General features: G+C 35.7%; 1 protein-coding gene across 1 annotated transcript; it reads right to left on the bottom strand.

Moving 5' to 3' along the window:
• Positions 1-35,669: 35,669 nt before the first annotated feature.
• Positions 35,670-71,598, bottom strand: LOC142342954 (uncharacterized). Its single transcript, XM_075394633.1, has 4 exons — positions 71,308-71,598; positions 55,728-56,879; positions 49,059-49,279; positions 35,670-36,471 (listed from the first exon to the last, which is right to left on the bottom strand). The coding sequence occupies exons 1-4, from the start codon at positions 71,596-71,598 to the stop codon at positions 35,670-35,672; spliced, it is 2,466 nt and encodes an 821-aa protein (XP_075250748.1).
• Between the last annotated feature and the right edge of the window lie 491 nt (positions 71,599-72,089).

Here is a 72,089-nt window from a genome sequence, read left to right as displayed (position 1 = left end):
AAGCATATATGGCCACTATGTGTGGATGGCCAGATCGGTCATTCCCCAGCTCCCTGAATGTGTTGTGCGTATTGCTTTATTATACGCGTCTTTTATGGAATTGGTTATCGCGACTTTGTCGTCAACGCAGACACAGCCATTTTTTAAATGCAGGTCCCTCCAATGACTGTGTATACATTTGTCCTCATTGTCCGTATTGATGCAGTCACGAGTTTCAGTCAGTATGGCGTCTTTTGATGTCAAATTGACCATCGGGGAGCCAGATAAAATTTTGGTTGCGAGAAATCCAATTCAGTTTTTTATTGGAAATAAATTCATTTTGCGTTGTTAAAGTATTTTGATTTATTTCTGTAGTTATATTTCTAAGGCGAGTATTAACTTTGCGCCCAAAATAAGCTTCAAATGGTGAAAAAACAATTGTCTTATGACGACATATTCGTAGTTGTTTGATAATCGAATATATTGAAGCCTTTAAATGAGAGTGATTTCGCGCCGCGGTCCTAATAAAAGCTAAACGCCTTTTGATTGTTTGAATTAGCCTCCTGACTAAGACAATTGCTCGGTGATTGTGAGCTGGAGCTTTGATGAGCTGTATTTTATTAGGATTGAAAAATGCTTTAATTTCTTGACCGATGTGACACTTCGCTTGACCTAATCTTATAACACGTGGTATGTATTGCATTATTAGGTAATCTTGAAGAATATTTAGAGTATTCTGTGCAATTGCTCTATCAAATTCTTCGCCCGAAGAAAATTTTGGAAAACTGTCTACACATGCAAGGAAATATACTTCTTGGTCTTTCTCGTTGTAAACAGGACCGCCATAATCTATCTAAATTTCTTCATTAGGAACTTTACATAACTTTAATAGTGCCCATTTGCTGGAGGGACTTAAAATTTTTACCAATTTTTGCTGAGGGAAGATTCCTTTTTTCGTTTTTGACAGCAGATTGTGGAGCATATATGGCCACCATGTGTGGATGGCCAGATCGGTCATTCCCCAGCTCCCTGAATGTGTTGTGAATTGCTTTATTATACGCGTCTTTTATGGAATTGGTTATCGCGACTTTGTCGTCAACGCAGACACAGCCGTTTTTTAAATGCAGGTCCCTCCAATGACTGTGTATACATTTGTCCTCATTGTCCGTATTGATGCAATCACAAATTTCAGTCAGTATGGCGCCTTTTGATGTCAAATTGACAATCGGGGAGCTAGATAAAATTTTGTTCGTGTATTATTTTTGTACAGGAAATTTTGCTATATCGAGACAAAATTTATGCGTTGTTCACTCCGCGAATAAAAGTCTCGAATTAGGATTATTGATTTGCGTAGCGAAAAACTAGAATTTTGGAATAGCTTGATTTAAGCTAATTTGTGGAGCAAAAGTTAGTTGGAAAGCGATTCAACTGAAAATTGAATTAAATTGACAAAGAGTAAGGATTGAAATTAAAACAAAATTTGATCATCAATTTGATCATGCACTAAAGATATGAACAAATTAGGAAGACAAGAACAAATTAGGAAAATGCGGTAAAATTAACAGGAAGTGGTGTGCATGCACAAAACATGCAGACCACTTCCTGTGAATCATAACAACATCTTTAAAAAGGTTTGAACAATTAATGATGATCTTCAAACATGAACTGAATGAAGTTAAAATTTACAAAGCAAAATGAACCAAATTAAATTAAGGGAAAATTTTATTGAATACCGCCTCAAATTTACAACATGAAATGTACCATATATCACATTAGACTCAGCTTGAAATGTCTGCAATTGACAGCTCTCTGCCGAATAGGGTTTCCGTAAACAAAACTGGAGTGCTTTTGACTGGTCCTTGCTGCTTTGATAAGATGTGTGGAGTGATTGATCAGTAATATCATCAAATGTTACACGTGAACAGCTGTTTTGCATAACTTTTGTCTGTTTTGTGTTTGAGAAATGGTGATTTGAAATCTGATTGCAACAAAAATACAAAAAGTTTTTTATAAAGAGCCTGATTTTTTTCATAGCTCATTTGGGCAAAAACAATGTATTTTTTTATCCAATTGACCTAAAGTGTTATTTGAAATTTGTTGGAGCGGACATTTGTTACAAATTAGATGTGGGCTTTTTTCGTTATTAAACCTTTTTGCGTCCACGCTAGTGCAAAATGTATTTCGTGATTTTGTAAGTGTACAAGTAGTGTTTTTATTTGGAATTTGAATTTATTTACTTGTAGTTTTGAGGATGGGATGTTTCATTGTGTGAAAATGAACCGCAAATGATTGTTTCTTGCAAATACGCGACTTTTCAGCCCACTGTTTTATTTTTAAATTACTTGAATAAACAGCAGTGATATCTTGCAGTGCCAGTGAAGTTGATTCAAAAGTTTATATCTAATATGCCGTGCATGTTTAAATTGGGTTTCAGGAAGGTGTTTGTTATGAGCTAATGCGTGAACCTGTTGCAACTAATAATTGGTAATCAAACTAATAAGTTCCTTCGGCATGTAGAAATGTGTTGCTGGACACGTAATCAACTAGACGAATTGGTGCGTCTAAGCTGATGATTTTGGCTCGTCTGTTGGGCGGACTTTGGCTTGACTGTAATTACTTGGTGCGTTCATGTTGATCGATCAAAAAAACCCTCGCTTGTGTATGTTGGAACGCATCGTACCCTCTGTGTGCGTTCAAAAACGGTCTGCGCCATAAACGAGGACAAACGAAAACCTCGACCTGGGACTGATTAGTTCCCCGGTGATTGTTTTTTTTTTTTGAAAAAAGCTTTCACATGCTATCAGGGACTACTGATAAAATTGCTTTTTAGTACAACATTTGTTCTACAATAATGGATGTAAGAATTACCCATCTATTTCAATTGATTCATAAGAATATGTTTTTAGTCCTCGCCTGAGTGTGCCATTGATGCATATTGTTTTTGGGCCGCTGTTTACTTTGTCATTTGCAATAGATTAGCTGATAAGTTAGCACGCGCTGCCCAAATACATAATAATTGTAAGAATAATTGTTGCGTTTCAGTTTGCTTTTCTAGATTAGTGCAAATGATTGCCCGGGCCGAGGCGTACACCCGTATTCCACCGTTATTAAGCGAGAATAAGGGTGTAAAGCCAATTCCACTCTTTACAATTTTTTTTACACTCTTTACACTCTTTTCCCCGTTATTTTTGGGGAAAATCCTCGGCCCGGGTGCGACATACGCATCACCTCAGTTAACGTAGAGCGGTTTTTCTTGTTAACTCAAATTAATTGGTGAAGCAATTAACACCGTTGTCGTCTATTCACGGTTGAAATATTTTACTAAACATTTATTCGTTTTTATGGCATTTTCATTTTTTGTTTCGACATAGACTAGCAAGATAGTTTTTTTTAGATTTTGTAAGGTAATATCATCGCCAGATTACTGCTCCGTTGTTGTTAACAATTGCAACATTTTTCGTGGTTCTAATTGTCTAGACTCTGTTTCAGGGAAAGATTTGTCGTTTAGTTGTGATGTATTGATCGTATGGACAATTTATAATGGAAAATTGGGCGATGGCATAAGTTGTTGGTTTTGCACACTCACATACTTCGTGAATGCGAGTTGTTGTCCGAGAACTAGTGGTGTGATTTTTATTTTCAGTAAAATTAATTGATTTTTAATGTAATGAGCACCACTTTTATCCAGAGTTCAATTTGTAACATTTGAATCCATTTGCCGTAAAGTGTTATTTGTGGAATGTTTAAGTGGATATTTGTCTGTCTGAAAATAGTGTTACTTTTTAGCTTGGCACTTGTGGAGTTACTTACAGCAGTGATTTGGGAGAAATGAAGGCTAATTATTCGTAATTTTGAGGATCGGTTAAATTAGTTTCTGCAAAGGCTGCATATGTAGAATTTTGTATATTTGTCGTAGAAAGGCTTCTAGCTGGGGACTTAGAAAGCTATTAGTGCCCAAAACCCTATCAAAATTCCGAAAGATTTATTTGACAATTCCTCTTGTTGTAGGGAGTGTACTGTGTTGTCCCCAAAAAATGTTGCTCTCTCAGATACTTAAAATAATAATCAAAATATGTATTACCAGCAGAAAGTAATGATATAGCCAGAGACAGTTCAATGAGTAAATTCAACAATCAAAAGGAATTTTTCTATCAAAACAATTTAATGGTTCACACTGAATCAAACCAATTCAATCACTCTCTCCGCACGTATCCACAAATCCGTCACTCTACCTCCTATCCCAGATAACTAAAAAAAAGTTCTTCCTCCCAGTAGCTATGTTACTGGCCAGAAACTTATATTCTTCGCAACCAGCAATTTTGAATAACTGCAGTTTCAATCACTGCAACTGCGAAACTATGTTCTTTCGCAAAGAACTCTTTAAACGACTACATTTCTCTCACTCTGAGAATCAACTGCTCCACTTGAGCTTTCTCCCTCTCAGTTTTGACTGACGAACCGCTGTCCTTCAGCCTCTTAAGTCTCTCTCTCAGACTCGCCCTCTCTCGTCTGATGACTTTTCTTGTGCTTAAAGGTACTCAACCTTATCAGTTTTTTATCAGTAAAACGTAACGTGTTGTTCCTTTTCGAACATTTTGAACTAACGTATAAGTGTAATAATGGGCGTAGAAGTTTGGTCACGCGTTGCAGGTTATCTTATATAAATCTCTGCTCAATATGACCGGAATTTCATGAACAACTCGCTTTGATAAAATCAAGATACAACAAATTTTATGTTTCAGTTCAACAGTTCTTATACAAGTACATGCATTCTTTTTTATCTTTTTCCATGTTACTGATACTTCTCTGATTTAGCCCATGAATACGTTTGCTGCCACTGTGGATCTAGCAATATTTGTTTTAACCAAGTTTTAACTATTTTCTTATAAACGCAATGACGAAAAAAAACAGGGAAAACTAAGATTTTTCTGCTTCTATCTTTGTAGAATATTCGTTAGCGTTAATAACATGAAACTGAAAGATAACTAATTTTTTTTCACGTTTGAACGTGGTTTTTGTTAGATATTTAACTCTGGTAAGAGTGTTGATTTTTTATTAGAAGCACAAAAAAATCAGTTATCGCCTCTTTTTCTGTTTGTTTTCAAGCCAAAACGAACGGTTTCATATACCGAAAAAAGCCTTTTGTTTGTTCTTCTCATTGCGTATGCAATTGTCCAAAGAGTTACCAGGTAATTTCTGAGGTCAATCGGACAGGAGGAAGTAGGATTTTCAGGACTTGGGGGTGGTGAAATTATGGACGCTTGATTTTCGAGCGTTTGAGTATCTCTCTATCAGAATCTCCTTCAATCATTCCTTGTGCTCTTTTGGACTTATCAATCTATTCTCATGAAAACTTCTGACAATTAATTAGTCCTATCTCAGACATCGATCTCACTTCATAGCGTGTTATTTCCACAAAAGCTCTCTTTTGCAAACTTTTTGACCTTTTGAGCCTCCCATACTTTAGTTACTTCTTTTTCTCCACAGAAATGATTCTCTCCACTGGATAATTACCACCACTATAGTATTTTTGTTTTTATTGCTCTGTTTTCGAGTACCTTCTGTACTTATTTCAAATTTCACCTGATATACTCAACAGTATGACAATTTGAAAACCAGAGCACCAACGATTTTTTGCCTTTTTTACCCAGATTTGTTTCCCATGTGCCCCTTAATCACAAATTCACTTTGAAATTATCATTCCACTTGATTTTCTTTATGACTGCCTAACAACATTTCATCCAAAACTACAACTAAATAAACAAACAAACAAAAGTTCGATTCAGTTTCATTTTATAGTTTCAACTTTATCATTTCCTTTCAACAGACCTTCAGGTCTTTTTAATTGCGTTTTGATACCAAACTTGTTTACTACTTATTCACAAGAGAATTCCAGATTACATTGAATTGCTAGGTTGCACACGTGGGTAAAACATAAAACCCGCAAATTTTACAAATCAAAACAAAGCAGAAGTAATCAACCAATCAAAACAAATTAAGGAAACCAAGCTTGTGCTTGAACACTCCGGGCCGCCTGCATGAGGATAAAACTGAATACTCTTGTTGTATTTTACAATTTAAGATTTCGACAATCAGGTTTACATGATTCTTTTGCTGATATGTAATTTCAACATTGTTTTGCAATGTCGAAGCTGTTAAGATGATCTGTTGTCATAATTGAGGGCGTTTTTGGCTTTCTGTGTGTATATTTGTAAACTTGTTGTACACTCTTCCGGGGCGACACATATACACCGGCTATATGTCGTTGAAAGTTGGTGATCATACGTTTGCATCGACGTTTTAATTTGATGCGTGGTGGTTGGAATATTGTGTTGTTGAATGACAAAGATATGTGAAAGTAGTTATTAGGCATCATTGGGGATGTGAAAAGTTGAAGTTTAATCGAAGATTGTTGGCAGCATTTATTGTAAACTCTGTTGATGTGAAAGTGTATACTCCGTCGATCTGAACGCTGTTGACAAAATTAAGTGGGTTGGATTCCGGAGACGTTAGCTTTTGTCGAACTGGTAAATAAGGGCAAAATAACAAAAACTTGATGATGACTGTTGTCCGTTTGCTGATGATTGTCGCTTTCATCGTCTGTTGATTGTAGATAATTACTGTCGTTGTCTGTTGTCTGTTGATTTCTTCTGTGTAAAGGCGTGATTTTATTTGATGATTGTTTCCTGTTAAAAAGATGTAGGTTTTGTTGTCTTGATTGTTGCTGATGTGGCCGTGTTTTCTTTAGTGTTTTCCGTTGATCTGGGATGTTAGTGTCAAATATCTGATTTGAACTGCAATCAGATTCGGTACTTACATCTGATTGGTGTATTTTTTGTTTCCTTTTAGCGTGTTTATAGGATTTGGGTTTGTCGTTTGATGTAGTGGTACCAACATAGCGTCTTATGGTGATTGGTCCAATGTTTTGCTCTTTGTAGTTAACTTCAATTGCTTCTCGGGATTTTGTCGAGTCCTCATCACCATTGCTTTTTCCTTGCTCTGCTCTTATATGATGGTCACCATTATTGTTTGGAAAACTCGCTATCATTTTTGACGAAGTGCATTCTGTGTTTGACTCATCATTCAGCTGTAATGTTCTCAAGCGGATTTTTGTGAAGTTGGTTTTTGGACCGGTGCGTCTCTGTTTTTGACTGTACCCAAAATGTCTCAGAGGAAACTCAATATAGGAATTTGGATTATACTTGTCGTTATTGTCTTTGTTGTCTGCCATTGACGTTGCATCCCCTCCTCCCATTGACGTTGTATCTGAATTGATAGCGTTCCCAATCAATTGATTACTTTGTTCTATGTCCTCGTCATCTTTCTGTCCATGTTGGGGATTTCTGCTGCTTTGTTGTTGTTTTTCTGAAGCGGGGAGAGTAGGTACTTTGTCTGTGCTACTCTCTGCTTTTGATTTGTTTCTCAAACTGTATGTCTTTTGTTGTCGATTGTAAAAGGGTTTACGGGTTGTTGAGGGTTCATCATTTTGAATGTTATTTTGCTGTGGTTGTGCTCTTCTTTGGCGCTCTGGAAAATGGCTGTCGGAGTCTGTAGTAACTTCTAATGAATGGTCTTTGCTATATTTTTTCCACTTCAAGATAATTAGACTTCGTTCTGCTGATTTCTCCATTATTTCTTTCAATTCATTTTGTGTGAGGTTGTGTTTAAAAAGGCCGTCGCTGAGTTTGTCTAAATGCAGCCTTTGCTGAGAAGGAGGCTCATAGGACATTGGTGACCTCTAAATTTTCCTCTTGAACCACTGCCTCAAGATAGTTGACATTGACTGTCCATTCTGCTTCTCTCCTCTGCAGTTGTTGTTGTATAGCCTTTTTCTTATTATTGGCGCTGGGCATATTGATAAAGGTGATTATTGCCACAGTTTTGAACTTTGTTCTTGTTTGATCTATCAGTTTGTCAGTTTTGGTTTTGTTAAGTTTTTGTAACTGCTGAATAAATCAAGTGTTATCAAAAGCAACTTCAATGGACACGCGTAAGAGTATTCAGTTTGTTTGCTGCAGTAAAACAGCTGCCCTAGGCGCTTTATTTGTTGTCCTGTTAATGTGTTGAGAGTGTTATTGTTCTGGGGCAGGACGATATGATTGCTTTCAAACGAAAGCTAAAGATTTAAGTGTTTTACCTTTTCGATACAAATTTTGCTTTTTCCTTTGTTCTGAAATTTAAGCAAAAAAACAATCAGACCCGCTTTTTTAAATGAAATGAAGTATGGTGTGGTCTGATTTTCTTTTAACTTAAACTTTGTTGGGTCTGTTGAACTTTGCAGATAGTCCGAGAACGTCAAATTTTTCACGGAAAAATAATATCAAAATGTGTTTGTTGTCGCCTTTGATGCTGACCGTTATTCTTTGACGTTTAAATCTTTTCTGCAACGAACAACTTGAATCCGAAGTTTTGTTTTTCTCTAACGTGCCCTCTGAAGTAGCAAGCGTTTGGCTGTAATTGCTGTGTTCTTTCTTGCTTTACATTCTTTTTGAATCAAAAAATCGCAAACTTGATTAATAACTACGATAAAAACAAATTGTGAGTGTTGTTCTATTTTTTTAAATGTGCGTGTATGTGTATGAACACTATCTACTCCAGTGTTGAAAACAATGTACACGCTTCCTGAAAACTAAAAAAACTTTATTGAACGCTAATCTCATCTAGGAATATGGAATATTCTGTTGCAAATCGAAAAAGTGCAAAGCTTGTTTTTTTGTTTTTTTTCAACAAGAGCGTGGACAAAGTTTTCTTATATTGGATACCAGGTATATAAATATATTAGTATATAAATATGATATTAGTAGGTATTCTATAGGTATACAATTATATAAATGTTACTTCGGATGAAGACCCTTTGATTTTTTTTGTTAATTTTGTTCTTCGTTAGAATTTGAAAAAGAAATTAGGACTATTTGGTTGCTGAGAGACAATCTTCTGTAGACGTCATTTCTTGTTACACATTTTTGTACTTATCTATTTTCCTTTCTTTCTTCTTTCTTTTTCTCAACTCTCTATCTTCTTTATTCTGGTTCTTCGTTATTGTCGCTAAGTGACGGCTCCTTTTTCAAGGATTCTAAAATACGGCAAACATTTTGAATTATAGGAACAATGGAAATAGTATTGAGAAAATTTTTTGGAGTAAACCCTGATTTTGTTAACTTTTTTTCAGTGTTTCAATTTCAGAAGTTTGGTTGCTTTCAACGTGTTTGTCGTTAAAAAGGGTCACCAATGTTTACTACTTATTCAAAAGAGATTTCCAGATTACAATGAATTGCTAGGTTGCACACGTGGGTAAAACATAAAACCCGCAAATTTTACAAATCGAAACAAATCAGAAGTCATCAATCAATCAAAACAAATTAAGGAAATCAAGCTTGTGCTTGAACAAAACCCGTCTAGTTATTCTACAGAGAAACGAAAAACCTGCCAAAACACACCATAAAAGAATCATTTTTAGTTATTAAAATTTTTTTCCTACTATTTGCAAATTAAAAACAGTTGGTGAGTGTTAGTGTTACTATACAGTACGCTTTATTTTTCCTACAAAAAATTAGTGGCAAATACTTTTATCTGCGTTTCTTTGATTTCTAATTTCCATTCTGGGGGTAACCTTTAGAGGCAAATAAACATCCTTTTTCTTGGAAAAATTCAATAAATTTGGCCGACAAATCCTTCAAAACATACCTATTGTTTTTCGCCCTTCTTTAGCAGTAATTTTTTCTAGTTAGTATACCCATTACATTTTTTCTGAGAACACTAACCGGTAACCCCAAATTTGCAGCTACCTATAGGATATAAATACGCACTTTTATTATACCACAATGTCTTTTAGATGGTGCATTTTTGGGAACTGGGGGAATTCATAATTAAATACCATTGCTTTTCCAAGCTCTTCCATTCATTTTTTTCTGCTGTAATCAAACTTTGTGCCTTTATTTTATTGACCTCTGTGTTTGCTTTTTCTGACAACTTGATTACTTTGCGAAGCTAGTCTCCCTTTTGTTTACTTAGCATACAATTAATCAATTCGCTCCAACTTACATCGCTCAAGTTCGTTCCTTTTGTTTACATAGCCAATAAGCTCAAGATTAGCTACTCAGTTCTGCAAACTAATTAAACACCCAATATCGAATCTTCAATATCATGTAAGTTCAACGACTTGAAGTAGAAATTCCATAGCAAAAAATTATTTAAAGCATCGTTACTCGCAAATGGATGTCTTTTGAGCCTGTTTTATTATTTGTTAAATTACTTGCATAAACAGCGTTGCTTTTTTGCGGTGTTGATAAATCTGTTAGAAAATTACTGTTTAACTTGTGCAAATTCCAATTGAGTTCCAAAAGTGTGTTAATTATTAGCTAATGCGTTAACTTGTTGCAACGAATAATTGGTAATCAAATCAATAAGTTTCTTCAGCATGTTGATATGTTTGCAGAAAAAAATGTCAACTGGACGAATTAGTTCCATTTTAATGTTTCTTTGGAGAGTGCATTCGAATTATCTCAGAGACCACTATAATAGTTGGTTTTCAGATTACCAATAGTTGTACCATTAATGGATATTTGACTACCCACGTTGTTTAAAACGCCTCGTGAAACTACGTTTTGAGTCTTTCCATTTGTTTTCGTTGATGCATAATGATTTTGGGTCGCTGTTTACTTTATCAGTTGCAATAGAGCAGCTGATAAGTTAGCACGCGCTATCCGAATACATCTTCCTCGTAGTGTTAAGTTTTCTGGTTCAATTTTATATTTCATTATTGGTGCAATATGATTTCAATATAAAAATCCTCTGACCTATCATACCTTAACTTTACCCATTTATTCATCCCCAGGTTTAGGTGCACGACCCTAGACTGCTCTGATCAGACTAATTGGGTCGCACACTGGTGGCGTGGTGCGACCCAAAATACATGGTCTGGGAAACGTTTGGGTCGCACGATGGCCTGGAGAATGGTAGCGCTACGGTCTGATCAGAGGGCAAAGTCGCACTATAGTTTGATCATAGGTCGCACGAAAGTCTGGACAATGGTCGCACTACGGTCTGATCAGAGGACAAAGTCGCACTATAGTCTGATCATAGGTCTCACAAAACTTTGGACAATGGTCGAACTATGGTCTGATCAGAGACCAAATTCTGGACATAAGTTGCCCCAAAATCTGGCCACAGAGCATCAACAGACCATATATATTTGACTGCATTTTTATCACTGTTTTTGATAACTCAAGAAAGGTTACAGGCACTTCAAAATGACTTTTTGTTCATGTTTTTATCAATTAGTTTTGTCCTAATCTTAACAAGATATACTAATTTTATAAAGTTTCAGTTGAGTTCTATCTAGTTTTGAATTGAATAATTTAAACAAATAACAACGGATTATGACATGTGTTCAGGAATTGTCTGATGAGAGGGAGCTTTGGTCGCACTAAAGTCGCACAAACTTTTTGGGTCGCACTATGGTCGCACTAGGGTCGCGCTACTGTCTGATCAGAGGGCTTTGGGTCGCACAATGGTCTGATCAGGGGGCAAAGTCTGGGAAATGGTCTGATCAGAGCGGTCTAGGGTCCGCACCTAAACCTAGCTGACCTTCTCAAATAGAAGCTCGAAGAAATGCGAAGGTAGACAAATTCTCCATCAGACAATTCCTCACAAGGAATTCTACAATTTGACGACGAAGAGATTGTGGAAAATGTTAGAACACTTTCTTTTTCATCAGCTCTCAAAATATAACGTTTGTTCGATACGTTTTTTTTTGCTAAACATTGAAAAGGGCAAAAATTTAGAACCTTTCTATTGTGTCTTAGAAGAACTTTCCCAGAACTGCAATGAACTCGAAATATGCGATGACGACGTAATCAGAGACGCATGCTACAAATATGCTGATAATGATATATAGAGAGAGTTACTAAGAGAAACTGTAGCACCGGAACGAGCCCTCAGCATAGCAATCAAAATTGAAGTGGGCCACATGAGTCAACAAAGAACCACCTCAAACGATTCGGTCAGCATAAACACTGGACAAATGTTCATATCACTTGGTTATACAGAAGTGATCCAATTTCTGTTCTTATGAGATCTTCTCTTCAAGATCATATGCAAATCTTTTAAAATTTAGTTTACTCTTTTAAACACAAATATGCCTCGCAAATGCAGTAATAAAAAGCTGGTTAAGACAAGGGCAATTCAACCAGTGAAGTTACTCGTACAAAATGGTAAGCGATTTTGCATCGCAAAATCCGTTGTTTAAATGAGCCAAAATTTGTTCTTTCTACTTAAAGAAAACAGGCAAGTTTTGGGGTGCGAAACCCATTGCTGAGCTTACTCAGATTAAAACCGAGTTCACATAGCAATTTCTAAAAATGATTTATCGCGCTTAAAAGTGACGATTACGTCATATAGGACTTTGGGTCGCACGATGATCTGATAAGAGGGCAAAGTCTGGGAAAGGGTCTGATCAGAGTGGTCTAGCGTCGCGCACCTAAATCTGGGTCGTAATTAGTGAGGCAATCAACACTGTTGTCTATTGCTGAGCTTTGCCTGTTGAAACTGTTTTTTTTACTAAATTTTTATTTATTTTATTAATTTTTTTGGCTTTCGACATAGACTAAGGAAACGGTTTTTAATGTAAAATCTATGCCGGAATTTTTTTTGCGGCACAGTTACTTTTAGGATTACTGCTTCAATTTCGTTCAAAACTGCAACATTTTTTGTATTCGGTTTTTTTCTCAGTTTTGTTTCAATCGGAAGAATTAGCAGTCTTTTGTGATGCATTTATTGATCACATGCAGACTTTGCACTGGCAAGTTGGGTGATGACACAAATTGTTGGTTCAGCAAACCAATCTGCATGTTGATTGTGATGATTGAGGTTCTGTGTAACACAAAATTTTCTCGTAGTAAAACCCGCTGCCTCGCAACTATCACCTCATTTTCTATGAACCCGTACTGAACTTCCAGAGACCATCAGGCCTGATTCAGAAAAAATCAGGCAAGTTCCCAGGCTTGATTCAGAGTCTGATCATGTCAAATACAAGGCTGCTAAGAAAACACTCCAGAGTCGATCTCTGAGGTTTCTATTGACAGAGAAAAATCAAGACTTGGGGGTCTCTGCCCAGAGAAATCCCAAGTCTTGGGTCACTCTGCCAAGAGAAGGTCCAAGTCGTGGGTCACTCTGTGCAGAGTACAACCAAGACTTGGTGACCTCTTGGCAGGCAAGACACAAGACTTGGGATTTCTCTCGGCAGAAAGGATCCAAGACTTGATTTTTTCTGGATAGAGGGTTAGAATGGTGCATTTTCGAGGTTCATGGGCACTTTTAACATAAGTTTGAGTACCCTAAAGTACATATAAAGCACCAGTTATGATTATGAATTCTATTTAAACTATGTTCGTGGCTCTTGGTAAGGTATGGTCACCTTTTCAAGGCCAAAGAGGTCCTTAAAAATACAAATTCAATACTCACTGTTGAAGAGAAATGAAGAGCTATAGCTAAAAAAAACCAAAAACCAACTTCAACTGCAAATGATTTTTTTGACAGATAACGTGTAATTGGGCGCTAAATTTATATAAAAGAATTGCTCTCATTAAATTAAAACAAAGGATCTTCATGATGTCAACCTTAACTCTGCTCAGAGAAACACAAGACTTGGGTTCTGCGCTGCCCAGACAAACCGAAGTCTTGGCCTCTCTCTGCCCAGAGATGTCTCAAGTCTTGGCTCCGCTACCCAAGTCTTAGCATCTCTCTGCCAAGACTTGGCCTCTGGAAAATCTCTGAATCAGGCCTGATGGGCTCTGTGGGATCGGTACGGGAACACCTTTCGTATTAGTTTTCCTTCCTTTTTGCCATTTGGGAGTTATCAGTTTTGTTCACTCAATTTACTGTACAAAAATCGTACACTCCTCGCCACGCAAGAGCTTTGTTGTGAGGTTTAGGTAACGTTCATAAGTTATTTCTGAGATCTCTTGAGTGCTGTTCCCGTTCACATTCAAATATCTATTGTCAAGAGATTGTTAATTTTGTAGTGTTGGTTCTTGCTGTTCACCACTCTTTTAAAGCTTATTAAAAATAGTGTTCGTTTGAGATACGAAGACTTTCTAACAATCTGGGATTTTTCCTTGTGTATTGAAAGTAGAGCCCTTGACTGGATCTATGCCGATGTTTAGCATAGTTCTGCTTTTAGGGAGTCTTTTCATATTTTGAACGATCTATAAACGAGCACGTATCAAAAACGAGCTAAAGTCTGAACATGGGTGGTTATTGTCTAGATTGGTCTGTTCAAGTCAACAACAAAAACGAGCTAAAAACGAGCACGTATGAAAAACGTTTTTAAGTTTGATCATGGCTCCCAGGTTTAGACCTCGACTTGAAAAAGACTTGAAAAGACTTTATAATTCTAGTGGGGGGTCTTTTTTTACTATAATCATGATTATTGTCTGGATGGGTCTGATTATGGCAACAACAGAAACGAGTTAAAAACGAGCATGGATAAAAAACGATCTAACATCTGTTCATGGCTGATTTTCGTCTGAATGGGTCTGATCATTAACGCACACCTCGACCGGGGTACTTAAAGTGTTGAATTTAAGTAATTTCACCGCATTCACTGCTGATCTCACACAATATTACAATTCGTTTCTAAGCGGTCATTTTATTTAACTTCACCACTTAGTTAAGCGGTAAATTTATTGTAGTTTTACGAGAGCCGTTAAATGAACGGATAATTGATCCCGCATTGGAGCTAATGTATTTAGGCGTTAATTAACCTTTCTTTCACTGCGCGCTAAACAAATTAACGCTCGTTAAGACTACCAGTACACACGTATTTAAACAACTTAAATCGACTTAATTAAATTAACGCAACTTTAGGCCTGGATCTCCTCGCCTATGTCCAGGATAGAAAATGTGCGTTGTTGAGCGTAGGCGGATTGTATCACCGCACTTACTTTTGATTTAAATTACTTCAGCTTTTGACAGTTGCAAAGCAGATCTTTTCCCCCAAGTTCAATAAAGATGAAGCAGATTGCTTCAGGGGAAAATACACTAGATCCTCATAAAAAGCCCTCAGAAAACCCATAATTGCTGCAGTTTTACATGAGGAGAAAACAGAAAACAGTCGCCTACGTGATCAATAATTGATGCTCTCAGATTTTAGATTCTTTTTGTTTTTTGGAGTTTCAATAATTTTTCCGTGAGATGAGAAAGAGTTAAATCTCTTGCCCTTCTCGGCCAATAGGAAAATAAAGAGGCACCTCACTATGAATGTGAGTTTGTGATTTGCTCCCTATCGGCCCAAGCTGACTGAGAGGATTTTATAAATTCCCTCAGCGAAGTGGGATGGAAAGTATTAGTGAGAGACAAGAGAGCCCAAAATCAGCAGCAGACAACTGCTTTATTTTTTCCACAACAAAAACTGAATATTCGAAACAAAAACAAGTCAAATTTTTGAAAATAGAATAATAACCATACAAGCGAACAATACAGATTGAAAGAAATCTTCGCGAGAATTTTATCAACGCTACAAAAACATCAGCAACAAACATCTCAACCCGATAAATTCCCACTCTGTGTAAGCTTGTTTAATTAAACAATTTATTTAATTAATTTTACTGTTCAGCCCCCTTTAAAATTTTAGTTGAGACTTATTAGTGCGAACAGGTCTTGGGCATATATCTTTGCCTTCAACTTGTTTTCCTTATATCAGATATATCGGCATACATACAGGGATCTCGAACTGTGTGATCCTTAATAGCCCGTTCTGTTTGATAACTAGTGCGACCAGAGGAAAGAATCACGCCTGAAAATTTGTTTTTCTGTACGATTGGATTAAAATAATGAAATAAGCACTAGCATAGCAGTGAATGCAAACTAAAATGATGACAAGTAGCCAAATTTGCTTCCCTCCAAAGTGTAATCAGAGTAATATATTTATATAAATATATATATATATATATATATATATATATATATATATAAATCAGATTTTTACAAAATTTTAACTAAAATAGTTGTGTAGGTACACTAAATAGCCCAATACTAAACAGAATTTATCCACCCAAGAGCAGAGTTTTGTAATTTATCACTAATTTGGCCAAATTTGTGCCCAAATTCTGAGAAAATAAGCTATTTGGACAGCAATAATTTGCCAATCTGGCCAATTAATAAGCAAGATATTGTAGAATTTTACAAATTTAACGAAGCTTTTACGCATTTTAACCACTTTTGCCACAAAAAACTACGCTAATTAAAGGAAAAATTATCCAAAAACCAGCACAAAAGCGGAAAAATAATGAGAAAGTTCGCCAAAATAGCTACCATTACGCTCAGTAAAGCACTCTAAGTTGTAATTGTAATAAGAAAGTTCGCAAACTCATGAATTAAAATGTATGCTAACAAAATTCCAACATAAATAAAAGTTAATAACATAGAAAAATAATAGCAAATACAACACTTTTGAAATTCCCAATGTACTAAAAGTCATTTATTAAAAATTTCTATACTATTTTGTTAAAATTTTCCAAAAAAAACTAAAAATAACTTTACAAAAATTAAAATAACCACTTTTTATGACGCATATACAAAGAGACGTTGATCATTTAAACATTACAATTAAAGAAGACAACAACATCGGTAAAGTTTCCTTTTATTTACCTAACCTTAATAGAACATACTTACCAATTTTCTACAAGTTACCAATTGATAATAGAGTAATTATTTTGCTTTTAAATATTTAAATCTTAATTTTACCCAAATTTTGTATGCTCTAGAAAACAATAACACACTAATAGAAAAACCCAGGTCCGTATACACTTATGAAAAGCCGAAGAAATTTGATACAAATTATACTGAAGGAACTTCAATTTACAAAGCCAAATTACTACAATATAACCTTAGATCAGCCAGAAAACTTTACAGATCTAGTTAAGTCAATAATAAAAAAGAGAAAGTAACACAAACTAAGTTTGTTAGAGTACAGAACTATCATCACTATTGTATTGAAATTCAACATTCAGACAGTACATACCCCTGCTTAATGAACTATACAGTGGAACAATCAGATATCGATTCGTGGACAGAATTATTTAGCACAAATTACGGAAAAACTTTTGAATTTGTCATAAAATCGTTAAACGGTCCGAAACAAATTGAGTCTGTAGAAAAACACCAACGGTTTTAATTTTAAGTCTGCTCCTATCTATAATTCTAACTTTAAATAAATTTATATAGTAGCTTTTATACAACGTTTTATAAGTACAGTAAAGTATTTATTCTAGTAAAATCATATAAAAAGCAAATAAAAACTCTGTTGCATACCCTGACATAGCGTTAGAAAAATTTAGGGGTTTGGATCCACCTTAGGATGGCCAAGAAATCTTTAGCTGAATACAAAGAAAAATCCAGTTCTCGCTAGGAACAAGAGATCCTGCGGATGCTGACTTAGAAGCTGCATACGACGCTAGACAAAAGCGTTATTCGGTTTGGTCTTACGCGGGCCAGCAGCCTAATGGTTTGAATCGTAAGCACCAGCCTCAGCAAGGAACGCAGATAGAAATCAGTTCCTTACCCGCTGCACTGACGCAAAAGATGAGTACAGAAAAAAGATTGAAGTGGAGAGTAATAAAAGACATCCAGATGAATTGATAAAAAGCTATACTCAACGAGTAACAAAAGCAAACGAAAAAAGTTGGCCAGGTCCAGATAATAACAACAAACAGCGTACTGCTAAGTGTATGGAGTACTTTTTAAGAGGAACAATGCCACCTGCACTTAAGCAAAAGGCACATCACTTGCTAACTGAAACTCTGACTACATTGCAACATTTGAAGGATCATGTAGCAACTAAGGACTTAAGTTTTTTTGTTAGCAGTGAATTCATGGGTACCACCTCAAGTAATTTTGACAATAAAAAAGAGATCGAAGGTCTGAAGAATCAAATCACAGAAATTGCCAATCTCATGAAAGATCACAAAATAAACGCCACTTACAACAATAACAATAAAAGATATAAACAAAACCAGACTAGATTCTGCAAGTTTTGCAAACATTCAGGTCACACAATAGCATTCTCCTTTAAGTACAAAGACTTTAAAAACCAAAATCGGAAACCCCTCAACATCGAGAAACCCCTCAACATCGGAAACCCCTCAACATCCCTCACAGATAATTATAAACCTAGTAGGAGCCATTCACAAGGTCAATGAAATTCCAGATCAAACGATTTTGACAATCAAAACACTAGAGACAGACATAGAAAAACTTTTAACCAAAATCAATCCAATTATCAAAACAACTCTAGGTCAGACTACCGACATCGATTACCGTACCCATCAAACTCTTCAAGCAATTACCGCTCATCATCTTACGATGGCCAATCACAGGAACGACAAAGTAACTATCGAAACAACTCTTATAGAGATAGCAATAGGCAAAATAGTAGGGATAGACAAAGCAACGCTCCTCTAAGATCAAATAATTGATATCGTGACAGGAGAAGTGACCACGACCGTGATAGGACACCTATTAGACAAAATAATGCTATTCGTTCAAGAGATAGCAGTGAAGGGCAAAGCCCTTGAGTCCAGTTTACCAGTGAAACTCCCAGAGGCTATTACAACGATGAGAATCACAACTACGATTCTATTCGTGGACAGAATTATTTAGCACAAATTACGGAAAAACTTTTGAATTTGTCATACAATCATTAAACGGTCCGAAACAAATTGAGTCTGTAGAAAAACAACAACGGGTTTAATTTTAAGTCTGCTCCTAACTATAATTCTAACTTTAACTAAATTTAAGTAGTAGCTTTTATACAACGTTTTATACGTACAGTAAAGTATTTATTCTAGTAAAATCATATAAAAAGCAAATAAAAACTCTGCAATATCATGGCAGCAAACGCTGTTGCATACCCTGACATAGCGTTAGAAAAACTTAGGGGTTTGGATCCACCTTAGGATGGCCAAGAAATCTTTAGCTTAATACAAAGAAAAATCCAGTTCTCGCTAGGAACAAGAGATCCTGCGGATGCTGACTTAGAAGCTGCATACGACGCTAGACAAAAAGCGTTATTCGGTTTGGTCTTACGCGGGCCAGCAGCCTAATGGTTTGAATCGTTAGCACCAGCCTCAGCAAGGAACGCAGATAGAAATCAGTTCCTTACCCGCTGCACTGACGCAAAAGATGAGTACAGAAGAAAGATTGAAGTGGAGAGTAATAAAAGACATCCAGATGAATTGATAAAAAGCTATACTCAACGAGTAACAAAAGCAAACGAAAAAAGTTGGCCAGGTCCAGATAATAACAACAAACAGCGTACTGCTAAGTGTATGGAGTACTTTTTAAGAGGAACAATGCCACCTGCACTTAAGCAAAAGGCACATCACTTGCTAACTGAAACTCCGACTACATTGCAACATTTGAAGGATCATGTAGCAACTAAGGACTTAAGTTGTTTTGTTAGCAGTGAATTGATGGGTACCACCTCAAGTAATTTTGACAATAAAAAAAGAAATCGAAGGGTTAAAGAATCAAATCACAGAAATTGCCAATCTCATGAAAGATCACAAAATAAACGCTACTTACAACAATAACAATAAAAGGTATAAACAAAACCAGACTAGATTCTGCAAGTTTTGCAAACATTCAGGTCACACAATAGCATTCTCCTTTCAGTACAAAGACTTGAAAAACCAAAATTGGAAACCCCTCAACATCGAGAAACCCCTCAACATCGGAAACCCCTCAACATCCCTCACAGATAATTATAAACCTAGTAGGAGCCATTCACAAGGTCAATGAAATTCTAGATCAAACGATTTTGACAATAAAAACACTAGAGACAGACATAGAAAAACTTTTAACCAAAATCAATCCAATTATCAAAACAACTCTAGGTCAGACTACCGACATCGATTACCGTACCCATCAAACTCTTCAAGCAATTACCGCTCATCATCTTACGATGGCCAATCACAGGAACGACAAAGTAACTATCGAAACAACTCTTATAGAGATAGCAATAGGCAAAATAGTAGGGATAGACAAAGCAACGCTCCTCTAAGATCAAATAATTGATATCGTGACAGGAGAAGTGACCACGACCGTGATAGGACACCTATTAGACAAAATAATGCTATTCGTTCAAGAGATAGCAGTGAAGGGCAAAGCCCTTGAGTCCAGTTTACCAGTGAAACTCCCAGAGGCTATTACAACGATGATAATCACAATTACGAGTAAATAAAGTAGACAGGCCTCCTTTCATAAACACTACTGATAACAAAGCAAGTTATTCACATATTTATATTGATTTTTATCAGTCCGTCGGAGACAAAAATAAAAATAACGGTTTAGAAACACAATTTTTATTGGACACAGGAGCATCAAGCTCTAAAATCAATTACCACACTTACATTGAACTCTGTAAAACACAACTCAGTGGGCCGAGAGCTTCAAAAAATTATACTTTAGCAGTTAATGACGAGAAATTAAAACTGCTAGGTCAAATAACTTTTAAAACTTCTTTCGACATTGAAGGAAAGTATCAAGTGGCAGTTACCGCATGGGTTTCAGGCTAAGATGGATGCAAACTGAACCTGTTGTGAATGAATTTTCTTGCATCCACAGTAAAGTCAATTGACATCAGCACTCCAAAATATGATTTAAAAACTTACCCTGAAGTAGACGTAAAATTTTCTAGATACCAAACCAAAAGCTATCCGTATATCAGTTCCTAAAAAATTGTATCTCTTGATCAACAACTTCCATTAGCTCCAAAATCATTTCGCTTTATATCAATCAGACCACAAAATGATTTTTTCCGAAAAAGAGCCTGCTTTCTAATTGGAAGCGAACTGAAAGCTCAAGGTATTTATACTCACAATAATCATTTTAGAAAAGAAAAAGAGTTACTATTAATGCCAAGTAATCCCCAAAACAGCAAGGTTGTCTTCCAAGAGGGTCCTATTGGGCACATTTTTGAAGATTGAAATTAGACAAGATCCAGAAAATTTTTTAGTCGACAACATTGCATTTGTAAACCACCTAATGATTAGTAACACAAATTGAGATCAAATATTCCATGTTAGTAAAGTCTACAAATAGTAAAGCCTGTTAGTAAAGTCTACAAAGTCTCTGTGAGTAACTAAAAATAAGGACATTAATTCTCAACACAAATACTTACCAAATTCAAATTTGACAAAACAGAAACCTTCAAAAGTACAACTACATTATCAGAAAAAACAAGAAAACCTTTGGAACATCTGTCCCAAACGGGTATAATCCGAGAAATGGGTAATGATAAAGAAATAGGATCAGAAATTATTAATCCAATCATAATCCTACCCAAGGGGAACACAGTAAAATTGGTTGTAGGTGCCTGATATTTGAATTCAATAACAGATCTTAGTCGATATTCATGGCCACTCAAACCAATCGGAAGCCTATTTTCTAGACTCAAAGTAACTGTTTTACAAGCAGTGATCTTTGGTTCAGCTTATAACCAGGTGCCTCTAATTGAGGAAACCAAACAGCTGGTAAGTTTTGAAATACGCGGTTTTCATTGACAATGTGGTCTACCTAATTTTTTTAGTCGTATAATGACTATTCTTTTTTGACCATTAATCAGAAAAAATAAGCTATAATCTACATTGATGACACCATCATGCAAGCACAAGATGATTTCTGAATTTCTGAAATAATTGACAAGTACCATGAACTCTTAAGGAAATCAAGATTAGAAGCTCAACCTGTAAAGACTAAATTTTTCCTTAGGAAAGTACAGTTCTTAGGACACGTAGTAGGTAAAGATGGAATATAGCCTGTCAAGAAACGAGTAGCAGACTTAAAAGCTTTTAGTCACCTGAAAACAAACTTGATGTTATGAGATTTCTAGGTTGCTTAGGATTTTACAGCATGTACATCAAAAATTTGCAAATTTGCAAAAATTTGCATGTACATCAACTGCAAACCATTCTATGACCTAGCCCGCACAGATACTAAATTTGTCTGGACAACGGAACACGAAAAACTGTTTAATTATATTAAAAACAGGATTAGTGGAGACACTATCTTAGCAATAACTGATACTGAACACTCTTTCCACTTGCATGTAGACGCTTTTTCCATAAGTGTAGGCTCAATTCTCGTAAAGGAATTTCCAGAAAGGGAACGAATCGTGTCTTTCAACTCTAGAATTTACACTAAGGAGGAACAAAAAATGAGCACAACAGCACGCGAACGTTGCGTTGTAATATCTGAATTACAAACTTATGAGCATTACCTAATTGGGTCTCCCCATCCCGTATACGTAAACACAGACAATAAGCCATTAATTTATCTATGGGATAGAAGAGGAAAACACTCAATTTCAGAACCTAAAATTTGTCTGGCACGAAGGAAAAAACTTAACTTTTCCCGAGATCCGAAGGCGCAATGCAGAAATTTAAGATCTTGAAAAGTATCAACTTAAACACAAAAAGATAACAAAAAACATTAGTTTTTACGACAAGCACGGTAACGAGGAAACATGCTTCATTCTGCGGGATAGTGGAAAGGGACCAGCAGATGATTTTTTTCTAATCCTAAAACAAAGCATAACGTGTATCGACAAATTTATATTCATAAGCGACAAAATGATAAAGCAAAAACACGACAATCATCAAAACAGACTTTGTTCAATATATAACATTTCGGAAGACTTTTCCTACGGCCCATCAATTAACCACTACAGACGTCACCGTGAACATGAAATAACTCTGTATGAGATCAGGAGGAAGATGAAACCTCTGACCACTATACGGAAATCCCTTCCTACCAGGAGGAAGAACAACCGAACAAAATTTCGACCCAATTTCAGATTTTGAGTTGTTTAATGAGAACCTGCCGCCGGAATTAAGTTTTGACAAACTCTACATTGATCAAACTAATACAACAGACTCGGAGTATAAGTTCCCGTTAGAATACGATAAATTTTTCTCGTGAAAAATAGTACATGTATAGATAAAAACAAATTAGCTAAAAAATTTCCTGAAAATCCAAAAATTTAAGATGCAAGGAAACTCATCGACAAACTTATAACATTCTCTAAGGAAGTTGATTTAAATACTTCAGTAATTTGTCAAGAACAACTAAAGGCCCAGTGCAACAATAAATTTGTCAATTAAAGACAGAAAACACCAAAGATGAGAAAAAGAATGAATTCGGACAATATAAAGCCATCATGTCGCAGATTAAGAACTTTGAAAAATTGTGTTTTGTAGGGAACATATTATGTATTCAGCAACAAACTGACGAACCAGATATTGATAATTTAAAAATTTGTGTACCATTGTCATTGTTCTTTGAAGCATTTCATTTGGCTCATTGTGAACTGTCAGGTCATATAGGATTAGATAAAACACTCGCTAATGGAAAAAGATTTTTTTTATTGGTCCAGAACATACAAATGGGTTGAAAACTTTATTGCTTATTGCCTTGATTGCCGAAAAACAAAAAAAACGGGGAGGCATCCACGAAGCGCCTCTCGAAAAGTGGACTAATACCGTCCCATTCCCCTTTCATATGGTCCACATTGCTCACAAGGGACCTTTAAATCCTCCATCAAACGGTAAATATCATTGTTTAGTTATTGTCGATTAATTTTCACGTTTCATTCAGGTATACCCTATACGTTCCACAGACGCAGTAGATACCATAAAAGCTTTAGAGAAATTCATTCTGTCCATTGGATTACCTCAAAAACTTGTGTACGATAATGGTTCCGCATTCATGAGCCGAGATTTTGCGAGCTATATTCATGAACCAGGCATAACACGCCCACCTCTAACTGCTTATTCGCCTTGGACTAATGGCAAAGTCGAGATCCAAAACAAAAATTTAGGAGCTCATATTGGAATTTTTCTAGAGCAAGCACGTGATAAATGGGAGGAATGGGCACAAAAATCTGCCTTCTCTCATAACACTATTCCAAATGCTAGTACTGGAATCTCACCATATGAAGTTGTATTTGGACAAAAACCACAAATACCCCTGTCACTTAAGTTAAAACTCCTACGAAATTCATAACTCACATGCTCTTCCGAGTTTTGCAAAGACCTGCCTCTACACAGTCATACCTTGCAAACTTCAAAAAACAGAGAAATTGACAAACTCCTAAAACCAACCACTAAGAATTCATTACTCATGGGAGAAAATCAGTTTGAACAAATATACAATAACGCTTATAAAAGGAGCTCAGAAAATAATAACCGCGCACATAAACACAGGATTAAACACAAGTTATGTAAGCCACTGGAAATTGGACAGAAGTTCTGAATGGAAAACCATCAAATTGAGTTAGGAAAAGTCACAAAAAACTACACGAGCTAACATCAGGCCCTCATACTGTTGCTAAAAAAATTACCAATGTCAACTATCAAATAACTTTAGATAAAAACCCGCCTATCAGGAAGGGTGCTCATAGAAATCATCTAGTCGAGTACTACCCAGCTACAAAAAAAATACCAGAGCTAACACTGAAAAATGGTATAGATAAAATAAATTGCGACACAATTCATAATAATTTAATGGCAAGTCAAATGAATAAATTCAATAGTCCTTTGACTAAGTTCTCTTTCCAAAGCCCAATTAACACCGAAAATTTCCCGTGGGGAATTTCATACGAAGAAATTCACCCGTGCAGAATTTCGAACCTGACTGAACTCCTACCAATTTCGATTCTGTATTTAATGAAGCAAGTTCAGGTGGTCGTGACAACCACCATCCAGTTGAAACAAATCTGCCCAGTGGTAGTCGAACGAGAAACTCAACTCCTTGCCCACAAAACAATTCTAGAATAATATTAGATCCGAATTTAAGTCCACTCCGCCCTAGTAGACCGGTACAAGGTCCTTCTAACTTACAAACCTTAGATAATAATAATACTAATAATAACAGACAAACTTCTAGTCGCTCGGCCAAGCCGCCATCACGCTATAAAGCTGGATTTACTTAAGTTTATTTTAGGTAACAATAAACCCAGTCAACAAATACTGGACGTGCCTATTCCTACAACTCGTAGCCTTAACTCCCGAATTGAGGCTCTAAAAATAACAGGATGAAAAGATATCCTTAATTCAAAGAACTCTATCTTTATTTAGTTTATGTCTTTTCTACTTTTGTTCTCTTTTTATAGTTATTAACGCTACTGGACCTCTTTTTGAGGATATTAATGATGTATCTAACAAACTTAAGGCCATTCACTATGGCTGTTCTAAAATTAAAGAAAATAAATTATTTTCTCTAACACAAGTTTCTCCTTGCAAAATCACTTTCGAAAATGCTCAGATGGTTGATACACATGTAACACTTTATCAGCTGTCTTAGCGGACTTTTGTTGATTCCCATATGTGCAAAGTCATTGCAATGCTCATTCGTTATAATTGTGGTATGTTTTCCTATTCATCAATCGTACAGAACGCTCCAGTAATAACATACAATTTTATTGTTTCGTCCGAGTAATGTTTAAACGCTAATAAAATTGGAAAAATTTCTGTTACCGAATTTGCTGATGATGATATGGAAGTAGACATAAAAGATGGAATAAAAACGGTCTTCTACAAAAATCAGGGAGTTGACCTTGAATCTGATTCTTCAACATCCTGTGACAATCGTGGTCAAATAAAACATTTTTCTTTTGAAACCTTGATGCAAAAAACCATACTTGATATTGATCTTAATGACAAATCGGTCTATAACAGTCAAGAATTAAAACTTCCTTGTGCCCTCTAGGTAGGAGGTTGTCATTCGACATGACCTGACCCCTTTGAATACATTTGGGAGGCACCGGAAATTTGTAGAGTTACTAAAAGATTTTCACACAATGCAAAAATGCTATAACATGAAAACGACCTTGGTAATGTACAGTATTTCACAGTGAGTGATGAAAAACAGGAGACTCCCTATGAAGGACCAGGCAGGTATTATCTTGCTGAAATGCACTTAAAAATTAGAGTAGTTGATGAAAAAGAAAAGTTGTGTGGAAAACCAGAATTTATTTACCGATCAAATTTAGATTCTTTATGTTTCTTATGAAGGTGAATTTAATATTGAGTCTGGGAAACCTTATAAATCAAAAACTCAACAATTTTTTTCCAAAGTTCGTATTGAACCTGACAAAAGCCTAAGTGCAAATGTGTTTAATAGGAAGCCTTCAGATGACCAGATCCGAACATCCGACAATGGTTTTGTTGCATGGGAACGCTTAGACACAGACAAGTTAGACTATGATCTTCACCTTGCGGTAAAAATGAAATTTGTCATATCTCATAATTACATGCAAATAAAACAAGCATGGAAATGTATGGTCATGGAGCAATGCGAACTTGATGGAACTCAAAAACAAATGATACTCATGCAGGCTATCCAAAATAATTGTTTAGCTGGATACATGTTAACCGGCAACCACTCAATGTTTTTGACACAGATGGTAGCACAGGTTAGCTATACCACTGTCCAAAACGAAACTCACCACTTAAGGTTCTTGACCAGTGTTATGATTGGATTCCTATTCACTATGATTATAGGGCAATCAATGTTTGTCGACCGAATTACTCGACAAACCTATCCATTTGCAAATGAAGTAGATTGCGTTGGAGGCTAGACAAAGGCCTACCAATTAGATATTGATAATAAACATTCATGGTACTATTTGATGCCATCAATTGTTCCTTTACAGCCGCCAAGAAAATTCTCTTCAAGAGTTGTTAGTTCTGTTCTAAATTTTACCGGTTACGGATCACAACGTGCCAGAATATACACACCAAATCAACTTAATAAATTTTGGACAATATCTTGCATTCGTAAGCATCAATATCTGTTTTGACAAAAATTTCAAGAGAAGTTCTAGAAAGAAGAAGCATATATTGTTGACAACAAGATGTCTATGCGACAGCAATGTGCAATAATAGACAAAATTATCTAGACTCACTGCTTTCACCCACATTTTTTACAGACCAGTTCAAAGACTCTTTTGAAATCATCACTTTTTATCTGGAAAACATTTATTGAGTTTATTTTGTTTGTTTCTTGTGCATAAAATTCTTAACTAATGTAATTGTAACCATGATAGGAGCGTTCAAAATCCGCAAAATATCCAACAAAACAATGGGTTTTTGGAAAATTCTATTAGGAGCAACCTATAATCTCTGTGTTTTATTGTTCTTGACACCAGTATTTTCTAACGAAACCAAACCGTTGGCTCCACAGAGCACCAATCAATTTTTAGCGCTGAGTATTTATCATCCTTACACCACATTAGAAAAAAGTTACAAGTGTGTTAAGGTGAACCGCAGCCACAAAATGATGCTACCATTCGCAGTTTGGTGGCACCTCCTTAAAGCTGTGATAGAAAAAAAGAAAAAAAAACTTTTTGTCCCAAAAACTTATAAAAGTTATACCTACTAGACCGTACCAATTAATTAACATCTTGTTTAGATACACCGCAAGAATGAATTATTATGCAGCTCAAATTCATTAAACAGCCTAACGCTTTATTCGTTTGATTTGGACAATACACCGGACAAATCTTATCATCAAGCATTTCTACGTTAGGAACTAATGTAACCATTAGAATTGCATCTTTCTATTTCTGTGACATTATTGATCTGGACGTACCGCATTCAATTTTTCAATACTTTTTATTGTTAAGAGCCCTGATTGATGACACAATTACTTTTGTAAACATTGGAATCGAATACAAAAGTGCCTGAAGACAGATCTTACTAGATTTTGAATTCTCTTCTAAGTTCAACAGGGAGAAATTTGCAGAATCTTTTGTTTACTTTTAATTCCTATAATCCAGTTTCAACTGTTTAATCGCAATTGTGTTCATCTAGTTATTACATGCTTTTTCCCCTACTCCGATTTTGCTAAAGGGAATACGATTGATGAAATATCTAATAATAGCAATCGTTGTCAATAATCCTGCTTTTAGCAATAATTGACAACTTTATATCAATCATTTTTACCAATAAGCATATGTCAATACATAGCTTTGAAATGAAAAACAATAAAATAACTAACAACTAAAAGGCCTCCTTTTAGGTACTTTTTGTTTCAAGACCAACTTGTAACAATCTATCAAATAAAGAAAACATTTGAAGAAAATCACGGAGACATTTTCCCTGAAATTGTTATAAAATTCGAGTTTTGGGACACTTGGGAAAACGGTAGTGTAATTTTAACCCCTCATTCGTTGTATTGGAATTATTTCGTGTATTTAGCACAATTGGATCCTAATAGTTTGCCTAATGAACTAGACCAGCAAACATGATCCACTTAACTAATAGAAACCTACAGGTCAGAATCGTAAATCAAATCTTTGAGCTTTTAGCCGTATACAATGTCTCTGCTATAAGTATAAAGATTTTCGTGAAAAAACCTATTACAAATATTTACTGACCTTTAACTATCCTCATTACCCATTTTCAGTTCGCAGAATTCATCATTTTTCTAGCTTACAAACAGAACTCGATATTTGGAGTTCAACATCCAATCTACATTGCTTAAGTGCCATTCTAAACTATGATATTTGCAGTTAACAGTAAATTTGAGAAGTCGCACAAAATTCAACGATCTTTCGATGCATACCCAACTTCTGTACCTACCATGCTAGTAAAACTCAAAGAAATTCAAAGTAAAAAATTTTGTTTAACAAGTATTAACCCTCTTTCAGTCCATTGGAAATTCCTCCTCTTTATTCTAGAAAATCCAAAGTGTGTACCTCACAATATTTATTTTGATCTGCCAAAAACTAATTCGTATCAAAACGATTCAATCACTAAATGGTTGGACCAAATTAATAATTGAAAACAGCAATGATATTCTCATACCAAAACTGCATTGTACAAATTCAATTTTTTGAAAATTTAATTGTCATGACGAAATGCAACAGAGTAATCGCACAACTAATACTCCATTTTGAATATTTAAACACTTGGATTGATTGCCCTATTACCTTAACACCACCTTTCCCATATTGGACTTTTTCTATAAATATATTCCAAGCTTTAAATTGCTCTAGAATCCCTTTTAATTCTGATCTTCTATAACGCTGCTACATTTTGATGACCGTCTAGTGAAAGTAGAGTCCCTCGAGAGGTCGTTCACTTAAACTCCCACTGAAGAGATTAAACCCTGTATCATTATCCATTATAGGGACTACGAACGTGGATGCGAGAGTTCTACTCGAGTCACCATGGCAACGATACACTGAGAATTCTTCCTAGCCCCCATTAATATCGAAGAGCACTTCCTAGTCAACTTGGGCGCTCTTCAGTAAAGTAATTTATTTCACAAAACTTTCTCTTCCGAAACATTTATCTCCCTGCTCATTATTTTCATCCTTTCTTTTTTTCCTTTCCTGTTAATTCATTTGCATCCACCAAATTGTCAAGAACAAAATGATTTTGTTCGTTCGTAAGGAAAACGTTAAATGTGTTAAAGTAGAAAGATGGTTTACGCTTTGTTACATACACTATAAAACATGTTTCAGAATAACCTATATAATCCTAATCACAGGTACCATTGATCATTATTGCTTTTATCCAATTGATCAACACTAGAATTTCTTTTTTGTTATTGCAGATTTAAATTTAACTATCCCCAATGAACGTGAATACCATGGACTAGAAGTCTCATACCCAAGTATATCTGATCTGTCAATACAATGGGAAGCATTTTGAAATTATTTTCTCGGCAACCACAAACAGACTCAACCCCTAAAATCAATGTATGACCTTTGCCACCACAAAATGCCTTTTTTGTAAACAAACCATTGATCCAAAAAATTCTAGGTAAAACCTCCGATTCAATACCTCAACCAGTTTAAACAAAATCCCCTCCTACAAAATTGTCTCAAATGTGAATACAATTGACAAAGAAACCAATACTGAAGAATCCAAAACGGTAACATTAATTTGCCTATGCTGCAGACCCGACACGATTGTTTTCAAGAAGCTACACGAGGACCTCCCTAACGAACTACCCCACGTGATGTGTCTGCTCTGTTATCAATCTGTTATAAGAGATATGGTTTACAACTTTTGCCATAAATGCTCTAAACTTAATGTTATCTTTTCAATCTTTAACCGGGTTCCCATGTGATATTTGCAAACACAATGGGTTTCAATTTTCTGTTGCAAAAAAGTTTCACCACAAAACCCGTCAACTTCTGTAAATTTTGCGTAAAAGATTATAGTTTATGCCCCTTTGCGAAAAAACAATCGCATAAGCTAAAATGTTTCCGAAAACTTACCAATTTTCTGTTCCCTTCCTGTTTGTTTTGGTGCTATCCCACTCGATCTCACTGACTCACTTCAACTTTTACCAAGAACAAGTCACCTTCTTCACGCTTGTCCTACACAACTCATTGTTATGACAAAATGCACCCAAAATTTTTGTTCAATCTTCTCTTCGTTCTGCTGTGCGCATTTGCAATATCACTTTTTATCAATCTTTATCTCCTATCGGCAGTTGGCCAAGTTCTTTCCAGATACGGAAGATGACAAATCTAGACCTATATAACAAAATTTTATACCCTAATCCTATTACCTTTTTTGTCCTATTGTTTCTCATTATTCTTGTCCCACACCAGTCCCTCAAAGATTTTCCTGTTTTTGTCTCAGCTAAATAAAAATACTGATTTGATGGGTCTCTCACAATCCTTCCTTGACCATTTTCGATGGCTCTATAAGGCTCGATACCCCCATAAGGACATTATTTATCCAATATGTTCACGCAAAACCGTCGTCGTGGATAACCTACACAAACATTTCCCCAGGGAAAATACTCATTATATATGTGTGGCTTGCAGAAAGGCCTTTTTTAAAAGATACCCTAACCCTAAATGCCCGATCTGTCTGCAATCTGTTCTCCCCGTACTGATCACAGCCTACTTACGATGCAATTTTTGCAAAAAGGAATCAAAATTAGAAGTGACAAAACATCCATATTTTTCCCAACATGAGGATCATCGATTTTGACGATTGTGTATAAATAAGCAGACAAAATGTCCCATTTGCAAAAAATTTTTTAGATGACGTTATTCCATAAACCAAAACAACTCGAGTCACAACGATATTTTCTTTATTCACCTTTTCCTCGGGAAGGGGTTGTTCTCCAGACTGTCCTCCATGGGTTTTGAGCCCTACATAAGTAGGGATGTCTAGCCAACACGATAATCCAAATTTCCGACAAAAAATTCCAAAACAATTTCTTTCTTTCAGCTCAGCAAGGTTGTCTCCCAAGCTGAACGGGTCGTTGCAGCAGTGCTAGTGTGACATACTCCTCAAGACTCACACCTCTGGGCAGCGGAGAAAGACATACTTGTGCCAGTGCTGCCCGCCTGGCATAAATACAAATTTTTTTATTACCCCCTCTCCTTAAAAAAATAATCAAAATTTTCATTTAGCAAAAACAAAAACACTTTTTGTATTTGTTAAGACTTTAATAGTAACAATCTAGCAGAAAGAAATGGAAGCCATAATGTGTGATATATTATCGACATATGTGAAATAACCAAAAATTCCTTTAGATCCCGTACAAGCAAGCACAATGACCAGCAATCAATCAGTTCGCACTGTATTTATCCCAAATATCAATCAGTCACCTCAACAGCAGCCCGCACAACCAATCGCAGCTCCTCTTTTCAAGCCTATCGGCTCACGCTTGACACCATCATCACGTTCAAGCATGTACGATCCCCAAAACAATTGGAAAGTTAACAGAAAGCGACCAGCTGCAAACATCCAAAAAAGCAGAGAGAAAAAAACTGTCAAACATCGACGACCTGCTAACCGAAGCTGACAGAAAAAACACCAAGTACTGCTTAAATGTACAGAAAAGTAGAGAAGTGGAATTGAACTCAGAAAACCCGAGGTTCGTCACCAACTTGAAATTTGCACTGAAAATTAATCATAAAAAATTTGTCGTCTCAACCAAATTTAAGGTCCAAAACACCACCACAGGTGAACAATTCTTCATGAAGGCAAGCAAATTGCCCATTGTACCATAATTTTCATTACAAAGTGATCTAAAAGCATGAAGATTGAAAAACAGAGAGGCAACTTCCAAAATGTACAATATCAGAAACAATCAATAAGACATCTACGCAGATGTGCCCTATGATGCCATCACCGCATTTCCATCAACTGAAGATCACCACAAAGAGATTACTAAAGATGCTATAATTTTGGAAAACAGCAAGTTCAGTTAACAGTTGTATATTAAAGAAACAGAACTACAAGAACTGCAAATGAAATTTGAAACCTTAAAAATGGAAAACAATGGGAAGGAAAAGACGACATCGGACGACTACTGGAGACTCCAGTACCTTTTGAACAAACAGATGCAGAAAACTGACGACAGCAACCTGAAGCAGACCAATAAAGCATTTTCTCAGAAACATCTCAAGGTCATGTCAGACAATCAAAAGTTAGGCAGTGAAAACAAGAAATTGGTTGCGAAAATCAAAGAATTGACTCACGAACTAGAAAAGAACAAAAAGAAGAGGCTAAAACAAAAAAGGTTATTTGAACGATTGACCGCCCAACAGGAATCGCCAAAAAACTCTGATACTGAAACACAAGAGATCCACAAAGTTATTACTCCGGAAGACGAAGAACAGATACAGACTTATATTGATAGAAACTATTTCATTGAGTGTATGAATGAACTCATCAAGAAGTTTCTGGGCCAAGAACAAATTCCGAATGATGATTGACTTGTTTTCTTGCTGAACATGTCGCCTTTGCGATCTACTTTATATTACAACCCCATCGCCATTTGCGATTTTTTTCATACGAGTCAAATTTTATTGCCTTTTGAGATTTTTTTTTATCTCAAGTTCTTTATCGCCGTTTGCGATTGACCTTATATACATCGACCATTATTGCTGTTTGCGATCAATCTTATGTACAACCATCCTCATCGCTTTTTGCAGTTTTTTCATACACCTGGGCAGCCTCTCCATCAGCATTAAATGACTCCTTCCCACGACTTCAACTCCAATCAGTAACGACACAAATCTACCAAACAAATTGACTCAAACTACAAAATTTGTCTGCCTTTCGGTTAAACTTTTATGTGATGTATATTAATTTTTTAAATTTGTTTCTTACTAAAAATCTTGGTGAGCTGTAGTATTACGAGAGCCGTTAAATGTACGGATAATTAATCCCGCATTGGAGCGAATGTTTTTAGGCGTTAATTAACCTTTCTTTCACTGCGCGCTAAACAAATTAACGCTCGTTAAGACTACCAGTACACACGTATTTAAACAACTTAAATCGACTTATTTAAATTAACGCAACTTTAGGCCTGGATCTCCTCGCCTATGTCCAGGATAGAAAATGTGCGTTGCTGAGCGTAGGCGGCCTGTATCACCGCACTTACTTTTGATTTAAATTACTTCAGCTTTTGACAGTTGCAAAGCAGATCTTTTCCCCCAAGTTCAATAAAGATGAAGCAGATTGCTTCAGGGGAAAAGACACTAGATCCTCATAAGAAGACCCCGAGAAAACCATAATTGCTGCGGTTTTAGAAGAGGGGAAAGCAGAAAACAGGCGCCAACGTGATCAATAAATGAAGCTCTCGAATTTTAGAATTTTATTATGTTTTGGAGTTTCATTAATTTTTCCATGAGATAAGAAAGAGTTAAATCTCTTGCCTTTCTCGAGCAATAGGAGAATCGAGAAGCACCTCACTATGAACGTTAGTTTGTGATTTGCTCCCTATCGGCCCAAACTGAGCTGAGAGGATATTATGAATTCTCTCAGTGAAGTGGGACGGAAACAAATCAGTGAGAGATAAGAGAGCCCAGAATCAGCAGCAGACAACTGCTTTATTTTTTCCGCAACAATATCTGATTATTGAACATAAACCGACAAATGTCAGAAGAATTGCTCTTTAACGGCAGGTGAGGCAATTTAATTCAGGGGCTGTAGCCTTAACAATGTTTCTTTTTAGGTGCAAAAACTTGCCCTCAACGGCATTCGAACCATTGCCCTCCCGATCCCTAGGCACCCGCACTACCCACTGCGCTATGAGTCACTTATTTTAACTCTATTGCTCCCGGTTATATATTAGCAACACGCTTTACTCTGGAGTGAGAGCAATAGAGATCGCTCAAAACTGAACGAAAGCGTAAAAAAGTCACTTGAGAAGTCAAAGAATGTTCTAGAAGAAAAGCGCAAAATTTGCAAGTGAAAAATTTGCATAAAAATAATAAGACACACACGTTTACAATAATTGCTATGAACTTCGTTCAAGACTAATTAAAAATAGAAACAAATCAAATTTTTGAAAATAACATATTAAACTTTCAAGCGAACAATAGAGATTGAAAGAAGTATTCCCGAGAAATTTATCAACGCTACGACAACATCAACAACAAACAGCTCAACCCGATAGATTCCCACTCTGTGTAAGCTTGTTTATTTAAACAATCTATTTAATTAATTTAACTTTTCAGCCCTCCATTTAAAGTTTAGTTGAGACTTATTAGCGTGAACATGTCTGGGGCATATATCTTTGCCTTCGACTTGTTTATTCCTTATATCAGATAGATCGGCATACATACAGGGATCCCGAAGTGTGTGATCCGTAATAGCCCGTTCTGTTTGATATTATGTAATTTCACCGCTAAATTCAGCGCTGATTAATGGTTGATGGTAACTAGATGTATCTCGGTACAGATGGTAACTAGTTGTATCTCTAGTCTCATTGCATTTGGCTGTGCGGTTTCAGAGATTTCCTTTCAAGCTACAAACTATTGCCTCCTAAGGAGCTCCGTCAAACCATACATTTAGAGCCCAGTAAATTTCTTTGCAGCGGCTAAATTTAGTGCCAAGAGAACCATACAGTGGCTAAATGCCCTTAGACTGATACCGTTTCTAATAGATAATAGTCCAATTGGTTACTGCTGCAAGAGGTTGAGTATACTGATGCAGGAATTTTATGTTGACGCAAAATAGGACCAGCGGGGTGGGGCTACAGGCGTAAAATATCCTGCTTTCTATGACTTCAATACGAACTATTCGACTAAACTCAGTGACCTCGTGATTTCACGGACAGACAGTTTGTTTTATCTTTTTTTAAATCTCCGTATTACTTTTACTCTTGCGACCAAAAACTATTTAATACGGAGAGAAAATAAATTTCAAAACAGCAGTTCAATGTATGAAGACACATTTTTTCAAGCTTGAGCAGAACACAATCATAGAGAGAGAGAGGCTTAAGAAATTATATCGAAGTGTAGACGGGGGGGGGGGGGGGGGGGAGGTTAGGGAGATGGGCGTCGGGGGACGGGGGGTGTGGAAGGAGTCAAACAAAGACTGGAGACTGTGTATACATCAACAGAGAGGTAGAGGGGTTGAGTATAAGATTTTTAAGTTCGTTTAAAACTCACGTGCACATTTTAAAATGCCGAAAGTCTGCAGTGCCAGTAGTTAAACTGCTAGAAAATCCTACTTAGTCAGAAGTTGACTTCCGTTGATTTTCGTCATTTTAAAACGTGCGCGTTTCGTGCTTTAAGCATGGTTATGTGACTCTGCAGAAATCACTTCAATTTTTTGACTCAATATCTCGAACCGATAAACGCCGCGGTTCTCGATAAACGCCAGAAGTTCTCAGTGACTTCAAGCAGAGTCACTTAACCATTACTCAGTATAGTCATCCGCATCTTTGAGCCTGTTGTACATTGTCAAATAATCCCGTTGTAGAGGTCCATTCCATTTCACAGCCCACTTATAACATTCATTCTTCTCTTTGTCAACGCTGCTCCATTTTACCTTATCAAAAGTACACGATTTTGACTTGCCTTCCGATTCACACAAGAACTCTCTCAGATCATCATAATAGGTTTTCTTATGTTTTTTGCCCAGGTCGCTCTCCAACGCGTATGTGAGGAAAATACCCCTCAAACACATGTCAACCTTCATTAGCTGCAAATAGAGGGCGTTTTTCCAAGGATATGCCTGGTCGATATTGGATACTTCCCCCCACGTCTCCTGCATGGCCAAAAGTTTGAACATGTACGACATTGAGACTTTGTTATGAACAGACAAATGCAAAAGATCAATAGCAAAGAAGGATAACCGATCTGTTAGGGAAAAGTAGCTTTCATCTTTGTAATTCTGTTTCTTCATTTCCCGAATCAGGTGGAAAAAGTTGTCGTACATTTCTTCGCTATACATGATTAAAAAGTTGCCCTTGTTTTCCATATTGGCAATGAATATTGGGTAGTCTTTTGGGTTGAAATCTACTGGCCACCGAAGAGAACGGGCGCGTATCTCTCTGTGAACTATTGGTTTTTCTATGATGTTACCATGTATATCAAATAGATTGATTGTGAAGGTCGTTTCTCCATCAGCTTCATAGTCCTCACAATCTGGCCTTGAGTCGTTCTGGCAGATGACGTCCCATTTAGAAACAACTCTATGTCTTTGGCTACCGTCTTCTCTAAGCATCATCAACCAATTAAATTCAAACATAGCCGGCAGATTTCATAATCATCGGGCGAACAGATTTCATAATATAACCCAAGTCGAGGTGGCCAGACCGAATTGAGCTCTGATCAGACCATATTCGAGCGCACACATGTTCTCGGTGCGCTCGAATTACATAGTCTGGAAAAGGCTTCGAGCGCACTTTTGTCTGGACAATGGTCTGCAACTTGCCTGATCAGAGGCCACTTTGGTCTGGGACGGTCTGATCAGAGGCAGTTTCAATCACATACTAATCTGATCAGAGGTCGATTCGAGCGCGCACTAGTCTGACCAGAGACCAATTCGAGCAATTTTTTTCTTATTGATTGTTGTTGTCTCTGGTAAGAGTCAACAATAAAACAGCATTCTGATCAGAACTACATCTGAAAATCTGAAGGGTTTGATCAAAACCAAGGGGTCCAGCTGACAACAACTGCCGGTCCCCTCAAAAAAGATTTTGATTCAAAGTATATCAAGACGTTTTTATGCAAAGCTGTCTAAGTTCACTTATTCAGTTAAAAGCATAAACAAATGGCATACTCAATTTTTTGAGCATTTTTTTCGTTTTATTTTCATTAGCAATACTTATTTAGCAATCTATTGATTTAAAAGGACGTTTGCTGAACCCTGTGATCTTACTTTTACTTTTTTTTCTGACCTATTTTTAAAACTGATTACACTATGGTTGGCAAATTTCAGACCTTTGTTAAAATTTTTTAAAATTTTGAGCAAAACGTCTATCTCGAAATTTGGGGTAACGTTCTCTCGAAGCTTTAAACTTTGAAGAAAAATCTTCAGAAAGATAGGTTTTAAACGTATTTTTTGACAATATATGCTTGATGGGCTCCTAATGACACCACTTACAACTTTTTACAATAATTCTATCAACCGGCAAAAAACTCAACAAGAAAAATTTTGAGCTTGTCGTTCCCCCAATTAAAATGGGTTCAAAAGAATAATTTTCCGGCTAACTGAAATGAAATGTAAAAGAAAAAAATTAAACCTAAATCTTGAATAAAAACTTAAGAAAAGAATTTTTTGCTATTGCTTTACATTGTTCACAGAAATATTGACAACTTTTTTCGACATAGCAATTCAGTGTTTAGTATCAGACAGATTCAAAAACTATTCTGAATTCAACTTCTGAAATGAAAGCTATTAAATTTTATATTAAAATCAGCTAGCAATCACTCTAACGAGCATTTGGTAACCTAATGCACTACGACTTAATAACCAGGATTTATCGGTTTATCCCGTTTTATTTATTTAGCTCTTTTGACCGTGATCGTATTTTATAAATTGTGTGATTCTTTGCGTGTATGAATTTAAAATCCATCCATATGAAACAGTGAGTGAAGCAAGTCACGAGTTTTACGTGAAAATTTTGTTTTATCTAAAAGGAAAATTATGATAAAAAGGTAAAGTGAATTTAAAAAATGGAGAACGTCTAAATAATAGCTGTTGAGAGGTTGACGCGACTATTATTAATAACAAAAAACAAAAGAATCAGAAAAAAACTCAAAAGAGCTTGTATAACAAAATAATGGTCCGGATGGAACAAATATTTTTTCAGTTGTGTTGTAAATGAAACGTCAAAAAATTGAAACCGTAATTTAATAGAATTCTATCAAAAAATAATGGAATCTCAAAAAAATGTTTTAGCTCTACGATACAGAGCAAATAAGGCTACAAGTTCTTTCAAAAGTTCATCATAAATATTTACAGGAGAAAAATTGTGTCAAATTCTACAAATTTATCTAAAAGTTTAAGAACTTAAAGATAAAAGACAACTGAGTTAAAAATAAAGCAAAATTAAGTCTCATGAAGATGCCCAAAAACCGTTTTTGTGACATCAAAAAACCTAAAGACCAACAAAAAACCTAGAAAATATTAGAAAAACTCGCAAATTTTATTATTAAATGTAGAGTTTGAATAAAAAACCTTAGTATCAAACAAATGAAATAGTGAAAACAAATGATTCAGCAATGTTGTTTTCCCATATACTCTGCTAGAAAAAATTGACCTCGGAGATCCATAATGAGAATATTTTTGAAAAAAAAACAAAAGTTAACAAAAATATAGAAGCATTTTTTCTACCTTTAATGAGGTGTTTTTTCAGTTGATACTCAATATTAGGTTCTCAGGTACAATGTATTATCAGATTCAGAGTTATTCATATAACTGCAGCGTAGATGATCAAATACAATCAGACCAAACTGTAACAACATAGCTGGCATATTAACAGAAAATAGCCGCAATAGATTCGTAGATCTGCAGTCTCAAAAAAACAGTAATTAAAGGCAGATATCTTGTCATTTTTGAATGAAAATCTGTATAAGTTTTTGCTGCCTCTATTGGCTGCTCTCAAATAACCTTCATTTAGAGTGACACACGCCCATTTGACCTTATCTCTTTGAGTTAAAGTAAATAAAAGTCAATTTGAAAGTGAGGAAGACATTTTTGAGAGTGAGGTAAGTCAAGTGTGACCAAAAACTTAATTACGCCAATGAAGAAAAACCCGCTCCACTAAGAGCAAAAATCGACGTCACGCACACAATTCACTTGAAAATGCTTGAGCCAATGAACAAAAAGCAGGTTTGTGACGTCATATGGTCGTAACAAAAATCTTGACGACGAAATAAAAACATAGCCGGAAGAATTCCGGAAGCAATTGCAAGCTCTGAAACTTCACAAAAAACCATAATGGCAGCTGAAGTCATTACTTTTTGTAATAAACCAATCAGTCATTACCACCTCAGGTCTGATCTAAAACTTGATTAAATTTGAACCACTGTCAACAAGAGAAACAAAATACCGCAAATTTTTATCGTATTTAAAACGTATGGTAACTTTTAAAAAATCCAAAAAATTAGGATGATAAATAACTGCGAGGTTGAAAAAGCTGACAGAGCTATCAATTCCCCTCGAGTAAATCATGCTTCTAATCTCAAAAAAATCGCGAAAACAAACAGCAGATAATAATCTCAGAAACTAAGTTAAATTTTTCAAAAAAGATTGCTAAAATTTAAAAATCAGAAAAAATTTTACAATTATATTTCTAAACACTGCAATTCAGCCAAAAACAACACATACTTCTTCCTTGTTGTATATATTCTTGACATAATTTCGTTCTAATTCAAAAACTAAATTAGTCACAAAAGCATTAGAATAGAATTCAAAGGCCAAAAATCGTTTTAAAACAATACCAAGGCCGGAAAAAACTTGCATTCGATAGTAATCAAGAGAAATTTTTGAAAAAGTTTTCTATCAAACTCTCACTGCCTTATGTTGAATGAAATCAACAGCAAACCAAAGAAATGACGAAATTCTAAGAAAAAGCTGAAATCACTCAAATTTTTAACAACTGAAAAAATCAATATAACGAATATAAATATAGGTGCCAGGACAGAAATAGAATGATACAAACTACAATTTGACGAATATGGACACAAAGCAAGGAACACCGTAACAAAAAGACTAATTCTTGATTTTCGAAAAATAAAAATCAAATTAAAAAAAGTCAAAAAAAACGAATTCATTTTATTGTTCAAAATTCGAGACATAGAAAAGACAAAGAGTCATCCGAGACAAAAATCCGTCCCCCAGAAAGAACATTAAAAAGAAAAAGCAGAATTCAAACATAACAAACATTGAATCAATTTGCACAAAAATGGTCAAAAAATTTTTGAGACTGCATTTGTAAAAAAATTTTAACTGTTTTTGGAAAACTTAATGCGAAAAAATGATCGAATTATTATGGAAATGGAACCTGTCCCTCAATATAAGAAAAAGTCCATCATGTTGCTCGAAAAGACTATTTCTAGTAATTAAGACCAAAATACAAACAAAGAGCTGAGAAAAATTGGAAAAAAAATTACCAAAATTCCATTAGCATATGTACAATTTTGTAAAACAAAATTACATTGAGGTAGAAAGAGGCGTTGAGTATATAAGTTATCCAAGGGAAGTTGCCATATTAAATTATTTTGACAAAAAGACGGCTGAATGATCCAAACATGAACAAATTAAAAGAAAAAAGCCAAAAATTAACTAAAAATCCAGAAATATGTGCCAATTTTTAACTTCAAACTTATTTTCAGGCTCTGCAAAACACTGTGGTATAAATTTTTGAGGTTTATATTTCAGTATAGCAAATAGATATTATTTCTACAAAAAAAAACAATATAAAAGCAAAAAAACTGGGCCACTTAGACGATAAAACGGCTAAATACGGTTATCTAAATGTGCCATTCAGTCAAAAACTACTTCTGAAAGTCAAAAATTCATTCACTAAACGCAGCGCATGATCAAAAAGCTTCTCTCGCTCAGAAAAATTAGTTCACACTGCAATTTTACTAACTTTCGCTTTTAGGTCAAAACATCGTCTGAACGAATAGTACTTCCGGTAAAAAAAAACCGTAAGAAAACCAATACTCCTCTTCGCGTCGTAAAAAACCAAGAGAAGGCCAATAATAGCCCCAGCTATCGCTGCGCAGCTATTAAAAACTAATTGTTGAACATAGTACTATAGAAATGGGGTCTCTGGGTTGGGATAGATTGCCGGACAGTTGGGATTATAGAATGAAGTTTGCGCGGGGATGCAGGTGAGGAGGGTAGGTGGTAGGCTGAAGGTGGTTTGGTCTGGGGGTAGGTATGCTCAGGGTTAGGTTGGGTTAGGTATGCTCATGGGAAGAGTGAAGGCAAGTTGCTAGTGTTTAAAAATTTGGGGGGATTTTAGGTGGGTGGTTTAGTTGCTTGGATAGGGAGGAAGATTTGTTATAAATTCAAAACTTCTCTAAATGGGCTCTTCAGCTTCTTTTTTAACAAAGGTTACTCACTCCTGAATATTGGAAATGCACTGAATACTCTAAATTCTAAAACCTAACATTTTAAAAGAGAAGTAAATGTTAGAAAAGAAAGAAGTGGGATAGAGTCATGAACAATCTTGATTGAGCTGAAAAAATCTTTGCCGTAGGGCTCCGCAAACGAATCTAAAGTTTGTACCGAATCAAAGCAATAAGTCGCCTTTAGTAGTTCAAAAAACTGACCCAAAATTGATCAAAATATAATCACAACTACTAACTGCAAAAAAAATTTTAAAAAAAAACATAATTTGCGAACAAAAAGATCCAGAAAATCTGATTTATTAGCTTCAAGGAAACCGTTTATTTAAAGGTAACTGAAAATCAGTTATCTGCCGACCTCTAGTTAGACCTTTATCTCAATTGAGCTAACTTGAGCTAACAAGCCTAGATGTCACTCCTTTGTGCGTAAAAATTAATGTGAACAAACAATTTTCCCGCTTCTACATCAAACAAAAAAACACTGGTAAGAAAGAATAAAGGAAACCAATGAAAACCAAAACTCACCTAAAGTTCGTTTTGAAAAATAACCTGAAGAATAGCAATGGTTTTGATGGAGCCCTTAGAACACCAGCGGGACTAAAACAGTTGTTCCAAACTTTGTTTAAGAGCAATTAATTACTACTTGCAACGCTTTACAAGGGTGCATCTGCTACTCAGTTTTGCCATAAAATTTGAAAACGTGAACAACAACACACACATGAAAAGAAAACCAATTGGTTTATAATTGCACAAAAATCCCTCGAATTACATAGTTGCGGGCTGAAAATATTAATTTATACTTAGCACCTCCAAAAAAAATATTGCTTAGTGCTTAATTTGGCATCTCAAACGAGACCTTAAGTTTTTATAACAGAATTTTGCAAAGGCGAGTTTTACGCTAAAAGAATTTCTGTAAATGGAAATCGGAGACAAACATTTATTATAATTTTAATTGAAACGAGTTATTTCATCCAGTTAACACGCTTACAAATGAAGGGGGATAAGATTAACAAAACAAAACATAGCTGGCAGATTGCCAGAAAAAAGCCGCAATAGATTCGTAGACCGGCAGTCTAAAAAAACAGTAAAAAAGACAGACCAAAAAAATTCGTCTTTTCATTGAAGGCTGATCTGTTATATTTTGATTAAAAATCTGTATAAGTTATTGCTTCCTCTATTAGCTGATCTCAAATAACCTTCATTTAGAGTGACACACACCCATTTGACCTTATCTCTTTGAATTAAAGTAAATAAAAGTCAATCTCAAAGTGAGGAAGTCATTTTTGAGAGTGAGGTAAGTCAAGTGTGACCAAAAATTTAATCACGCGCATGAACAAAAAGCTCGCTCCACTAAGAGCAAAAAATAACGTCACACATGCAATTCAGTTGAAATTGCATGAACGAATGAATAAAAAGTGGTTGTGACGTCATATGGTCGTAACAAAAATCATGACAACGAAATAAAAAACATAGCCGGAAGAATTCCGGAAGCGACTCGAAGCGTAAAAACTTGACAAAAACCCTAATTGCAGCTGAAACCATTACCTTTTTTCATAAACCATAAACTGATTACCCCCCCCCCCCGATCTGATCTAAAAATTGGTGAAAATTAAACCACTGTCACCAAGAGAAACAAAATGCCGCAAAAATATTTATTTTTGAAAACGTTTGGTAAGGATAAGTGCAAAATAATTACGATAGTCAAAGCACTGATAGTCTCAAAAAACTGACAGGGCTATCAGCTGCCCTCGAATAATTCATGATTCTAATCTTTAAAAGATCGCTAAAGCAAACGGCAGATAATAATAACTTAGAAACTAAATTAAATTTTTCAAAAAACAATGCTCAAAGTTAAGGATCAGAAAACTAATACAGTTAGATTTCTGATCACTGCGATTAAGACAAAAACAACATATACTTTTTTCTTCTTGTATATATGCTAGACAACATGATTTCAAACTAATTCAAAAATTAAAATAATCATAGAAAAGCAATCGACTAATATTTAAAGGCAAAAAAATGTTTAAGAACAATACCAAGGTCTGAAAAAAAAACAAAAAGTAATATGTAGCAATTCTGGAAGAGGCTTTCTAGTAAACTCTTAGTACTGCCTTATGTTGAATGAAATCAATTTCAACCCAAAGAAATGGCGAAAATCTAAGAAAAAGCCGAAATCCTTCAATTTGTTAATAACTGAAAATCAATAAAACCAGTATAAATGTAGGTGCCAGTACAGAGCTAGAATGATACGAGATAGAAAGTGAACAATATGGACATAATGTAAGGAACACCCTAACAAAGACTAATTCTTGATTTTTGAAAGTTCAAATCAAAGTTTAAAAGTTTTGAAAGTTTAAAATCAAATTTAAAAAACAAGAAAAACTAACACCATTTCATTTTTCAGCATTCGAGATATAGAAAATACCACGATACATCGGAGACAAAAATCTATCCTCCTGAACAGATCCAAAAAAAAGAAAAAGCAGAACTCAAACAAACAAAACATTGAAACATTTTGCAACAGAAGGTCAAAAAATTTTTAGGACTGCATTTACAAAAAAAATTTAACGGTTTTTCAAAAATTTAAGGCTAAAAAACTATTGACGTTTTTATTGAAACAAAATTAAAGCCTCTCATGTTGCACAAAAAGAATATTTCTAGTAATTAAAACCAAAATACAGACAAAAAACTGAGAAAAATAGGAAAAAAACTACCAAAATCGGATTAGCATATGTACAATTTTATAAAACAAAATTACAACGAGGTAAAAAGAGGCATCGAGTATATGAATTGTCAACGGGAAGTTGTCATATAGACTGATTTTTGACAAAAAGGCGGCTAAAAGATCCAAAAATGAAGAAAATAGGAAAAAGGCCAAAAATTAATTATAAAATCAAGAAATTTATGCCAATTATGAACTTGAAACTCGTTTTCAGGCTCTGCAAAACACTGTGCTATTAATTTCCAAGGTTTACATTTCAATAGAGCATCGAAAAAAAATCATTTCTACAAAAAACCAAATTACAAGCAAAAAATGGGCCACTTAGACGAAAAAACGGCTAAAAACGGTTATCTATATGTGCCATTCAGTCAAAAACTACTTTTCAAAGTCAAAAAGTCATTCACTAAACGCAGCGCATGATCAAAAAACTTCTCTCGCTCAGAAAAAATTAGTTCACACGGCAATTTTTCTCACTTTCGCTTTTAGGTCAAAACAGCGTCTGAACGAATAGTACTTCCGGTAAAAAAAAGAAAACCTTAAGAAAACCAATACTCCTCTTCGAGTCGTACAAAAAACCAAGAGAAGGCCAATAATAGCCCCAGCTATCGCTGTGCGGCTATTAAAAACTTCAGAGACAAAATTGATGATGTTATTAATGGGTCTAAAAATGATTCTAGAACAAGTCAATTAATTTTCGAGTTCAAAATATACTAGCATACGCGTTCGGCTTTCATACAAATTAGTTGACGTTTTTTTTTAATTTTCTGTGTGGTTTAATTTCTTCTTTATATTAAATGCTAAATATACAATGTGGAAACTGCAGAAAACGAGCAATAGTGAAAATTTTTCTCAAATCAATTTGGCATACATGAGCGATATTAAACGGAAAAGGGGCATGTGGAGCAGGTTTGGGGTATAGGAGAAGGGGTCATTCGAAAAGATGAAACAACACTTTGAAACATCTGTCAAAGTGTAATTTTTCCCTCGGCAATTTCGGTTAAGCCTATAGACAGAAAATAACAAATCACAAAGATAAGTAATGCCCTGATCGTTCACTAGTTGTCTTATTTCATTAAAAACACCTCCAATTGAGAAACAAAAAATGGTAATACAAAAATCTTAAGAAAAAATTTTACTTTAAAAAGCTAGAAGAGCAGTTAATAATAGAATCGCTTGATTGCAATTGATAAATAGGTAAGAATAGTATTAAATTTGAGTTTTGCAGAAATTACCTTACGTAATCTTACAGTTTGATATCCTCGAAACATATCATTGTTACTCAAACCCTTCAAAACCACACCTTTAGAATAAACGCAACCGACTAATGTCGGGCGAATTGCTCTCAAACGACAGGCAAGCGGTTGGTTCCTTCAGTAGCTGGCCACGATTTAGTTAGGCCAGTTTTAGCTTATGTGAAGGGGCGTGAGGTGAGCTCAGCGGGGGAGGGTGCACCGCAGGGGGGGGGGGGGGGGGGGGGCAACCGTGGGCGGGGATATTTGGCTCTACGGAACCCTTACAGCCTGAATGATGTGGAGGAGTCGGGATTGGAAGCTGATGTGGGGAAGGGGGCGACGTGGGGTGGGGGTCCAATTTCAAAGAACCGCCCTTCAGACATTAAGTAAAAGTCTCCAAAACAGTTTCTGTGAATCGCATACTTGGAAACTAGTGAGCTGAAAGACTCTTAGAGATTATAACGCCCACTGGGCGCTACCTTTTTATACCATTTCCGAGGACGAAAAGTCTAATGGGTCAGATGAAAAATCGGTCAAGCGGAAAAAAGCATATAAAAGACCAAAAAGATTATAATAACAGCTACAAACTTCGTTCGAGAGCAATTAACAATAATTTCCTAAAAAGTTATTTGCGATAAAACTTTCCTACCATAATTCAGCGTTAATGACGGTAATAGATGACGATTTCACGCCGCATAAGAGCAGCTGATGTGTGACATCAACAAAAGAGTTAAGGAAAGAGAGCAAGAGAGAGAGAGAGAGAGAGAGAGAGAGAGAGAGATGAAACGTGAGCAAGAAAGAGAAAAAAAAATCCCAACCAACAGAGAGAGAGAGAGAGAGAGAGAGAGAGAAACAACGAGCCAGGAATATTTTTCTTGATGGGATTCCACTCTAGCCTCTAGACTCTAGTTTTCTAGCCTTGTTAGTAATTAACTCATTTGGAAAAACTGGAAAGTGCAAAATTAAAAAAAAATTTTCCAGATTTTTCAGTCCAGAAAAGTTTGAAACCATTTTTTGTCTCAGGAGTTCTGTTATGTAAACCATCAGCAACACTTCAAAAGTTTCGTTGGCCAGTGATGATCGTTAAACTCAGAAAAGGACAAAAAAATTCAAAAATTTAAAAATTTAATAGCAATATTCGTGATATTAATATTTTCAGAATCATTTCCTTGTCGTAAGAGATTATTCAATATCCTTATTTCAAGCCTTAAATAGTTTCACTGGCTCAAAGATCCGTAAACTTGGAACATTATAATGACTTTCCTAGAAGTTGAAAAAAAAATTTATAAAAAACTTGCTAAATATAGAATCATTAAAATATTGATTAACGCTCCATTAACTCTAGAAACCGTGCAGCATCTTATTATCAAACCTTGGAGGGATCACTGGTGCCGGAAAAAAAATTTAAAAAAATCAACAATAATATAAAATTTGATATTGCAAATACTTTTTTAAAAAAAATGCCTAAATTTGTGATTTTATAAACCTCAAACTTTCCATCACATCTAGAAACTATGCAGTAAGCTTTTATTAATGCACGGAGGAGGTTTTTTGGCTCTTGATGCTGGAAAAACCTAAAAAATGAGAAAAAATTTCAGAAATTTTGAAAAATATTGCGAGTTTTATCAAACAATTGCTAAAATTTGTGATATTAAGTATTTTAAAACTATTACGTGGCCAATAAAATTTTTCCAGTAACTTATTATCAAACTATAAGAGAGGTTTTCAGGCCCTTGAGGCTGAAAAAATCTGAGTGACATTAAATGCCCAAAAAAATGAAGAAAGTTGCAAGTTTTGTAAAAAAAAAGGCTAAAATTCGCGATGTTAAAAACTTGAAAGAAATTCCATTTTGTCTAGCAACTATGCAATAGCTGATTATCAAAACCTAGAGCAGGTTCCCTTGCTCTTGAGGCTGGAGAAAGCTGAAGAACGACAAACATTTTCAAAAAACTTTAGAAAATTGAAAATTTTATCTAAAAATGGCTATAATTGTGATATTAAAAAATTGAAAACTATTCCATTTTTCCATACCTTATTATCAAACCCATAAAGAGGTTTTCTTTTCCTTGGGAAGTAAAAACTTAAAGATTTTAATTGTCAAAAAAATTGAGAAAATTTTCAATTTTAATTTAAAAAAGCTAAAATTCGTGATGTTAAAATGCTGGCAACCATTCCATTACTATCGGAAACTATGCAGTAACCAATCATCAAACCCTATCAGAGATTCCTTGACACCTAGGGCTGAAAAGCTCATCAAATGACAAGAACTTTCAAAAAAATTGTGAAAATTAGTCTAAGTTTGCGTGTTTTTGTTTGGAGTACTAAATCATATAGCTCTTAAAATGGTAATAAAAGGTACTTATTTCATTCAAAAGACTTTTATCAACTTTAGCCAGCCTCAATTATAGACTGGTTCAAAAAAGTTTTTAAAAAATGACGAAAAAAAAAACAAAAAATGGAACATTTTGGGATCAAAAGCTTTTAAAAATTTAACCTTAAACAATGGCCTTCCAAGTTAATGAAGGACCACTAAAGGGCGTCCAATGAAACCTAATGACCGCTGGGCGCTACCTGTTTATCCCTTTTTTAAGGACGAAAAGTCAAATGGGTCAGACGAAAATCGGTCAAATAAAAAGTCCAAAACTTTCGAAAAAGTTGACAAAAGTACTCATTAAATTGAAAAAATGCATGGCACGCCTTTCTCAGGTCTTTTTTATTTTGACTTTTAATCACCAGTTTGATCAAAATGGTTGAAGAAAAGTCAAAAGACAATGATAAATTCTCTACTTCGTCATCTTTGTCATCATCATTTGTTCCTCACTCTGGGAAAATAATTTAAAGTGTTACCCTTCAAAAATTCGTTGCCAATAGATCTGAGCTGAGTTTAACCAAATGCTTAATAAAACAACTATTGTGGGAAAAATGAACACTGTTTCAAAAATTTTACTTTTCACAAGTTTACTTGATTTACACTAAAACTGAGCACTTCACATTACGTAGTATTTACGGCCCTATTTGACGCAATAAGGGCTTTTTTGACATTTTCTGAAAGGAATTTAGATGTGTCCTGAAAACTGGATTAGATTTCCAGGCCTACGAATAGTGCCTTTTTGAACAAACTGCTAAAGTTCTCCTGTGAGATTCATTTGCGTATTATTTTGATGTGACAATATACCTTGTTGATTCTTATAACATCAGAAAGTGTATTTTGTCTGTCACCTTTGATATGCGCTTAAAAACAACTTAAAAAGTATCTTTAGTATATTTCATCTTTATCATCTTATACCAGGCTGAGACTGTAAGATTACCACCAATTTTAATTCATCTTCCAATTTTGGCTTTTCAGAGATAATTTTATAAAAAATCGGTTTTTTAGACAAATTTGCCAATTTTTCCCTGTGCAGTTCAACGACAGAATGAAAACTTTCCATGATCATAGAAAAGGAATTCCTAATAATTCTTAATCTGTAGGCTGTTCATAATAATTTTAGAGATTTGCTTTTTTTGTTGTAAGAAAATACTCATTTCATAATAAAAAAATGACGATCATAATCTGCTCATATTTAAAATTCAGACTGTAAAATTCTATGATTCAGCGCTGATTTACTATGTTGCTATGATTCAATAAAACACGTTACACCACTATTTCAGATTCGCGTAGTTCTTTCAGCCCTAAAACAAACTATTCATTGGCAAATTATGCAACTGTGCTGGTTATTGAAACGAGAGACGATAAAACATAAAGTAAGAAGAAGGAACTAACAGGTTATCGGTCTCTGTCAGGATTCGAATATAGAAGAGTGACTCAGTGTATATCCACTTATGGAAATACTCGCGAATAGTTTTGTAGTATTTAGTGTCATATTGCTGGTCCTGGTTGCCTTTGTAAAGTGGACAGTGGTACAACAGGTTCATAAGATCCGAGGGGGAGAAGGAGGCACCGTCGTGGTCTATCTGGGCGTCAGCCAGTATCCGTCCCCAACACTTCCGTACACAATCAATTAGGGACGTTTTCGGAATTATTTTAAACTTCACCTCTGTCAGAGAAGATTGAGGGGGAGGGGGTGAAAGAGGGGGTCAAAAACTTAAGATAAACAACCTCACTTCACATCAGGAAATTCTCTCCTCAAAACCACGGTCTCGGTGAATCGCATACTTAGAGTAAGGCGACAGGGCTCTAAGCCACTTAATGCTTTTCGAGCTTTAATTGTTGATCCCGTTCTCGAGGACGAAAAAACTGGTCAAGCAAGAATTACATAACAAGAAAACACGCTGGTCTGATATAATTACTGCAAACTTTGTTTTTGATAGCGTTTAACAAGGTTCATTAGGTTGTTCAATTTCTGCGAAGTAGTCAGTCATAAACTTTCATAAAATAACCGGCATATTGCCGGAATCAACATGCGTGTTGTACAATACAGATACAGATTACAAAATGATTTGAAAAGTTATTGACGCTACCTAGAAAACTATAAAAGAACTTTTAAGATAAAATAAAACGATTTATTAAAATTCACGCCCCAAAAACCTTCATATTAGGGAACATTTTACAAAAATGCGCTTCCTACCGCGAACCTGTTCAAATTGAATATTAAGATTCGGAAGGAATACAAACCATTTTGATAATTGAGGCAGGTCGCGTGCAATCAAAATCTAATCACGCAAATGATCTAATGGTTTTCGGCGTAGAGAATGACAAATGACGTCAAGCGTGCAGATGTCGTTAGTGAGTGGGGGCGAAATCATCCAAGAAAATTGACGTCTTTCTGCTTCGCTATACGGACGAAAAAACCACCAAAAGAAACGGTCACACTGAAAAATAACAGCCGAAAGAACTCCAAATGCAACTCGGAACCTGGGATCATCCAAACAAAACGCAACTGGAGCCAAAACAAAAATTTTTGTCTGAAAAAAATGTTCTTTTCCAGAGTTATTTTTAAAAAAATGGTTAAACTTGAACACTTCACGCTACGGAAAAATTTCCAGAATATACGTTATTATTATTGAAGTTAGCAAAACCTCAAGAAACCCAGAAAAAACTCCTCATTAAACATTTTAAACTTGTTTGTTGAAAAAAAAGGAATAGATAGGAAAAAAGCAAAAAATCAGATATTATTCGAAAAAATAGTGTTTGAGTTAAAAATGTTTTTGACTTGGAGCACCTACTGAATTAAAAAAACTGCAGTAGAGAGTCTCAATAGCACTACGGGACAAAACTAACTCCAAAATAAATCACTAACAACAAAAAAATTAACAGTCGTAACTGAAAGTACATTTTTCAAATCAATTGGTAACAAAAATAGGATGGCATCAAACAAATTGAAAGTAATTTTTTGTACTTCACTAAAAAACAGAGAGGACCTATGTTTAATTAGACTTGAAAGTTGGTCAACGAAAACTTGAAAAAAATGCGGCATAGTTAAAAAATCCACTAAATATTTGAAAACAAAAAAAATCAGAAGTCATCCAAAAAATTTGTTTATCCATAAAAGTCAACAATAACAACTAAAAAATTTCACCTCTTAAAACCAAAGAATTTACCTATAATAACTTAGAAAACCAATGAGAACTGCCCTTATTGAGGCTTAGATATAAAAATAAAAAACCAGCGAAGAAAACAAGCAAAACAAAAGTTTCTCAAACATTTAGCAAAAAGAAACACAGTTGAAATCAATTGGGTGTTTTTTTTCAATTGGGAATCAACATACTTCAATGGGGTCTCTTTTCAACGGGGACTAGGTGCAAAGACAAAAGAACACAAAAACTTATCAGTATCAAAACTCTAACAATTTTTTTTAAGAAATTACATGGAGTCTAATTCATAAAAATTGCAGTTGAAAAAAAAAATGCAGTAAAAATTCTTTTCGCGCTCGAGAACTGGGATCGGATCAGGCAGTAGTGCTAAATTTGTCATAATTTAACTTTAATTGTCATAAAACTGTAAAATAACAGCAAATGAAGACAAAACACAAAAGCTCACTATCAAAGTACAAAAGCAGTGGCTTTAAGCCAATAAACCATAGGTTTTTAACTACAAGTTCATTAACACTGAGTTTCAATTCAATTGATGAACACCATTAGAACTCTTTTTGAAAGGCAACAAGAAGAGAAACAAATATCAATCAATCAGTATCAAAAATTTGTTGAAAACTAGTAGAAAAAGTTTTCGAGAAGACACGACGCAAAAGTAATCAAACCATAAACTAAAACAAACAAATCAATTGACAGTTTTTTGTCTGCATACAGAGAATCTGATGAGATCTGTAAAATAGATAGAAAATTATGAGTTAACAAAAAGGAGCAAAAAAGCAAAGATAATTATACACTAATGTTTTTGAAAACAAAAGTTAAACCAAATAAATTTAATTGCGATCAACTGAAACATAAATTTATTTATACACCAAATTTAACTAAAAATTCCGTCTTGTGAATATTCAGTAAATGTCATATAATCGCAAACAGAAGGACAAAATTTGCGAGAAAATATTGTCAAATCCTTCAAAACTATAAGCTAATAATTCAACACTTTACATATGCTTGATTGAGTCGCCTTTAAAGTACATTTCAAATTTTCATTCACAAGATTTCACAAGATGAAATTCAAATTTGGGCAAATATCCAAAAATCGTTTTTTTAATTAAAAAACTCATAATATCAAAGTTCTGAAACCATTAGTTAGAAAGAAAAAAGCTAAATGCATCCATTTGTTTTTCACTAGAATGAATACGCGGCAGTTTTTTATTGATACCTAATTGACTATTTGACAACAATACGGCAAAGCCACAAAAAATCACTCGTGTTCAAAAATTGTTTTTTTCAAACGCAATAGATCTATCATAAATCATTTCAAAGCCTGAGATAGATTCACATATAATTTTTCAGGAGGCCAATGGGACCATCGATTGTAAAAAACAGTCATATGAATACATGATGACAAAAATACATTCCCTGAAACTATATTAAGAGTTCAATGGGACGGAACTATTTGAATATAACAATGACCTGTCATTTTAAGTAATATTTTGAAAGAGACAGCACCACAAAACAAGCTGATTCCTCAATCGGCTTTTATTAAGTAAAGTTCCTCAATTAGATCAAAACGAAAATTGAGGTTCTGGCTGGTTTCAAAAATCACACACTTGTTTTTGTACTTAGCGCAAAATAAACATCAGTGGAAAAAATACAAAATTTAAAAAAGAAGCGTTCTTAACAGGCAATTGAAATTAGCGAAAAACCAGAAACATTTCAACTCCAGGCTATGCAGCAGAGTAAAAAAATTTTCATCCAAGGTGGACACTATGTCAGCCAATTTTATGTCTGAATCTGCACTTCTGGCAAATTTGAAAAAAGCATGCAAAAAACTGGGTGACAGCTTTCATTAAAAGGCTGAATTTTTTTTATAAAAAAGTGGAAAAAACAATAGAAAAAATGTAAGATCACAGGGTTGAGCATACGTCTTTAGTTTAAAAGGACGTTTGCTGAACCCTGTGATCTTACTTTTTTTAACTTATTTTTAAAACAGATTACACTATGGTTGACAAATTTCAGACCTTTTGTTAAAATCGTTAAAATTTTGAGCGAAAAGTCTATCCTGAAATTTGGGGTAACGTTCTCTCAAAGCTTTAAACTTTGAAAAATCTGTACACTTTGATAAAACTGAAAGAAGACAAGTTTTAAACGCAATTTTTTAACAATATTTGCTTGACGGGCTCCTAATGACATCATCACTTACAACTTCTTACAATCCTTATATCAACCGGCAAAAACTCAACAAAAACACTTTTAAGCTTGTCGTTCCCCCAAATAAAACGGATTCAAAACAATAACTTTCCGGTTAACTGAACTGAAATGTAAAAGAAAATAATAAAACCTAAATCTTGAAAAACTTAAGTTCGCTATTGCTTTACATTATTCCTAGAAAAATTAACTACTTTTTTCGAAAAAACCATTGTTAAGATGAATTAAAACTATTGCCCATTTTTAAAAAAAAATTTAAAAACTTAGAAACATAGCCGACAGATTGCCGGAAAGTAGCCGTTGACGCGTTTGATGCACATCGGGTTGAAACGGAAAAATAACAAAAGAAGAGTTAGAAACGGACAGAATTTTTTCTCAATTTTCAAAAACTGTTCTAATTCAGTGTCTATTATCAGATTGATTCAAACACTACTCTGAATTCAACTTCCGAAATGAAAGCCATTAAATTTTATAATAAATTCAGCTAGCAATCACTTTAACGAACATTTGGTAACCTAATGCACTACGACTTAATGACCAGGATTTATCGGTTTATCCCGTTTTATTTATTTTGCTCTTTTGACCGTAATCGTATTCAATATATTGCGTGATTCATTGCGTGCATGAATTTAAAATCCATCCAGATGAAACAGTGACTGAAGTAAGTCACGAGTCATACGTGAAAATTGTGTTTTATCTAAAATCAAAATTATCATCAAAAGGTAAAGTGAATTTAAAAATTGGAGAACGTCTAAATAATAGCCGTTGAGAGGCTGACGGCGACTATTATTAATATGAAAAAACAAAAGAATCAGAAAAACTCAAGGGCCCTTGTACAAGAAAATAATGGTCCGAATGGAACACATATGTTTCATTTGTGTTGTAAATGAAATTCAAAAAAATTTAAAGGTAATTTTATAGAATTCTAACATAAAGGTCTGAAGTCTCAAAAAAATATGTTTTAGCCCTACGATACTGAGCAAATAAGGCTACAAGTTCTTTCAAAAGCTCATCATAGATATTTACAGGAGAAAAAATGTGTCAAATTCTACAAATTTATCTAAAAGTTCAAGATCTTAAAGGTAAAAGACAAATGAGTTAGAAATAAAACAAAATTAAGTCTCATGACGATGCCCAAACGCCGTTTTTTGTAACATCAAAAAACCAAAAGACCAACAAAAAACCTGGATAATATCATAACAACTCGCCCTTAGTGTCAAACAAATGAAATAATGTATGATTCAGCAATGGTGTATTACCATATACTCTGCTAAGGAAATTTGACCTCGGAGATCCATAATGAGATTATTTTTGAAAAAAAAAACAAAAGTTAACAAAAATATAGAAGTATTTTTTCAATCTTTTAATGAGGTATTCTTTTCACTTGATACTCAATATTAGATTCTCAGGGACAATGTATTATCAAATTCAGAGGCTTTCATATAATTGCACTGTAGGTCAAAGACAAACAAATCAAACTATAATAAAAAGGAACGAAAAACGATTAGCTATGTGCTTTCTTTTCTCGAAGCCACTTTTTAAAATCATAGAGTCATTCACTCAATCGCCTCACTCAGCGCCTTAAGCAACGACTCTCGCTTATGAAAAAAATTTACTCACTTTGCTTTGATGTCAAAACAGCACCTGAACACATAGAACTCCCATCAAAAACATAAGATAACCAATACTCCTCCTCGAATCGTAAAAAAACCAGGAACATCACAATGTGGCTACACTCAACTTACAGCTTAGAACTTAGTAGTTATTGAAATTTGTTATTGAAAAAAATGTCATTGCGTTGAGTCACCTGGCCTCAGTGTCATGGTTCATCAGTTCTGCACATGCAAACATAACCGATTAACGTTGGGCAAATTGCTTTAAAAGCGATCGGCGAGCAGTTGGCTTCCGTAGTAGTCAGCTGGGGCTCAGCGACGCTAGCATTCGAGGGAAGGGATGAGCGGATTGGTGGAGCCGGGTGGGGGGTTCAGTTGAATATGATATATCTGAAAAGTAAAAAAATCTAAAGGCGTTCGGTGCAGATCTCGGATCTATTCTGTTTCGGCCACCAGTTTTTTTTTTATACAACTTCCATTTACAACTCATGTGTTGTTATATAGCACATTAGTATGTATGAAACAGCACGTGCGCCTGGGAGGCGAAAAATTTATATGCCCACTAAGCTGGGGGGGGGGGGCAAAATAGATCCCAGATCTAATCTAAAAACGACTTATTTTTCCGTATCTCACCTAATTTCTTTTGGTTCCGCGGGTTTTCCCCATTACAACTCTAGATTATGGCATGTTCAGATTCATTGGGGTATATTGGTCTATGCCCCCTAATATGGATGAGGGCTATAATGCCAAATCCCCATTTTTTCTGTTACACAGATTGAGGTTCTGATGAGAAATGACTTTTGATCAGTCCTTGTTTAGATAGTTATCCATACTTTTATGTTTTCTTGTTGTTCTTCAGACCCTCGTAATATAAACCTTATAAATGGCTTTGATCAGAATTCATTTAAGTCTATGAACCTCAAACTGGGTAACTTTACTCTACCCAGGTCTAGGTACAGACTTATGAAAAGATATTAGCTCGACCTTAACTAGGAAGCTCGACCGTGTAATTATAGTCAATATTGCCCCCCCCCCACACTAGATCCAACTAAGTCTTTTCATAAGTCGAGGCCTAGGCCTACCTCTTTTGCAGTGAAATTAAACTGAGAAACGAAACATCCCTGCACAAAAGTTGATCCCATATAGTCGTCCAGATTAGCGACTGCGTTGCCGGCCTTCTGGTAAAACTTCATATCCCAGAAGATGTTTGGGTCTTCCTTTTCATGAAAATCGCCTGCCTTATACTCCAGGTCTACGTGAGCCAAGGGGAACTTCATTGGGTAATGACCCATCAAGTCACTTCTTGAGTATCCATCATACGGAATCCGATTCCACTGATAAAGCTGGTCCAAGATTTTCCAAGTTATGTAAACTGTGGTGCCTTCATTAATCCAAATATTGTCATAATTATCAGTTGTCAGCTGAACTCCAGTCCATTGATGCACAATTTCGTGAACAATTGTGGACAGAGAAGTGATAATGTCTCTTGGGTTCACTCGTAGGAATATTAGCCCGGGGTTCTCCATACCCGCAAATTTTACGTCCCCAATGACAAAGTCAAGTTTATCCCACTTGAATTGGCTTCGGAATCGCGACTCGCACCAGGCGAGCGTGAAGAAAATGGTGTACTCGAGGTATATAGCCTCCTTTGTGCCTTTAGGTAACCTCGTATAGTCGAAGCCGACTCCGGGTTGGTAAGTATGCGTCAGAAACGAATAACTCTTGCGCTGATCTTCATTTGCGTAAATTCTTATCAACTTGTTGAAGTAATTAAACTGATGAACTAAAATGTACTCCTTCTTGTTCAGAATTGCAAATGCGAATAGGTATGCTGGGATTAAAATTTTAGTTTTTTCGAACTCGTGATAGTTCAAGGCTTCGTTTTTTTCACCCGGCATGTTACTCAGAACAAAATAGTTCTTCTCGTCCTCTGTATTCACTAATTGTAGATGTAGTTTGAAGTACGCGCGGTATATTGGCTCGTCAAAACATGGCACAAAGTTTCTCGCAAACGTCGCTTCGAATTGAGTCACGACCGACTTTTTATGTGGGATTGGCTGGTATATTCCCATTTTATACTTCTTGTAAAGGGACGATTCAAATCTCATTCTGATGTTCAGTTGGTCGTTTCTGAGGAAAGATATTGTAGTTGGAGTTTTGAGTTTGAAGCCAAAAGTCTGGTTGTCTTTGTCGTGATATTCAATGAGATCGTTTGGTTTCAAAAGTGCTGTATCCTGCAAAAAAAATTATTATTAGAAGAACCGAAAATTATTTGCTAAAAAGTTTTTTGTTGATTCGAAAATGCTGCAACGCAACATCATCGAAGTTTCCTTACCCCTTTTCCATCCAGTAAGAAAAGTGAGTTTTGTGTCTTTTTTCCTACTTCAAGAAACCGTCCCAACTTAAAATTTGAGACTTTTAAAAAAGAATTAACATACAGAAAACTAATTTTTAGCAATTTACCTAGATTGTCAACTTTGAAATATGCACAGTTGGAGTTTTTAAAGAAGTAGAATCTATTGGTTGAAGAATTTATTAGAACTGAAGTCGTAATTTGGAACTTGACACATTAGGGAAGACCCGATGCGGGTTCTGTTTACAACCTAAAGAGTTTTATGTACACAGCGACTTATTTCTGCGCTCGAAGTAGACTAACCTAACTCAGCAAGAATAATTGACTCAGTATAATACTGGAGATAAACTTCAATTATCACGATAACACATGGTATATAAAATCAGTAGACTGAAGAGTCGATAAAATCTTTCACTATAAAAAAGACAACAGAGTTTTTTTGTCGCTGATTCCCATTCTCGAATTTGTTGACAAGTTCATGATTTCAATTTAGCTCCTAATTTGTCGTCATCAGCTTGCGTCTGATGTATGTAAACTGTCGGCACTGTTAGGTATAAGGTGTTCATTTTTTGAATTGCTTCAAAGGCTATGGCTCTTTGTGTGAATGCGTTAAAAGTTTCCGGATCTCCCTAGAGGAAAGTATAACGTATTTCAATGTCCAGCGAAACATCAATCAATGCATTGTGGTTTGCTTCTTGCCCTCCCGCGACGTTCAATTGAGAGTTCGCTGCTTCGCCTTATTTCCGTACTGTTTATTTGCTTTGTTATTTGCTTTTCATATGCCATTTGTCATACAATTTTTTGTGCAGTGAGGTAATTTTAATATATTGTTTCTTTAAAAATAATTTTGGAAAGCTGCGCTACTTGTTTTTTGAAACACTTGTCAGTGATTTTTTGTAATTTTTGAGAATGAAACGTGCAGAAACGAGAAACAAAAATTAGACATTGTGCCCTTTTATTCTGAGCAAATTGAAAAAAAAAACAAAATTAGGATTCTACAATGAAATGTTTCCGCGCTAGCAGTCAGTTCTCGTTATTGAGATTCTGATTAAAAAAATTTTAGTTTGTAATTTTAACTTAATTTTTCTTTAATAGTGACTTTCAGACAAATTCTCCTTTTTGAAATTTCACTGACGGCGTACCAGCACTGATTGCATTTTATGTTTTATATGAAAGTACTCTCCTCTCAGCTTAGTAAAAGAAACGGTTATGCCAGGTTAAATAAAAGGTTACGTTATACCAGGAACTTTTAGGTTTTTAAAACATAGTTACGGAGGCAGCGATTTCTCTGATGAAGGATTTAGAAAGATGACTTCAGAGCTTCCTCTGATTTTAACTTATTAACTATTGTCGCAATTATTTGAAACTCTAAATACAACTAAGTGGTACCAAGAAATCAACCAAACCTCTGTGAGTGAATAAATTTTGACAATAAATTGAGACTCGTCGTTTTTAACTCCACAGCCCAAACAGACAAGTATCCAAAAAATGAACTAGACCATTAGATCTATTGTCCCTCAGCTACTCCATTATTACTGCAGTCCGTGGTATTGTCTATCAGGTTCACTCTTCCGTACTATACAAGTTAGTTCTACTAACCAACGTTAGCCAGTTCGGTTAGAATCAGGAAAGAGATTGAAGAGGAAGGCTTGAAAACCAACAGTGTTTTTACTGCTTGTCTTTTTTGATACGCTGCGATAATTAAACAGAGGATCAATTTTTCAACCTAATCATATGGGAAAGATCTCAAAAACCCTTATTGTTAAAACAAGTTGATCAATCACCTATTGTGATATTAACATCCTTTTCATAATGAGAATTTTAAATTTCATTAAAGGTCCTAAATTTGTTCAGTCGGGAGTAAGAAAGAACTGCCATTAATTATCGAAATTAAAATTTGCTGAATAAATCGCCTACAAAGTCCTAAGTTACTTATACATTATGCTTTTTTTCTAATCCAATTCAAAACTTCTGAGAAATAACGCAATATTAATACTTTTTGTTATAATTTCTCAAGTTTTGCCAGATATGTCATATCGACGAGCTTCATTCATGTTTTAAAGAAACGCAAAATTAATTCGGAATCAACATTTTTTTTTATTTTTTGCCATCTCCCTGACGTTAATCGCAAATACAAACGCTTTCAATTTTGAAAGAAACCCAAAAATTTGCACCATTTGGGACATCTTTCTGGTAAGAACAAAATTTGTTCGTCTTTTTTTACCTTGAAGTATCTGGTTAGTTAGCTCTGTGAATTACATGAATTCCATTTATAGGCAAAGACCATCAGCCAAGGGTGACAATAGTGTACAAAAATTTGAAACCTATCAAAGATTGGAGTAAAATTAGGTAAAAAATTAAATTTCTACTTGGTATTCAATCTTTTAAAAATTAATTTTGACGTTCAGTAAATACTAAACGTCAAATGCAAGTTAGCACAGCCTAATTCTACGAGTTAAAAATTAATTTTTGAGGTAATACATATCCAATTTAGAATCATATAAGGAAAACAATTTTCAAACCAATGAACCCCTAAACTAGTCGTCTCGCTTGCCTAAGAAATTAAAATAAAACGCATTTTTTAAATAAAAAATCTTAGTTAAAAATTTTTGTGCTTCATTCATATCTCACAGTAAGAAGATGGTTGTTGTTAGAATATTGATCAAACTATAGTCTTAAACTTAGTGAGAAATAGAAAGAAAGTTTAACTTACCAGATTAGAAAGAGAAAATCAAATTGATTTTGATCAGAGAATTTATATAGATCAATCGTAAAGAAATGGTGCTTAGAATCAATATTCGGTTCAAATTGGTGAAACTAGATAACTAATTTTAGAGTGAGATTATTTGATGTAAAATCTTCCAAGCATGTATTGAATGACTATGATAACACATGAAATGTGAACGACTTCTTAGAAAAGTGTAAATGCGTACCATCTATGGTGCCCCTTGCAACTGATTTCCGGGAAATTTGCAGAAGCAAACCATATTGGGTAACCCTTGCGACCCCCACTGTAATTAATGGTGCTAAGAATATTTTTGTATCTTGACTTTCTCGCACTGATAATAAGTATATATACAGCTGATTTTTGAGCCTTTTTTCATCCTCAAAACCAAATCACCATCTTGATGTAATAATTAGAGCTCTCCTGTAAATCTCTAAATTCTACTGTAAAATATCATTCTTGCTTTTCTCTCATTTTGAAAAATTATTTTTTCTACTTAGTTATAAACGCTTTCTTTCCGCTTGCGAAAACCCAAAACCCAACAGGTTAAGGGCCCAGCAATTTTCTAAGTCATAAAACTAATTTAAAAAACAAAACTAATTTGTTGTTGACAGTCATAATGTTTTTATGCTTAGTACCTTTTCTTTTCGAAACTGTTTTGCCTGCTCAAACTAAGATGGATCAACAGACAGTGAAGCCGCTGGCCTACACAGGAAAGGCACAAGACTTTACAATCTGGAGCAAAAGATTTGTGGCAATGATGCAGACGAAGGGACTCTACAAATCACTACATGGGGCAGAGGAGCAACCCAATGAGCCTGCACCACTAGCCAATGGGGCGAGCAATGATGAAAAGAAGAACCACAAGGTGCTCAAGGATGCATATGAGAAGGAAGTTGCAGACATCCATGAGAAACGGAACAATTGGTGATGCCATCTGGTACTGACTCTAGATGCAACAACCCTCATGCTGATGAGACATAACTGTGTGGTAGATGACGGCATCAGAGATGGAGCAAAGTCTTGGAAGCATTTGCAAGAGAGATTTCAGAGTGTGGAGACGCCGACGTTGGTGACTTTGGTCGACTGCAGCTCGAGGATGCTTTGGATTTAGATAGCTTCTTCATCGGAGGACAGGAGTTGCTCATAAGGCTACAAGAAGCAGGGGAAGCAATCTCAGAAACCCTCTTCAACGCCTTGGTCCTCAATAGTCTGCCAATGTAGTGTGAATGTTTTGTTATACATGAAAGCTTTAACCCGGCAACGAACTTTACAGAGTTGAGGAAAAGGCTGCAGGACTTCAATGAGAGCACAGCACAGAGGCACAAGGGACAAAGTGGTTCAGTGGCACTGGCAGTAAAGCCTGACCTCAAGAAGGGACCCAGGAAAGGAAACTGCTTTTTGTGTGGGATCCCTGGACACTTTGCCAAGGACTGCAGGAGGAAGGAGACAGCACAATGCAGCAAGTGTGGTGAGAAAGGTCACCTAGACAGGGCATGCAAGAGACAAAGAGATGGAGGCAAACATGAGTCAGTGGCAATGGGTCCAACATTGGCTTCACCAGACGAGGAATACTGGGCAGCTCGTACCCACTGGAAGACAGCAGGCATGCTAGTGGACAGTGGTTTTTACAGTAAAACTTTACAGTGCAAGGAAGCGGCACAGACAATTGCGTCAATTGAATCAAGCGGATGTGGTCATGAATGCACCAGAGACAGTGGGGGAACTCGAAAAAGTATGCAAAGTGTGCGCATTGGCCAAGATCACAAAGACTCCAGTACCAAGAGTGGCAGAGACCCAAGCAGAAGAGAAGCTGGAGAGGGTGTTCACAGACGTAATGGGACCTTTCAGATTAGAGTCACTGTCAGGGTTCCGGTTCTGCATTGTGTTTGCAGAAGTACGCAAAGTTTGTGTTTGTGGACTTGCTTAAGGCAAAGAGTGAAGCACTGGTCAGCCTGAAGAAGTTTAGAAGTTTATTCTCAGTGTGGGACGCCCAAGAAGCTGAGACAAGACAATGCGAAGGTGTTTCTCTCAGACCAATACTGTTTAGATATACTGTTTAGACGAGATGTACTGTATAGATGCAAGCATTCAACAGGAGAAGACCATACCAGAGACACCACAACGGAATGGGTTAGCTGCGAGGTGCAACAGGACACTGCTTCAGATGGCAAGATGCTTCGGGTCTTCCCAAGATGATGTGGGGAGCAGCAATTCTCCACGGAACAAGGATCAGAAACTTGGTTGTGAGACGAGGAGAAGAAAAATGCCCAGCAGAGCTGATCCGAGGTATAAAACCTAAGCTTTCAATTAGTAAACTATCTATTTTTGGTTGCACAGTCTTCATGAGGAAGCGGGACAGAGAAGTCAGCAAACTTGAACCAAAGGCACTGGAAGGAAAGTTTATGGGTTGCACTGAAGGAGACAATGAATACCTTGCGTACGTACCCAACACACGAAAGGTTGTGGCAGTTCGAGATGTGATCAGCAAGGAGTCCGAAGTGGGCTCAATCTCTGACAACACAGAGACGCCCGACCTACTAAATGAGGGGTCACAGCAACTGGGGATCAGGCGCCCAGATGATGGTCATCAAGACTATGGCAACAAAGAGGAGCAGAGCACATCTACTGCAATCAAGGAGGAGTGGCATGACGCAGAGAGCGTGAACACTCAAGAAACGACAATGAAACGCGATGCCTCAGATGTTGAGGAAACAGCACTGGATGAAGAATCTACTGCAACAACAGGGAGTGTCAGAGACTCGAAGTCACTGGAAGACAGTGAAACAGAGGACTTCTCACAGTCGGAGACAGTTGGCTTCTTTGAAGAGGCAATGGTGCAAGCGGACAGGGCAGAGCCCAGACGAGAGTCACAAGCAAGGAATGTTCCGCAATGTTTTGGAGAAGTCAGGACCCATATTGTTGTGACTGAGGATGACTATGTGGAACCCAGAACAGTCTACGAAGCCAAGCAAAGTGACGATTGGGACCAGTGGCACCGGGCAATGAAGGACTAGGTCAAAGCACTCCAGGACAACGAAACTTCGAACCTAGTGAGACCACCCACATACAGGGACGCCAAACCTGGCAAATGGGTCTACAAAGTAAAATTGGGACCTAGTGGTCAAATGGACAAATACAAAGCACGCTATGTGGCGAAAGGCTTCAAAGGGGTGGAAGGACTGGACTACATTGAGACTTTTGCGCCTACCTGTAAGCCAGAGACATTGAGGACTCTACTTCAACTATCAGAGAAGCAGGGCCACGTGATGCACCAGTTTGATGTCAAGACGGTTTTCCTGCACTCACCAATAGAGGAAGAAGTGTATCTGGAACGGCCACAGGAGTTTGTAAAACAAAGATCAGATGAGGAGAAGTTAGTATGCCGACTGAATAAATCAATTTATGGTTTGAAACAGGCAGCTGACAACTGGTATAAGGAACTGGCAAACTTCCTACTGAGACAGGGGTTCACCAGAAGCAGGAATGACCATTGCTTGTTCGCAAGAACAAAGACAGAGGGTCACACCTTCATCATGGTCTGGGTTGACGACATCATAGCGGCATCAAAAAGCATTACAGTGATCTCCGATGTCCAAAAGGCACTCGAAGCAACATTTCACATGGAAGACAGAGGGAGATTACACTGGTTTCTGGGTCTAAGAATCAGACGAGAAGAGAGCAAAGTTACGGTCGACCACGAACGCTACATCAAAACAATGCTTGAGCGGTTTCAAATTGATCAATGCAAACCCTCAAGAACTCCAGCTGGTTTGAAATGGAAACGTCAGACAGCACAGAACGGAGACAAAGAAGTGGACCAGAGGATCTACAGAAACTTGGTTGGATCACTTCTGTATCAGGCCAAGCAGACGAGGCCAGACATCATGTTCACAGTCAATATTCTGTCCAGACATATGAATGCACCAACCAATCAATACTGGATGTGCGGAAAAAGACTTCTGGGATATCTTCAAGGTTCAAAAGGTTTTAAACTTACTTACACAAAAGAAGCTTGTTATGATTTAGTGGGGAAAGTGATGCAGACTGGTCTGGTGACGTGAAAGACAGAGAAACAACAACAAGCTACTACTTCAAGCTCAACTGACGTGGCGCAGCACTCAGTTGGGGTGTCAATAAGCAGGCCACAGTTGCTCTTTCTTCATCAGAAGCAGAATATCAGGGCATGACAGCAGCAGTTCAAGAAGCATTGTATCTGAAACAACTTCCGAAGGATTTCGGCATCCAACAGAAACATCCAATAGCAATTGGAGAGGACAACCAGAGTTGTATTAAATTGTGCCAAAACCGAGTCATGCACAAGAGGAGCAAACACATTGAGACAAAATTTTACCTCATCCGGGACAAGACGGAAGATGGGACTATTTCAATTAATTACGTTCCTACTGAAAAATGGCAGCCGACATCTTTACGAAATCTTTATCCGTATCGAATGTGGAAACATTCAGAACTGTTATGATGGGAACAGTCTCTACGCAATCAGCTCAAGTCTGAGTGGGATCGTTAACTAATTTTACATAATTTTACGGTAAGATTATTAAGACGGTAAGATTATAAGACGGTTTTCCTGCACTCACCATTAGAGGAAGAAGTGTATCTGGAACGGCCACAGGAGTTTGTAAAACAAAGATCAGATGAGGAGAAGTTAGTATGCCGACTGAATAAATCAATTTATGGTTTGAAACAGGCAGCTGACAACTGGTATAAGGAACTGGCAAACTTCCTACTGAGACAGGGGTTCACCAGAAGCAGGAATGACCATTGCTTGTTCGCAAGAACAAAGACAGAGGGTCATACCTTCATCATGGTCTGGGTTGACGACATCATAGCGGCATCAAAAAGCATTACAGTGATCTCCGATGTCCAAAAGGCACTCGAAGCAACATTTCACATGGAAGACAGAGGGAGATTACACTGGTTTCTGGGTCTAAGAATCAGACGAGAAGAGAGCAAAGTTACGGCGACCACGAACGCTACATCAAAACAATGCTTGAGCGGTTTCAAATTGATCAATGCAAACCCTCAAGAACTCCAGCTGGTTTGAAATGGAAACGTCAGACAGCACAGAACGGAGACAAAGAAGTGGACCAGAGGATCTACAGAAACTTGGTTGGATCACTTCTGTATCAGGCCAAACAGACGAGGCCAGACATCATGTTCACAGTCAATATTCTGTTCAGACATATGAATGCACCTACCAATCAATACTGGATGTGCGGAAAAAGACCTCTGGGATATCTTCAAGGTTCAAAAGGTTTAAAACTTACTTACACAAAAGAAGCTTGTTATGATTTAGTGGGGAAAGTGATGCAGACTGGTCTGGTGACGTGAAAGACAGAGAAACAACAACAAGCTACTACTTCAAGCTCAACTGACGTGGCGCAGCACTCAGTTGGGGTGTCAATAAGCTGGCCACAGTTGCTCTTTCTTCATCAGAAGCAGAATATCAGGGCATGACAGCAGCAGTTCAAGAAGCATTGTATCTGAAACAACTTCCGAAGGATTTCGGCATCCAACAGAAACATCCAATAGCAATTGGAGAGGACAACCAGAGTTGTATTAAATTGTGCCAAAACCGAGTCATGCACAAGAGGAGCAAACACATTGAGACAAAATTTTACCTCATCCGGGACAAGACGGAAGATGGGACTATTTCAATTAATTACGTTCCTACTGAAAAATGGCAGCCGACATCTTTACGAAATCTTTATCCGTATCGAAAGTGGAAACATTCAGAACTGTTATGATGGGAACAGTCTCTACGCAATCAGCTCAAGTCTGAGTGGGATCGTTAACTAATTTTACATAATTTAACGGTAAGATTATTTGATGTAAAACCTTCCCAGCATGTATTGAATGATTATGATACCACCGGAAATGTGAACGAACTCTTAGAAAAGTGTAAATTCATACCGTCTATGGTACCCCCTGCTACTGATTTCTGAGAAAATTGCAGAAGCAAACCATAAGGGGTAAACTTCGCGACCCCACTGTAAATCATGGTACTAAGATTAGTTTTGTATCTTGACTTTCTCGCACTGATAATGGGTATATATACAGCTGGTTTTGAGCCTTTTTTCATCCCCAAAAACAAATCACCATCTTGATCTACTAATCAGACCTCTCCTGTAAATCTCTAAATTCTACTCTAAAATATCACTCTTGTTATTCTCTCATTTTGAGAAATTAATTTTTCTACTTAGTTAAAAACGCTTTTTATTCCGCTTGCGGAAACCCATACCAAACAGTTGTTACAAAATGTGATATGTTTCGAGTTTTATTCAATTATGGTTAAGTTTGTTTGACATTTGAGAGAAGAGATGTGAAAAAATTGTAATTTTTGACCCTTTTTTTCAGTTCTGAAACAATGACATTTCTTTCTCCCTCTACCTATTCTTAATCGCTAAAACAAACGCATTCTCTTTTGAAGAAACGCAAAATTATCGCTCCTTTTGAGACAACTTTTCGGCACCAGCCTAATTAGTTCATCTTTTTTTTTACTTTGAAGCCACCGCTGTTCAAAACTACTTCATTTCCAATTATAGGCAAAGACAATCAACCATGGGTGTCAATTATATACAAACTTTCGAAAAGTATCAAAAACGGAATAAAATTACGTCAAAAACTGAATTTTTACTTAAAGAAAATTAAGCTTTGTAATTTTAATTTTGAGGCAATACATGTCCAAATTAGACTCATGTTTTGAAAACAATTTTCAAATCCTTCATCCCCAAAAACTAGTCGTCTGCTTGCCTATGAAATTTAAATTAAACACATTTTTTGTTTACCAGAAATCTCAGTTTAAGATTGTTGTGCTCCATTTTATTTCACAGTAAGAAGAAAGTTGTGACAAGATGTGATATCTTTCCAGTTTTGTTCAGTTATGGCTAAATTTGTTTGACATTGGAGAGAGATGTAAACAAATTATGATTACTGACACTTTTTTTCAACTGTGAAATATGGATAGTGCTCTTTAAAATTACACTGCAATTTATCGTACCTGAACGTTGCGCTTTATCTGAAGTTCATAGCAGAGCGAGTGCAATTTAGAGAATCAGTTGTTTAAAATTTTTTGTCGACATATGATTCTGATTTGGAGTAAAATGGTCTCCAAAATTTAATGTTTAATTCCTAAAACTAAGAAATGCTATTATACTTTTGCGATTTAGTATCTTTTTAGGAAAGTACGCGATAAAGAAATGAGCTTTTGACATCATAATTCACAACTTTTTAAATCAAATTAAGAAAATTTTCACTCCATTGGTCCCCTAGAATAGCGTTGTTGTTCTACTAACAAAACAAGATAATAAGCAATAATACCTCGACAGACACTCCATGGATGTACTCCATCCATGTTTCATGTGAAAAAGAAAATATTCTCAAATTGTGGCTAGCTTTTTTGTTTGCTCAAAATTGACTTTTCAGTTGCGTGGAATATGAGAGCCAAGAGGAGAAAAGATGTTAGTTAATTATTTTCTATGATACTTTTCTGATGTGACATGGCAATCACGTAAACATTCATTGATTAATATCTCATTTAAATAGAAAGACAAGTGCGCTACAGTAGAAACTTTTTCCTTCCAAAGTTGATCACAAAATGCTTTAATATCACGTCAAAATTTGAACTTCCACTCAGGAAAACTAAATTGTTTTGGAGCGTCGAAATAGAGACCGCCAAACCCAAAAGATTCAAGGTGACGAAATCACTCAAAAAGTCAACACCTTCAACCAAAAAACACTGATTAACAGAAGTAAGTTAGCAACCCCAGTGTTTAGCAGTACCAACCAGAAGCAAAATTACTCAATCTTAAAATCACCTTTCGGAAACACTTTTGTGCTCAAATATATCAATTATTTTGCTCCTACACTGGGTCTTTTAACTATCCATGAAATTCAGATAAATCGCAACGTTAACTTGTAGCAAACCCAAAGAAAACTGAAAGAACTCAATCCAAGTTCCTCATTTCATGAAGTGGTCACCAGATCAGAATTCATTCACATGTATTTCTCTCTCTCTCTCTCTCTCTCTCTCTCTCTCTCTCTCTCTGAGTTAACAAAAGAGCAAAGTTAGCCATAGTTGAACAATACTGAAGGATTATCAGATCTTAAAAAACTTGGTTTTTATTGTGAAACTTGTATTGAGTTCATAGACTTTACATAGTACATTTTTGGTAAGTGAACGTTGGGTTTTATCTGAAATTCATAAGTAGGTGAAAGGACTAGTGGGAAAAAAACGTAGGGGTAAAAATTATTTTAAAACTTTAATTTCAATTTGTGTACAGTTGCCTAAAAAAATTACTACACAAAAATTAAGGAATGCCAACTTGATGTTTCATTTTACGCGAAATAGTGCATTGCAAACTCAACAAGGTTTTCGGAAAGCTGAACCGATTTGATTTGGAATTCAAATTACTGCTAGATTACGAAGATCTAGCAAACTTCTGAATTTTTGCTGTTAGTGGTCTTCCTAATTCTTCTAAAATATTTCTCATAGTTTCTCATAGTTTATGCTCCGATGGATACAAAAAACAACGTAAACAGCTGACTTTATGTTCACTAGATATGATTTCACAAAAGAGAAGTCAACCGTGCAAAAATTTAACTCGCTCGTTTGTTAACTTTGTCAATGAGTGTATTAACATCAAAAGTAACTAACAAATTATAGTTTAGCAAGCTAAAGTTTCTTTTATTGCAGTTCTTAATGTGATGTATAACCAACTTGTAATGGCGACACGCGAACTCCATCTAAATTTTACAAGAATGTCATTATGTTTAAAACACCTATTAAATGTTTTTTCTCTCTTTTTGCCGTTGAACGCAAAAAACGCAACCGCAGTTGAACAAACATAACATATCACATTTTTAGGAATTTTTCTGTTAACTGTGAAACTTGGAAGATGATTATGAAATTTGTATTGCCGTATATAGCAAATAACGTTGCTTATAATGGATAGGCAAGACCACTAAAAAGGACATCAATGGCGTATGTTTTTTAAACTTCATTACATTTTTGAAGTAAATTTAGTTTTGGTTCAAAATTCAGAAAATTTGACAAAAATACTAACACGAAAAACTCGGCTAAAGAATGACCAGTTTTTTGTAATCTTTGGTTATTTGATTCACAGCTAGAATTTGTTCAGCTTGACCTTGCCCTCATTTAACAAACTCTTAACAACGTTTAGCTGTGTTAAATTAACGTAACAAAAAGTTGGCCAATTTCTATTTGCATCTTCCTTATGAGAAGTATTGTAATTATTTTGAAATTATAACTTTTCATAACTTTGCGTCAAAAAACAAAAGAAACGTGCAAAAATTTGCTGACTAAGTATAACTTCAAAAAGAACGGTTCTGTTTACCATGCAAAACTACAATTTGAACGATTGATTATTTTGTTATTGATTGTTTTAACATCAAAAATAAGTTAACATCTTATAATTTAGCAAGCTGAAATTAAATTTAATACAATTTTTAAAATATAGAAACAATCTGTAATCAAATGAGAGCAATAATTTGTAAGGTATTGTTTCCCTACGCCATTGGTCTTTTTCATCAACGAAATTCAAGTCAATTCGCAAAGCTAACATGCCAGATGCGCCAAAATTCTCAGAAAGGCAATCTTAATTCGAAATTAACATTTTCTCCTCCATTTCTCTCTCCCTCTCCCTAACCTTAATCGCAAAACAAAGGCATTCACTTTTGAAGAAACGCAAATTTATGGCACCTTTTGAGACAATTTTTCGTCGACAGCAAATTCGTTCATCATTTTTACCTTGAAGCTGCTGCTGTGAATTACTTCAATTCCATTTATAGACAAATACCATCAACCATTGGTGTCAATAGTGTACAAAATTTCGAAAACTATCAAAATAGAAATAAAATAACGTCAAAAACTGAATTTTTACTTGGTAAACCTAATCTTTGTAAATTTTATTTTGAGGCAATACATATCCAATTTAAAATCGTTTTTCGAAAACAATTTTCAAACTTTCATCCACTAAACTTGTCGTCTAGCTTGCCTATGAAAATCAAATAAAACGCAATTTTCTTTACCGAAATCTCAGTTTCAATTTATTGTGCTCCATTCATACTTCACAGTATGAAGAAAGTTATCACAAGATGTGATATGTTTCCAGTTTTGTTCAGTTTTGGATAAGTTTGTTTGACATTGGAGAGAGGAAATCTGAAAAAATTGTGATTACTGACATTTTTGTTCAATTTTGAAACATGGATAGAGCTCTTTAAAATTACACTGCAATTTATGCAATTTATGGTACCTGAACGTTGCGCTTTATCTGAAGTTCATAGCTGAGCGAGTGGATTAATTTAGGGAATAATTTGTTTAAAATTTTTTTCGACATATGATTTTGCTACTATGTTGATTTTGATGATTATGTTGAAACTTTCTACTTAAAGTTTTCACTGTTATTTCACTGAGTTTTTTCATGGATTGAGCAAAAGTCTTTTCAAAAGTTTGTTTCTTGGCAAATTCGAAATTCCTAAAAATTTTGAAGAAGTACACAGAGAAACAAAATGGGAGCAAGATTTAACAGCATTGGTACCATGACAATCCAAACCAAAAAAAATGGAAAAAAAACGAAGGGTTTCAAAATTTTGTCAAGCCTGAAGATAAATAATGTATCACAGCTGGAGTATATTGCAACATAATTTGAATGAATGAAGCCAGGTAGCTTAAGTGTAATTATTTTAAGTCCGTTAGCTATGATGAAACTATGATGCTTTTCAATTGATCTCCTTTCCAGAAGTATGCATTATTATTAGAAAAAATAACGCACTTTTGGATTGATTACCGATTTTTCAGAGTGGCAAAAGATGAATGAGCGTAAATTAGATTAGGACTGCGTTATAAGCAATAGTGAGACGTGAAATTGCACGTACTATTTTTTGTAACGAACGCACTGAACGCACTGAAATTTTCTTTTTTTTTCTGGCGTGCTGAAATTTTCAAAAATTCTGCTGAAATTGTTGAACTTATGCAGGAAAATTGATGCAAGATGCACTGAATTGTGGTTACAAATTTGCTGATTTTATGTCAGGAGTGTACTGAAAGCACCGAAATTCATTCTTTTTCTGAAGCGCCTATAGAAGTTAAGAATTGTCCTGAAAATTTTGAAGCGTTGGATTTATGCAAGGAATGTGTTGAAAAATGTGCTGTTTTTTGTAAGAGATGTGCTGAAATTATATCAGGAATGTGCTGAAAGTGCTGAATTCGGGATATTTGGAAGTGCTGAATTTCTGGAAGAGATGTGCTGAAAAATCTCCTGAATTTTCGTACAAAATGAGTCAACAATTGTTGAAAAAACTTTATACCTGTTCACATATCGACCAAGGATTGTCCGCTTCCTTGTGCAAAAAGCACTAAATCTGCCCAAACAAACATTCCTTGCCGAATTTTTACTATTTTCAATATTTGGTGCGTTTGCTATATTCAGCGATTAGGATTACTTAGCGCTTTTTGGCGCTTTTCTCATAAAAGTAAAACTGATCCACTGTCACCTGAGCCCAGGAGTAAACAATCGCTATGAGGAAAATAAAAAATCCTTACGTGATGATGATTTTCAATTCTGTATGCAACCCACTCGATCTCAACTTTCTGCACGTTAGAATGAAAGTACACTTCTCTCAGTTCGTCATTTCCAGTGTACTTGATAGACAGTTCTGTCTCCCCAGAGTAATGACCCTTTTGGATGTCCGCATGTAGCCAAACTTCTTGCAAAACAGTTTGCCAGGCATAAGGTTCAAGGCGATTTCTGAACTCAATCGTTGGCTTCCAAGGGGTTGCTTGCCCTGTTTTGAACAAACAAATTAGAACTAAAAACTTTATAACTGATACCATTTTACTGCTGAAATGTGCGGTTAAATTGTCAAAAGTGACCGCAAAGTTGAGCAAACTGCCTTCAAACGTGAAATCTTGAAAGGCCTTAATTGAACATGTGACTAAATTGTGAATATTAAAAGTAGCAAAAAGGTTTCAGCAAACTTGTGACTGAGAATGGTTGTGAGTAATATTAGGTAATAGAAGGTTACATTGAAGTAAAGGAAAATCATAAATTTTCTAACTTCTCAGGTTAACAATCTCTAAGCTAGATATCAAAATGAAAGCAGTTTCAAAAAGGAAACCGATTTGAAATTGAAAATTTATATATCCGGACGCCAGTTGGGTCTCCCTGCCCGGCGCTCGAACTCGATTCTACCTGGCGCTCGAACTGTTTTAAAACTCTGAGGTAGCTTATTTTGACTCTTTATGAGAGAAAGCCTAGCGTTCGCCTTTAGCGTCAATGAATACAATGAAAACAAAAAGATTGCCGAGATAGAGTTAAGTTACGG

The sequence above is a fragment of the Convolutriloba macropyga genome, chromosome 7 (genome assembly GCF_964194025.1).
Source record: "Convolutriloba macropyga chromosome 7, txConMacr16.3, whole genome shotgun sequence".
Lineage (NCBI taxonomy): Eukaryota > Metazoa > Xenacoelomorpha > Acoela > Convolutidae > Convolutriloba > Convolutriloba macropyga.
This window is presented reverse-complemented; position numbering and strand designations above follow the sequence as displayed.

What these genes read in the sequence shown, in the direction of transcription:
- LOC142342954 (XM_075394633.1), bottom strand. Translation starts at nt 71,598, where the DNA reads ATGGTATCAGTTATAAAGTTTTTAGTTCTAATTTGTTTGTTCAAAACA. An exon ending in GAATTGAAAATCATCATCAC is followed by an intron (nt 56,880 to 71,307) that starts GTAAGGATTTTT and finishes TTTTTTTTGCAG; the next exon opens with GATACAGCACTTTTGAAACC. An exon ending in TTAATTTCACTGCAAAAGAG is followed by an intron (nt 49,280 to 55,727) that starts GTAGGCCTAGGC and finishes TGTGTACGGAAG; the next exon opens with TGTTGGGGACGGATACTGGC.